The sequence below is a fragment of the Myotis myotis genome, unplaced genomic scaffold, assembly GCF_014108235.1.
Source record: "Myotis myotis isolate mMyoMyo1 unplaced genomic scaffold, mMyoMyo1.p scaffold_m19_p_2, whole genome shotgun sequence".
In the NCBI taxonomy this organism is placed as follows: domain Eukaryota; kingdom Metazoa; phylum Chordata; class Mammalia; order Chiroptera; family Vespertilionidae; genus Myotis; species Myotis myotis.
This window is the reverse complement of record NW_023416324.1, coordinates 205,917,527-205,989,615: the sequence shown is the minus strand read 5'-3', so window position 1 is coordinate 205,989,615 and position 72,089 is coordinate 205,917,527. Positions and strand designations below refer to the sequence as shown.

At 39.1% G+C, this 72,089-nt stretch overlaps 1 long non-coding RNA gene across 2 annotated transcripts; it reads right to left on the bottom strand.

Annotated features, from left to right (window-relative positions):
* Positions 1-29,141: 29,141 nt before the first annotated feature.
* On the bottom strand, positions 29,142-69,047 carry LOC118675283. Of its 2 annotated transcripts, none has more exons than XR_004973855.1 (4): positions 68,891-69,047; positions 49,380-49,461; positions 43,225-43,377; positions 29,142-29,275 (listed from the first exon to the last, which is right to left on the bottom strand). It is a non-coding gene; the product is annotated as an uncharacterized LOC118675283 (long non-coding RNA). The 2 variants fall into 2 exon arrangements; XR_004973854.1 differs by lacking the exon at positions 68,891-69,047 and adding an exon at positions 49,588-49,739.
* Between the last annotated feature and the right edge of the window lie 3,042 nt (positions 69,048-72,089).

Sequence of the window (72,089 nt, the reverse complement as noted above, 5' to 3'; positions counted from 1 at the left end):
TGTAAAGCACCAATATAGTTTATTTAAAAAGTATTAAATTAATTAATTCAAAATTGGAAGCACCTCATATAGATGGCCCAATTATCTATAGTGATGAGACAACCATAATTTCTTTTAATTTAGTCATCATTAAGGGAGGTTATATTTAACTCTGACTCTAAATTCCACAAAACAAAATCAGAAAATGCTCAAGTTGCCCAATAATTAATTACAACTGATGTAGTTGAAAACAAATAATTAGTTTCCATCTGATTTATGAAGTCTAAGTCATTTGCTTGGAAATCAATGACTCAAAAGATAAAAAAGGCAAGAGATGGGTATGCTATTTTATTTTTTAAGAAAAATACATAGGCAACCAGTCAATTACTAAAAAAAAAGAAAAGAAAACCATTTGTGTTTTTCTCATTTGTTACACGGTTACAACATAGAAGTCCACTGGTGTAATTAACATCAGTTCGTTCAAGGTTTAGCTAGGAGACAGTATTATGCAGTAAGTAAGGGCATGAACTCAGCGTTAGACTCTCATCTCCACAAGTTGCCTACCACAAGCAAGTCATTTTATCTCCTGAATCCTTGCCTTTCTCACCTATACACTGGGAATAACAATAACTCCTAATTGTGGCAGGGAAAATACTCTGAGTTTTCCAAACATTTTCACTTTCGGTGGGCACACATCTAGACTTTATTTCCCAGATGCCCTTCAATCCAATTGATATTGTTGCTAATTTTGGTGAGAAGAATGGGTGTGTGCCATTTCCAAGCTGGTCTCACAAGCCCCTTCATGTGTTCTCTTTACTGGTTGTCCAGCTGCAAAAGACCCAGTAGAGAAAGTGGAGGCTCGGGTAGGGATGCTGATGGTAGAGATACTAGCTTGAAAAAGACTAGATTCCCTGGCTTTGGAATCCCTGCTTGAAGAAAAGGGATTGTGAAATGAGCAAGTAATAAACTTCCCTTTGTTAAGTCACTGAGATTTGCTTGATAGAACAATTCACATACCCCAAATAATACACCATTTCATAAGGTTATCCTAGGGATTAAAAGAGATAGTAATCAGAGAGTGCTTAGAATGCACTGTGATTAATGTTCAATAATTGGTGAACATTGTTACTATTTAAAGGCCAAAGAAACCTATAATGTCCTGTTGTATATTATAGCCTTTGGTAATAGTTAATATATCTTGAGAAAGATAAACTGATAATACACACACACACACACATACACACACACACAACCAATCCTGTAATGCATAAAATTCTATTACTTAATGTAGTATAATATCACTCCTTATCTCCTGGCGCAGTACCTGGTAGAGCATCAGTATTCATTAAGGGTTGACTGAATGATAGTTTCAATGAATAGACTAACTCATGAATACAATATGATAAAGGAAAGTTTTCCTGTTTAATTGCACTGAACAGGATTATCATGGACCCTATAGAGATTAGGAATTTTCAGAGACTCGAGAGTGAAAAAGATGCTTAACATTAAGAGGGAGGAGGAACACAAAGGAGCACAGAAGTAGCTTCAACTGAATAGGTCCTGCGCTAGTTCTTACATGGTGACTGCGTGAGTGTCTGTGTGATTATTACCTACCTCGTTTACAGGGGCTTCTGTGTATTCTGTTTGCAGGCGAACATAACATAATCAAAGGTTTAATAAAAGAAAAATAATGTTCAAAACCAATGGTTGTGAGTATACAGAAGTTTTGAAAGGGATGTGTCATCTTAGTTTATTAAATGAGCCATCCCTGTGACTAAGTGTCAAGATAAAAGACCTCAATATGGTAATGCTTTTGGCATTCAAACACCACAGAGGTAACTTTCAGCTCGAATTGAGAGATTAATAAGAGAATAATTGTGAAGAGACAGCATTAGTGGCGGGAAGGAAATTTCAGGCAAGGAGTGAATCATGAACACCTTGGAAAGGGAGTCAGAAACCTCAAACTCCAGTCCCAGGCCTGTGGTTTGCCGTGGGCTTGGGGGCAGATAAACTCTCAGAGGCTCCATTCTCTGGTGCATAGAATTATGGGATTAATTGGCTAATTTTGTGATGACTCAGGTTTATTTGTTTAATAGCGTCATTATAAACATTAGTTTTCATTGCACTATGTGTGAAAAAATTATCAGAAGGGCTTCAGCTCAGAGAATGCTAGATAAATCACCCTTCAACCGTATTCTTTCTGGATACATAAATAGATGTTTTCCACAGGAGCCAAGTTCTATCAGATAAGAAATGGAAAGAAAAGTGGAAACTAGAGCATGTTATTCATGCTTAATTGGGCATATACAGTTTGTACATACTGGAGACAAACAAGTACCAAATAGGGCAGGTAGTCTAATGAACCTTCATAACAATAGAAGCAGTATGTGTGTGCGCGTGTGTGTGTGCGTGTGTGTGTGTGTGTGTGTGTGTGTCTGGCGGGGGGAGGAGGAAGAATTGATCCAGAAAGAAAAGATGATTCGAAGATGTATTTATGGCAGATCTTCCACCCCAGTTCCTAGGCAACAAGACATTGTTCAAACAGAAAGGTAGGTAATTATAGACCCTGGAAGGTTTGGTGTTTCATCTTTAAGGAAGGATATCTGCAAAAGTTAAACGATGCATGACTCCTAAAGGTGGCATTTCAGGCGTCTAAGTTTAAGTGGGATGTCGTTTCATGTGCAGTCCACCGATGGTTCGTTCCTTCTTCAGAGCCCACCCAAACCGGCCCTGCCTCTGCACACAGCCCTCAGCTCTGCATCAGCGGCCACCAGTCCGCCTCACTCACTTTCCGCCGCAGTCGGTGACTATTTTTAGGAGAGACTGCTGCGAAGAATCGTGCACACAGGCAAGGAAAATATGCTTTCCTGGTGATTTATTGAAAAGAGACTTTTTTCCATTCAGAAAAATCCCTTTATGTTCAAAGAGAGTTAGCTCCAGATTTTGTCTGGCGTTCTTTCGCTTTCTGTCCAGATCCAATGCAGAGAGGCCATGAGAAGTGCCCCAGCAAAAGCAGAGCACACAGCAGAGGCAAGGCGGAGAGGAGCCAAAACCCGGCGTGGGTCTGTGCGAAAAATGCCAACCAATACAGGCAAAATCATGAGCCATTCTCCAGCATGTTTAATCTCAAGTCTAGTTATCAATGTAGTTGGAAAATAAACTCTAAGGATCCCCCTTTTATGAGTTTAACATATATTCACAAACTAGAGGCCTGGTGCATGAAAATTCATGCACTGGGGGGGGGGGGGGGTCCCTCAGCCCGGCCTACCCCCTCTCACAGTCTGGGAGCCCTCAGGAGCAGGAGGCAACCCGGCAATCGGGGGAAGGAGACGCCCCATCACACCTCTGCTGCTGCCACTGCCAGCAGCGCAAACCTCGGCCGGCCCTGGTTACCTGAGCCTTGGGCGGCCCTGGGTGGCTGGCAGCCACCATCCAAGGCTTGCCTGCACCTTGGGCCTGCCCTGGGTGGCTGGAGGGCTGAGGGGACTGGGGGGACTCTGGAGGCAGGCGCGTGGAGTGGCCGGGCCCACCTGGGGGCGGGCCCGGCCTTGCCACATGTCTGCCACCCAGCAGGGCTGAGGGGATTGGGCATCGCCATCTGTGGCTGTGGGCACCACCATCTTTGAGGGTGGTGCAGTCAATTAGCATATTCCCTCCTTATTGGCTGTGGGCACTGCCATCTTTGCCACAGCATGAGGGTCAATTAGCATATTCCCTCTTTATTAGATAGGATACTTATGGGTCATTTTGTCTGTGTCAGATGCTATTGGGTACAACAAGGACATGATGGTGGACAGATATATCATGAGTCCAGATTCATGGAGCCTCCAACCTGTGGAGGAAAGTGGAGAAAATCACTGAACCAGTAAACTCATAAGTGACCAAATACATGCAAACAGTGCTAACATCCAAGGAATTAACAAAACAAAAAAAGTAGTTTCTCCAAAAGCCAGTAACAAGTTAATATATTTTGGTATACGTTATTAGAGAAGATCTGTGAGGAGGTGATTTAAACTAAATCCTGAAGAATGAAATACCCTCAGCTAGGAGTCAGGGTGGGAAACAGCATTTTAAACAGAGGGAACAGCATTTTAAGCAGTGGAACAGCATGTACCAAAGCTGAAGTACAGAGGGCTTGGTCATTTTCAGTAGAAGTACTGAGGAGGCAGGAGGAAAGGGTAGTGCAGGCTGAGGTTGAAAAGTTGTCTTTCATTCTAAGTGCAGAGAAAGCCGATATAGGGTTTACACTAGCCAATGCTATCTTCTGCCTTACTGTAAAAAGAATGGATTATGAAATTAAGAAGGAAAGCACAAATACAAATTGGAAGGCTCCATGACAGAGGAAAAATATATTGTGTCATTCAGCGTCTAATCAGAAAAGCAGAATTCACTCAAAGTATCTTAAAATGAGGGATGGAAAAGGCATAGGCAACCCAAAGACAAATCACATCCTGTCTCAGACGTAAGAAAAATGTCAACCAGTGTGGTCAAAATCATGAGCTATCCTCGAGCATTTTCAATTTAATGCAAGGAATTGGTTATCCCTCCAATGGCATTGATAAGAAGCTAAACAGAAGTTGGTGGTGGGATACTTCAGGGATTAACACCATCAGGCAGCCACTACCTCCCAAGGTTGGAGGGCTTGAGGGAGGATATAATGTTAGCAGAATCCAAGGCTGTGTCATCAGGTGGACGTGGGAACCATGGGCCAGTTCAGAAGGGGTTGCAGCCAGGGGTTGTAGCATCCTTTTGCAGGGGATGCTGCCCAAAGCAGGAGGCTTACAGGTCTCTCCCACTGTCACTCACCCCACGGTGCTTCCCATCAACAAAGTCCAGCTAGAAGGCAGCTTACACAGGAGCCTGGAGAACTGAGACTGCAGGAACCAGCCACCTTCAATGGACAGCAGAGCAATGGGAAGGCACACAGACCAGGAGCCAGCATGTATGCTTGGAAGATGGAATCCATAACAACTGTCATAGACTAAACGTAGGGAGAAGCAGAAGTGTAGAATCAAGACAGATACTCGTGTTCTGGCCTTAAACAACTAGGTGGATCATGATAACATTGGCTTTGATATGACAAAAAGAGAAGCAAGTTATAAGGGCTAGGAGTCCAATTTCTGTTATCTTTAACCTGACAAGAGCGAGACACCTCAGTAGAGAAGTCAGGTAGGATTGAAAAGAGAAACCTGGTTAGAAAGAAGATAAGTCACAGATAGCAATGCAGAGCAGCCTTGATACCTTGGTAAGGGAGGAGTGGAGTGGGATCTGGGAGGTATAAAAAGGGGTTGTCTCTGTAGAATTATTTAACTTTTAAAAGGCATGAATCACTTAAGAGCTAAGAGGATATAAAAAAACACATTAATATTCACTTAATGTGAAGCATTGAACACTGTTGCCAGTGAAGAACTTTTCTTAATGGTTTTCAGTAACTAATCAGGGTGGGAGAGTAATTTTGCATATGCTGAATTGTGCTTATATACACTGTAACCAGCATTTAGTTTTATATAAATGATTTGCATATTTTTTAGTATTAAGAGAAAATGTTTGAAAGATAAAAAGTAATATCAAACAGCTCTCTAGTAGAGTTTCGTTATTTTTTGCAAGTAGGCAATATAAAAGCATATTTGTATTAATTTTTTTCTTTTTGTTGTCAATTATAAGAATTGCCTTAGACATTCTTTTAAATTGAAATTCAACAAATGTAATGCTCAAGTCATGTTTTATAAGAATAAACTAAGCCATATTTAGACAGTAAACATTCATAAAAGGGGAAAAAAGAGTTATGAAGCTTATTTTTCAAAATGTTAAGATTTGACCACATTAGGTACGAACTACATGAGAATCCAATATGAGAGCTCATTATATTATTCTCTATGTGTTTTCTTTTTGCCTAACATATATACTACCAGCCTCAAAAAAGACTGTATTGGTCAAAGAAGTAAATCAAGTGGGTATAGACAGCCCTTGAAAAATGAACAAGGTCTGAGGAGTGGAGAGAAATTGCATCGAGAAGATAGGTATCAAGGGAAGTTTTATTTGTTTTTAATTTAGTGTTGGTTTTAATATTGGTGATACTACAGGGCATTTCTCTGCTAAAGAAAATGATCCTGCAGAGAGGAAGGATTTAAGGATGCAGGATCAAGACATGACAATGCCAAACCTCAGAGGGAAGGTAGGGGAGAGTGGGGGTAAGGGACTTGTATGCATGTATATAAGCCTAACCAATGGACACAGACACCGGGGGGTGAGGGCATGAGTGGGAGGGTGGGGGGGGGGCAATGTGGAAATAAAGACACATATGTAATACCTTAATCAATAAAGAAAAAAAACCCAGACATGACAATGAAAGGGGTTGGGACCCAGAGCACACGTAAAAGAAGTGGCCTTTCCAGAAGGAGAGAGACTACGCTCATTAACCAGAGCCCCAGTAAAAATTACTTAAATATCTGGAGGTGGCTTTGCAACTCAGGTCAGAACTGTTAAGTGTCAAAATTGATTGTTTTAATACAAAATGGGAACTATTTTCATAAACTAAAAGTAGAAAAATTATATAAAATATAATTAAGAAAATTATATAAAATATAATTAAGAAAATTATACAAAATAATTTTCACTAGAATATAAAATTTGGGAAGTACAGGTTTATGTAGTAATTTCTTTCACAGAACCAGCTTTAAGTAGGTAAATTGCATTGCATCGTTGGTTTAGCTGCCCTGAAGGCACGGATATGAGTACTTAGTATTTCATTACTATAAAATAAATGTCAGTATACACAGGATAATAGAAAATGGTCGTGCCAATGTCAGATGGTCAGCAGGATGGGAAAAGGCCCCGTCCTGCCATGGTCCCTGTAATTCCACTGGATGGTCTTTCTATGTAGGAACAATTCAATAATTACAATCCCATTGTTCCTTAAGTAGGAGAATTCTCCTTAGTAATCATAGTTTTATTATCCTGCATGTGAATCAATTCCCCCACTTCCTTTCCTCTCTCAGAAATGTTGCCTAACAATCCATCTTTTCACAGCTCACTGGCACCATTGCAAGACACAAGCACGTTGGAATAGAGCAGAAAAGGAAATTAACATCGAATCCTTTTATACTGAAATCGATTTTGCTATCTGGTAGATATGTTGAGGAGAGGTTTGTGTGGATGGAATTGGAAGACCTTAGTTAAATGATGTCATTCACGTTCCCTGAATATTCCGTAATCGAGTTGGCCACCTCCCCTCGTTTCCAGTCTTGAAACAGGAATTTCAAAGTAATAGATAATAAAGGTAAACTAGTAGATATAGAATGGGGCCAGAGATGATATAACATTTCTATAATATTCATGTGTAGTCAGGAAAATAATGGTCCCTCAAGATGTCCACATTATAGTGTTCAATCTGTGAATATGTTACCCTCCATAGAAAAGGGGACTTTGCAGATGTGATGAATCTAATGACCTTCTTATCTTTCTTTCTTTCTTTCTTTCTTTCTTTCTTTCTTTCTTTCTTTCTTTCTTTCTTTCTTTCTTTCTTTCTTCCTTTCTGTCTTTCTCCATTTACAAGTGAAAGTGTATTTAAAAAATCACAGTGGTATAAGAAGTAAGCCATGGAAGAAGTGAGCCAGCTGGGCTGCGTGGGCCCAGGAAACAAGTAACAAAGGCAAAAGAAGGGCCCTTGGAGCTCAAGATAAAGAAAGACAGAAAGTGTGGGGGAGAAAGAAAGAGGGAAAGGTGTGGAGTGTGCTCCAGGGAGAGAAAGAGTGCCAAATTTAAGAATCTTGAGATGGGAAAAGTATCCTTGATTATCTGTGTGAGCCTGATGTAACACAAGAGTCCTTCTGTCTAACAGTAGGCAGGAGAGTCAAATTCAGAGAATTTGCAATGATGAAAGCAGAGGTCAGAATGATATGCTGGGCCAGGAGCCAAGGAAGGGGGGCAGCTGCTAGGAGCTAGAAAAAGCCAGGAAACAGAGCCCCCCGAAAGCCTCCAGCAAGTTGCTCTGCTAATTTTGTGAGGTATTGGGAAGCTTATGAAGCACTGAACTTCTTAGGGGCTGAAGGGACAACATGCATGTTAGTTCCTCTTTCTTTTCTTTATGACCACTAAAGAGGCCTGGATACTATAATGACTTTGTGTTTGAAATACAAAGCATGCCTGGCTTATGTGGGTACTGGATGTATCGGGGGAACACTTTGTGAAGTCTAATCACCATGCTGTACACCTGAAACCAAAACAAAATAACAGTGCAAGTAAACTGTAATTGGAAAATACAAATAATAAAAATAAACAAAGTATCCCAGGCTTTATTTCTGCTGAAAAGTCCTCATTAAACTTGTACTGTAAAAGTTGTGATACTGCATTTTTAACTATGACAGCCTATTCAGCACACAATGCTTACCTTCTCCATGGAGTTCTCTCTTCTTTTCAACTTGAAGTAAATCCATGGAGAGAAACTAAAACCAGTCCCTTCAAAGAGAATTTTGCTTTGAAAGTGGCCAGACCATCTCTCAGGTCTGTTCTTTGTCATCCATGGTCCCTGTTACACTGTGTTGATTCTCCGCTCAGGTCAGAATGTCCTGACTGTCCTCCAAGAAACTCCGCAGATATAAAGATGTGGCTCTGAAAACTCCCAAGAGCCTTCCTGATTATTTGCAGCACGACACCCAGAACAATGAAGCCCTATTTAACATGGCTGGGTGGGGAGATGAGCACTGTGTGCAGCTAAATGTTGCAACTCTAAACTTTGAGCCAGCTTCCCGGAAAGAGATTGCAATGCATCCGAAGGGTGTATTCTCCACTGCATTTATCTATCAGGCTGCTCTTTGCAATCTGCCTCTACCTATACGCTGCTTATATTTAGCTCAAACTTTCTGTGAATATAAAGCAAGGTGCGCGATAAAATATTCATAATGCCAAACTCGCAGCCTTCAATACCTGTGCTTTCTAGAATACCAAATATAATGCAGCCCTCCAATTAGAACTGAGTTTGGTTCTTTTTTTGTCCATTCATATTGTACGTTACCTGTGTGTGTGCCTGCTATGCTATAAATAGCTGCCCTTTCCTTAGGTAACCTTCAGCTGCCTTGGTTGAATTTTAAAACTCCCATCGCAAATTCTTATAACCTTTTAGTGTTAAATAAGTCCTCGCTGACATTTACAAGTCATACCATTTACAAGAGTGCACCATGGTCTTCGTGTTTATCCTCCATTCGTGGCCATAAAATGTGATGGCTGACGCTCTATTGATTCTTGCTGCAGTAGTCAGTGACCCTCTTAATGAGTGATTTTCTTTTCTAGGCTTCATCCTGCATGCACCTCACACAGTTAGCTATATTCTGTGTTTAAAAAAATGTTTACTGGCATCCGTAACAAGCTTCAGACGAGCTATGTTCTTCAGTTTATGAAAAAGCATAACAACGTTGCAAATAATACGACTGGTCTAGAAGGCAAAATGGGTTGTTTTTCCAATGACACCCATGTATTGTAGGTAATACATTTCCTCCCTAGTGTTGAAGTCATTAAAAGTTTATCATGTACTTGGTGAATCTGTAAGTCGAAAGATGACCTATATTCTCTATTTACGTGCACGTTGTATGAGCTGTGGGAGTGGATAGTTTGTGTTTAGTTTTCAATAACTCTTTTCAATGGGAAAGAAAAAAGAAAAGAAGAGAAAATATTTTAATGCTAAGTTAGAATTTGGAAATTTGACATATATCTTTTAATTATAAGTTTTTTATGCATGTTTTTCTAGATCAATTTTTATTATGATGATGAAAAGGGGGAGAAATAAAGACCTTTTAGCTTTATTTTATTCCTGTTTAATTAAATTCAAAATTCCCAAGTAGCAACTCAAGCTGTAGCCATATGCACAATGTGATAATGGCTGCCCAGTCCCTCAAACACAAGTCAATCTTTTTGAAATGTTTACTCATTTTTTTTTTTGTATTGGATCATCAAAGAAATTCATGGATGGTCCTAAACTAGAAATCAGCTTAGACTAGGCCTTCTACACATCAGGAAACTACATTTGTTCCCAAAATCTTTACTATCCTGCATTTTAGACCTTAAATACTATCGTTCTTTTTTCTTCTCCTTCCCCTGTTCCCCCCAAATAATCATTCCCAGAAGAAAATGCAAGCACTGCTGTGAAGGCTGACACATTAAGATTTAGATTTTTACTCTTCAGCAAATGATTCATTACTTCCTCTCTAACTGGGAAGCTTGCTGAGAGAAGCTTCCTGCAGCATGGGGCCGGCAGAGAGCCGCGAGGACCATCAGCATGAGCGCTCCATCCACAGATGCCAACGACCAGAAGAATGCCAACGTGAGGGTGCTGCATAGCCAGCGGGCACGGCCATCCATAACCATAAGCCAACGACATATGAATAATTACTTGGGATAGTAAACGAAAGATGAAAAAGATGACCAAAGAGCATGTAGGGGCAGAGGTCAATGTAAATGCACGTCATCAGCAGATGTAGGACTAGTGCTGATGTCATAAAGGAGAGCATGGTGCCAGGCTAAGAAATGTGGAAAGAGGAAAATGGCATGAAGTCACAGATACAGGGCAACAACGATGCCAGAAGAAAAGATTTAAGAATGTGGTTAATTTCAATTGTTCATGTTCTACCTTCTCTACCACTCCCTCTAAATCATCCAAAACAAACCAAAGCCACGTTTATATTGCCATCACTAGCGTCTTGGAATCCTTATTTGCAGGCCCAGGGTGACACACAGGAATAGAGGTGTGTCCTTAAGACTCTTTCTGAGTGACTTACCAAATAATGATTCAAAATATGTTAGGTTCTGATTTTAGAATTCACCCAATTTCCCTATTTAAATGCAGAGTTGCTGCATTGCTCATGAAATGAACAATATGAGAAACAGATGCTTATGATCGGGTGTTTTTTTTTTAAAGGAAAATTGACAACCATTATATGTTCTTTGTCATCCTATGGCTCTCTGAGATGATATGAATATATTTATATAATGGGTTGTGTGTGACTCTAATTCTACAAGAGATTTGAATAAATAACTTTTCATAAACCAAACCACATAATGGAAAGTTAGATCTGCCCTATACCACATGAATGTCTATAATAACAATAAATTTCATCATTTCTTCAATTTGTTATAAGTAGGGTGGTGCCTATAGAAAATTATTTTATGCATCTGCTCAACAAACATGCACTGAATGCATAGTAAGCACCGGGAATTGTGCTGGGTGCCGACTACAACAGCAAGCCAGACCCACCATTCCTGACCTCAAGGAGATTATAGTCTAGTGCAGTGATGGTGAACCTATGACACATGTGTCAGAGGTGACACGTGAATTCATTTTTTTGGTTGATTTTTCTTTGTTAAATGGCATTTAAATATATAAAATAAATATCAGAAATATGTCTTTGTTTTACTATGGTTGCAAATATCAAAAAATTTCTATATGTGACACGGCACCAAAGTTAAGTTAGGGTTTTTCAAAATGCTGACATGCCAAGCTCAAAAGGTTTGCCATCACTGGTCTAGTGGGCAGGATATCAACTAGGCATGAAGCCTCGCTGGAAGACAGCAAGTAAACCAGAGGCTTAAAGGATTACCAAGAATTAGCTAAGCAGTTCAGCTACAGCTAGTGACAAGTAAACAAGAGTGAGAAGAGGAATTCTGTCTAATGATAGTTTTGGCTAATAAAGATCCTTTAAAATCATCTATTTTAATTTCTAACCAGAAATCTCATAGCATAAAAAAATAGAACATCTGAGTTTGTATAAAACGTTCCATTCTTTTTTGTTGTTGTTGAGTTACTAGGGGCCCAGTGCATGAATTCGTGCACCTTGAAAGGAACTGTGGGTCTCAAGGCTGCAGTTGGCACAGGGGCAGGTCTCAGCCCATCCTCCTTGCCCCCGCCCGGCCCCTCCCGCTATGGCCCCCCAATCTCTGTCTGCCTGCAGCACCATCCTGCTGCAGCTGCTCCCACGTGCTGATGATGCCGGCCCTGCTCGCACCCACTGACAGTGTGGAGCTATTGCTGCCGGTGCCAGCAGCAGGTGCGAGAGGGGCTGGCACCATCAGCAGTTGCAAGCGGCAGCTTCAGCGCTGGCTGTGGGTACGAGCAGTGTCAGCGCTGGCAGTGGGTGCAACAGTGGCTCCAGTGCCTGCAGTGGGTGCGAGTGGGGCCATCACCTGCAGCAGGTGTAAATGGCAGCTGCTGCCCTGACCACTCCTCAGGAGCAGGGGGAGGTGGTTAAGCCCTGAGGGGCAATTGGGACTAGCAACTGCCATTCACACCCGCTGCAGGCGATGGCCCCACTCACACCCGCTGCCAGCGTTGGAGACGCTGCTTGCACCCACTGCCAGTGCTGAGCGATCAGGACCAGCACCAGGTGCTGAGAATGGGTGCAAGCACTGGGCAGGACCGTGGTACGCAGGAGCCAAGAATTTTCAGTAACCACCAGAGGCTCATCCCATGACAGCGACTGGCACCCCACATTGCTCTGGCACACCCACTCACCTGTTCCACCATCCCACTGTGGCCGACACCCACCATGTTCTGAGCTTTGCTTCCTACTGCTGATGCCTGCCATGTTCCGCGTGCACCCCCTGGTGGTCAGCGCACATCATAGCAACCGGTTGTTCAGTTGTTCCACCATTCGGTCTATTTGCATATTAGCCTTTTATTATATAGGATAGTTGACATATGTTAGTACATTAGTTTAGGTATATAACATGATTCAATATATATATATATATATATATATATATATATATATATATATATATATTATTGTGAAATCATCACCACAATTATGATGAGAACTTTCAAGATCTACTCTCTAGGTAATTTTCAAATATACAATATAGTATTATTAACTACTAGAGGTCTGGTGCACAAAATTCGTGCACAGGTACAGTTCCTAGGCCTGTCGTGCGATTAGGGTCCTCCCCCCACTGCCACCCACCCCTGGTTCCCCATTTACCATCCGGTGATCAGAGCCTGCCAGCCAGGGGGAGGAACTGAGAGGTCAGCTGTTCCACCCACTCATCAGCCCTACCTCCTGCCACCACCCACCCCAGTACCCCATTTGTCATTGGGTGATCAGAGCCTGATGGCTAGGGGAAGGGACCAAGAGGTCAGCCATTCTCATCCACTTGCCGGCCCTGCTCACCCCCTGTGGGTTGCCCTCTTTGCGTGGGGCGACTAGTGGGATGGGGGCCTTGGCCTGGCATCCCCTGCATCCCCCGCCACCCACCCCTGGTTCCCTGTTTGCCACTGGGCGATCGGAGCCTGCCGGCCAGGGAAAAGGACCGAGAAGTGGTCAGTGTGCCTTATAGTGACTGGTCGAGCAGTTGTTCTGGTCATTCCGTCATTAGGGTCAATTTGCATATTACCCTTTTTATTATATAGGATAGAGGCCCAGTGCATGGGTGGGGGCTAGCCAGCCTGTCCTGATGGGAGCACCTGGTCAGGGTGAGGGTCCCTGCTGGGGGGCAAAGGGCAGGGGGTGGTCTGCAGGCCACCCATGCCCCCAATCAGGGTGGGGTCCCTGCTGGGGGGGCAGGGCTGGCCGGGGTAAGGGGCCATGGTCGTTTTGGTCTCTGGTCATTCTGGTCATTCCACTGTTTCAGTCACTGGGCTTTTATTATATAGGATAGTCAGTATGCTGTATATTATATCCTCAGGACTTATTTATTTTATAACGAGAGGTTTGTAGCTTTTGACAGCTTTCACCCATTTTGCCCATCCCCTCCTTGCCAACTCTAGCAACCACCAGTTTGTTCTCTGTATACATAAAAATTCTCTGAATTATGATTTGAAATTATTTAAACTTGATGTGCTTTCTCTATAAACATTCATTTGTTTAGTAAATAGTTGTTGAGATGACACTTTTAGTCATTGAAGATGTAATGTTGACAAGGAAAGAGATGACACTCAAACCTAGTGGGCATTTGTCAAGCAATTTGAGTACTGACAACTAAACACCTTTCTTTCTTTAAAGAATTCTCCATTTTTTGAGTCTTGGTAGAGTATACAGAGTTTCTCCCCCTAGGAGTACTAAGAATGTTCAATACTTTTACAGCCTCCCTTGCAGCTACTAATGACACAAAAAGGAAAAGAAAAGGGAGGTTGCCTTTTCTCTCTGGCATTGATGGTGGTAGCAATGGCTTAGGATTGAACTTCATGCAGAAGTAAAGACTGCCTAGTTGGCTGCAGTGCTAACCATAGTACCTAGTAGTATCTGGTGGCAGCTGGAATGGCTTCTCAGCAGAGTAGCAGAATTTAAGGGAATATTCCAAGGCTTTGAGTCTAACCTTGACCAGCTACCCCAAATCTTCTGAATAAACATATTTTTTGCTATTTTAATCCAGTAGCCTCCTGTTGTTTACAACGAAGAACCATGATTGATAAACCAACTTCACAGCCAGCCAGTCATCAGGAGAAGCAACAATTAAAACAAGGAACACGTGAAGACCTATGGGACTCCGGAGCCTTCAGCATGTTGATTGCACAGACATCTTTCACTATAAAAACTGAAGATATTTATTGTGACTTTGAGCTTTCTCTAGTAAAAATGTTTTCATCAGTCTGGTTAGATTACTATAACAAAATGCTATAGACTGGGTAGCTTAAACAACAAACATTGATTTTCACTGTTCTGGAAGTTGGAAAGTCCAAGTTCAAGGTGCTGGCAGTTTTGATTTCTGGTGAGAGCCCACTTTCTGGCTTATAGATAGCTGCCTTCTAATTCATAGTGGCATTTATACAGGGATGGGCAAAAGTAGGTTATAGTTGTGAGTACACAAAACACAGAGTTAATAAAGCTATTGTAAAAATTATAACCTGCATGTCTTTTTCCATAAGAACAACTCTACACCTACTTTTGCCCACTCCTGTATATATTTTAGTCCTAAATGAAGAAGGTGACATGTGTTTTTGTTTGTTTGTTTGTTTTTATCAAATTATCTAATTTGCTGCAGGCCCTTTTTCCATCAGGAAATCTTTAGGTTGTATCCTGATGAAGAATCAAACAACTCCTATGATCTGCATGTGACTCTCTTTCTCCTGAACCTACTATTTTTACTCAAATGAACCCTCTCCTCAGTATTGGCTATAAATGCACAGCCCTGATGCTGCCCTCCATCCACAGAAATTGATACCCATGACATTTCCTGAAGTTGTGTTTGCTGTTCACACGGATCTTCTTTTATGACAATGAACTTGTGTTGTTTTCTTCTACTTGGGCTATGGGTAAAGATGCTTGAAGTCCTTGGGTCCCATGTTTGTCCATCAGCCAGACGGGCCACAGCCAGAGCCCTTGCTCCAGGAAAGCTCTTTCTATCCAATCTCATCTCACTTCTGCCTTGATATGAGGGGTCAGTCATGGTCAGGCGAATCCAAATAACTACAGGCAAACAATGTCAAGGGCTCTGAATTATGATTTGGGATTCTTTCTTCAACTAGTCTTTATGATATTAACATGCAGACACTGTGTATAAGGACTCAATGATTTCTCCTATCTTCATGTCTGAGATATAAAGAATATTGCTAATTTAAAAAACAAATTTAAATGCAAGTTCAAGTTCAGCATTGTCAACACTTTGGTATAGTCCTGAAATAATTGAAAACCAGTGTTCTACTTAATTGGTGGTCTACCAAGAGTAACCTTGCTGTGGTAACCTTAATGTGGTAATTGAGTAGAGAAGGGGTGAAGGGAAAGAAATGTCACTGTACTTGGTTACTTCATGCTTTTCTTTCATCACAACTTAACAACATAGGAATAGAACCTCCATTTTAATAATGAGGAAATATCTGTTCCGAAAGGTAAAGAATTTTCTGAAGTTCTGAAAATGGCAGAGACAGTTCCCACCTCTGACAGCAAGATGATGCCACTGTATTGAGCTTTGGATTGTTAGTTGCCTAACTGCATCATTTCACAAAATGCCTATGTCTGTTCACAGCTTCTCCTCAGAGATCATCAGTGTTTCCAGGCAGCCGCTCTGAATGAAAGACTTCCCAGAATGTGAACATTTTTCATAAAATGCATTAAGTAGGAGCTTCGAGGCATTATCCTCATATATATTTATGAGTAAAGATCATATAAGCCCAAGTCATGGGTCATTTTCCATTAAAATGTGCCACAAAATACATTGCAGTATGACCACCTGGTTTTCTATCTTAGATACATGGCTGCAAAGCTGAGCACAAAGCAAAATGTGCAAATTTTACATCAAGGCATCTATTACCTATGGGTTCAAAAAACCTTGACTAAAAGGAAAAAGTCATTTTTGTTTCTCAGCTAACTTCTTTAAGTAATAGGCTAGTTTACAAGTAAATCAAATTTTAAGTATCTTTATCAAACTTTTGTACTTATGGTTTTATGCCAAAAATACAGTAACTTCAATTTTATAGTACAATAATCACTAAATCACAAGGTACTACCTCTTCCAGTGAAATTTATGTGGGCTGAAGATTCTACTGCTGACTCCCTTTCAAAGATTTTGTGTATGTGTGTGGTTTAATCCCCTCCTGCATTTCTAGCCCCATTATCGCTCACCTAGAATACTGCAATCACCTGGTGGGTCTCTTTTACAGCGGTATAGCATAAGCATCTAGCTTATTCTCCTCACTGCCCCACAGTTACTCCCAGTTTAAAATCCCCCATTGGTTCCTATCAATTTTCAGACGTTCAAAAGTATTGGTTTGCCATTGAAGCTCCTTGCTGATATGTCCCTGTTTCACTGCACTAAGCTTCTCTCCATTCCCAAGATTGGCCTCCCAGGCACATCTCCAGCCTCAGGTCATGTGTTCTCACTTCAGAGATGCACTTCCTTACCTGTCTGCTTATCCAAGTCCAATTCTTGAATTAACACCTATATTTGGGTTTACTCCTGCAATAGCACATCTGTTGTGGCAATTCATTGTAACTTCTCTTTACGTATCTTTTCACCCCATTAGAGCTCCGGTTTCTTGAAGTCAGAGATCTTGTGTGATTTAGTCCTTGTGTTTTCAACACTTAGCATTGGTCTGAGATGTGGTCAGTATGAAATAAAGGACTGTTCAGTGGATGAATGAATGAATGAATGAATGAATAGAAGTGATGCATTGGTATTAATCCAGACTCCTTGGTGAAAGATGATATATCTTTATAAAATAGTCAATTAATTTAGAGAGGTTGAGTTATTTATTTATTTATTTATTTATTTATTTATTTATTTATTTATGGTACATCAACATCTAGCACATAACATTAGGGGGAAAAGCATTCCTTTCCTGTATCTCATTTCTAATTCACCATCTTTTATGGTCTTATTTTTAAAGGCACAACATACATCTTTATTGGTAAACAATAAAAAATACCTTCCAATTTTATAATTCAAAAATTCCAGAATTGAAAGGGAACTAGAGTTCATGAAGATAGTCAGAGGTAACATTTAAATTTTACTATGTGCCTGGCACTATGCTATGTATTTTATATGGGTTATCTCATTTAAACCTCACAACATCACATTATGCTAGACTAGTCATATTTCCACTTTACAGATGAAAAAACATGAAAGAGAAGAATAGTGGGCCCAGGAACTACATAACCACAGGAAGTTCAATGCAAATGCTCAATTCTCAACGAGTGTGTTACCTTGTTTTTGATTGAACAATACACTGAATGAATAATATCAACATTTCTCTTTCTTTTCCTGGTTGTAGGGTTTGCCTCTATAAATCCCTGTACTTTCTGGTCATACATCTTAACTGTAAAACTTATGCAATACGTAGTCTTCTACAGCTAAAATCTCATTGACAAGCTTCTATCTCACCGTCTATTAGGTCAAGTTCAGTCATTCCTACATCAAATCTTTTATGTTCATTTATATTCACCAGCCACGACTAACCCCTTTTAGTGTGTCATGTCGACTTTGAAGTCCTGATTGGTTTACAAAAACATTTAGGACAGGGACTCTAATGTAGCCTTTTTTTTTTTTTAGTAATTTCTACAACATCTACTATTTCTTGTTTTAAAACTGATAATTGTTACTTAAGATGCAGGCACTGTGTATAAGGACTCAATGATTTCTCCCGTCTTCATGTCTGAGAGTTTCTGAAGCACTTCTGCTATCAAACTTTTTTGATGTGGCTAATTGAGTTCATCCCAATTTATGATTCAAAAAGCTTTGATTTTTAGATTGATGGCTGTCATATAAATATAGATTAAAACGAGCATAAATATGCAGGTGCTGATCTATAAAAACATCTGTGCTGTGAAGCAAACCACTTATAAAACATCAACAGAGAAAAAATTCTGGAAGGGGGGAGGAGTGGTTACAATCCTAGTGTTTGATACAGAAACTACCACTCTTCTAACTCCTTAATGTCTTAAAAGCTTCCACTGTAGTGGTAATCTCATTCTCTTTTGCTAAGAATGAGTAAGTGAAGTTATGCATCTCTTTGAGGCTCTCCATTTCAAAAGAGAGAAAGATAAAGTATAGTTCCATAAGGTTAAAATATTAGCATAAAGCAATTTCAAGAGCTTGGTTATATTATTATGGGTCTCCACTTTTAACAGTCACAGAAAAGTGCTTCATAAACCAGATCCTAAATGCTTCAAATACTTTCAAATACAAATAAAAGATATGATCTGAATGCAAAATCAAATAACCATCTACCATAGCAATTTCAGGTTGATACTTATATAATCTTGTTAATAACTCCTGAAAATAAACATGGTGCAAGTTGGTAAGAAAGCGCTTTTTTTAAATTAAAATCTCTTTTTCTATTGTGAAAGTTTTATATGAGGCATGTATATCTCATTACTTTCCTGTAGAAGCACAATACTGAGTTCAGGTAGAGTCAAATTGCTTGCCTCATCAGTGAAAGGTAGGTGATTAGGAATAAAATAAAAATAAATTTTCACTTAGGACTGAATGGACTAGGTAATCATTAAATGACTGCATTAGAGTAAGGGAAGGTTTTCCTTCCATCTGTCCTTCGGTGGCTCATCAAGTTGACTGAACATAAAGGCTGAGTCACAGAGGTTTATGGGCCAAATGGAATATACACTCAAAATGAAATTTTGAAAATTTATCTTGTTCTCATCTCAAGCTCTCTTTCTCCCTCTCCTTGTCCTTATTGTGAGAATTGAAAAGAAATTCAGGTAAAAAAATACAATGTGAAGTTATGAAAACTAAAATTATTTCATTTTCTGCTGTTTACTATGAAATTACAGAAATGCACAGTGGTAGCCCTTGAATGTTTGACTTTAACAGAACTGATGTAAAAAGTGTTATCAGCAGCCAATAGCGAGCTATTCTTACAGAATTTATTCCACATGGAGGAGTAATTGTTTGGAATTTGATGTTAAAATTCCATTTGTTTTCTGGCACCATTTCAATAGCAAAAATTGTTTATGTAACAATTAAAATTTTCATATGCGCTACATATGTAGCAACTGGTAAGGCAAACACGTGGCTCAGAATTCCATCACAATCGATGTCTTTCTGATACACACAGAAAATATAAATTAACAAGTTTTGGTGCCCGGTAATGCTTATATATTTCATCAATATTTATTTCTTTACACGTCTACTTACCAGTTGCAAGCTTGGCCAAAAGAAATTTAAAATATTTAAGCCACCACTTTATCTACTTAATAAAATCCCAGAATTGGTGACCAGGAAACAACAGCTTAAAAGAACCCAGATATTCCTGATGTCTGTGATCCAAGATCATATTTTAGGAAAAAGGTGCTTTAAAGAATCATCACCTCATGGAAGCCGGGATTAATAATTTTGTTGAGTAAGTATAATGATATTCATCTCTCAAATATCCATGGTAATTGGAGGGACAGTGACATAGATTATCTAGAAGAGTAGGTAATATAAATATTGATCATTGGGTTTCACATACATTATTCACTTTCCTAATTTTGCCTAATATAATTTTAACTGAAGTGATGTTCCTAGCCCCATTGTTGGTATGCTGTGAGAAAAGATGGCCCAATGATATACTGAATTATTGAGAAAGGATCAAATGATGTATCTCCATTAAAGAGTTTTTGAAATGTGGTAATTACTGTTAATATCATAATATATGGGAGCAGGACTTTTGGTCTCCTTATGCTGATGTTGGATGATGCCATTTGAGTGGGATTTTCCAAAATGACAGGGGAGGGAAAAACAAATGATCTCACAATTGACTAAAACCTCATCCAGTTAGAATACTCGATTCACTCTCCAAACCCAAGAATGTAACAAAAAAGCACAATAATACAGTTTAGATGTGGATGAGCAAATGCTCAATGCACATAACAATGACTCAGAAGAACCATTGTTAGTCTCATGCCCACCTTCTCTAATAATCATCAAAATCATAAATTTTCAAATAGGCCTCCAAGACCAGCAGTTTTTGTTTGCAGTGGAAACTATTCACTGTTTAATTTTCAAGCAACTGTTTTCTTCACTTTGAACTTCTTCCATGCCCCAAATAGACACTGCTAATGTACCTTCAAAAAAAAAATCAGAATTTTAAAGAAGTAGTGCATGAAACTGTAAGAGCAGTTCATTAAATGTGCATCATTGATGTTGGTTTTTAATCTTAGCTCTCTTCTCCCCTCATTGGGCACACACCACTTTCATTAACATTCAGGGAGTTGAGTACATGCATTAAGGAAAAGGAACTTCTTCAGAGTAATGAAGCCAGAAGTAGATGACAACATCATCGCTTCTTCCTCTTGCTTTTCACTTAAATTCAATACCACTCTGCTACCCCCAAATAAGCCTTCTCAGCCTTATTTTCTAAACACAGATATAGAAAGTCATTCTTTGCTAGGTTATTACCATTCCTACTATAATTTTACAGAAAGCGGAGAGTACTGGAATGTGTATTTTTGTAACGGGAGGAACAATTTAAATGATTTTCTTCAACATCTGCTAACTTCCATAACTGGAAGTTTATTGAGTTCTGCCTATGAGTTTGCTAGTGGTTGTTAAAGAGCTAACAGAAGAAGGTTCCTGCTGCGTTTGTGCTTACAATTTAAAGAAACAAAGCAAATGACAAATAAGCATAATAACTTGCATATGTATAGCGCCTATGGTGAGCACATTGCTTTTTTCAGTCAATGCTCCAAACTACCTTAAAAGACATGCAATATGACATCATTACACCAGTGTTGTGTATGGACCAGCTGAAATTTCTAGAAATTTTTAAGTTGCTTAGGGTAACATGAATCCACAATGATTTGAGGCAGAAATTGAGAAATACAATTTGGCTATTGAGAAGAAAATAACGGTGAGTATGAAATCTAAAGTAAAATGATGGACAGGTTAGCTAAGGAGGGAGGATGTGAATCAATAAAGAATCAAAGATTTTTACCTTTTAAAGTATGAGCACCAGGATAAACAATACATTTTATCCAACGAGTTAGGAAAATGGTGGAAATAAAGCAAGATATGTAGTGTTTCCTAAACTCCAGTGATTCAGAAGGCCAGGGTTTGAAGTCACAGGAGATGAACGCACACAGAAGGTAGCTGATTCACATGAATTAAAGCCAGGCAAAGTTAAGGATAATATGTTCTGGCTTAAAGGTTAATGAATTATGCCTCATTTTAGTAGTCGGTATCAACCATGACACTATAAGTTGCCTTATGTCTATTAACATTAGATGGATTCTGATTACCTGATGTTAGGATAAAGATTTTTCTGAAATATCCTCAGGTGCTTAAAACGGAAGCTATGTCTAAGTTATTATGGGAATAATAGCTCACTTTTCACAACCAGATAGGATTCTGGTTGTACCTTTCCTCGTGTTTTGCTCTTTCATTCAAGCTAATAATATTGGGGAAGAAATGTTGAAATGAGTTTCATATTCTCTTAATTGGGTTGGTCTTCAGGTCAGGAGAAACCAGTCAGGCTCCTGTGCTGATTGAACTTCTAAGCCTGGTTATGCTCAAGGGCTGACTTCTAAGATTACTGAAGCAGAACCCAAGCTCATTTTTATATCTTTTTAATGTAATTGGATGTGAATTTTACATTGTGCAAGGAAAAATAATTTTAAAACAGCTTATTTTTTGTGATAATTTGGCTAAATCTTTCTGTTTCATGTTTCAAGGTATTAGGACAATCTTTAAACGATGTTTCTAATTATTTTAGATTCTTCTTATGCACAAAGTGTGCTAATTATGGGAGCTATATAGATTGTCATTTTATTTGTGTCAAACCAACTTCCTAGGTTTTGAAGACTTTTCTTTAGCAGATTTAACAGAGAAAGTTTAGAAACACTTAACAAAATAGTTAATAGAAATGAACCAAACCAGGACAAAATTGATTGTTTTCTTAAGTTTTATATTATTTTAATATAATATATGCTGATAATTTTATTTTATTTTATTTAAATTTTTTTATTGATTTTTAGAGAGAGAAGAAGGGAGAGGGAGAGACAGAAACATCAATGTGAGAGAAACATCGATTAGCTGCCTCCTGCAAGCAAGCCCCCTAAGGGAGATGGAGCCAGCAACCCAAGCATGTGCCCCGACCGAGAATGGAACCAGCAACCTTTCAGTGCATGGGACAATGCCCAACCAACTGAGGCACACGGGCTAGGGTTATGCTGATAATTTTAAAGAAAAATTTTCATAGGACTGAACTTTTACTTATATGTAAATTAGGTATCTACATAAGTAGCATTAACTTGCTTTTTTGTTTGTTTTCAGTTATAGGTTCAGGAAAGAGGATGACTCTTTAAAAAATAATATTTATTGCTTAGGTTTCTTCTTATTTATGGCATTATCTGGGAATACCAAAAGGATACCTTTACTGATATTTTGATTTTATTTGCTCTGGGAAGAGAAAAGAGTATTCTGACCTTTATAGTGTTATGGTTTATGTTCACAACTATTAAATTTATTTTCTTACTGAATCATGTATTTCCCTGCTCCATTTGCAATGCAAAGTAAAGTTTTCCCAGTGCCTCATTAATTTAAATTATCAATAAAATATGCTTATGAGAACTAAGTAAAGAAATATAATTTTCACCCTGACATGAGAGTCACTGGGCTTTTCTCCCCTAAGGGAAGGTATGCCCAGCTTTATCACCAATGTTTTAAAATACAAAGGTCTTAAAATTTCGGCTTGAATGGATTCCTGTACAGTTTCATGCTATCATTGTGGTGGTTTTAAATTGCTTAAACCGCTTTCATTTATGCCACTTTTAATATGTTAGAAATAATAGAGTCATCAGTACCCTCTTTTAAGATGAGGGAGAAAAACAGAATTCCTTGGAGATTTAAGCAGACACAGGCTTGCAGATCTGGATAGTTGCACACTCACCTAGGTAATCGTCTTGTGAAACACTGCTCAGGGCTTGAGTGGTTGGAATAGTCCTTGGGTGTTTGAAATAGCCATCCTGGGACTTCGGGGAACAACATTCCATCATCCTCTGATGGCCCAGTTGTGACAGTGTGCGTGTTCTTGTGGCGTTTGCTGGGAAAAAGAGGTATTGAAACAGCAAAACAATGAAATCAACCATAGTTTCATATAACCGAGCTTCTTGGGCATCTGGGTCCTACAAACTGAAATCCAAAAGAGATGCGCTGTAGTTGTGAGGTCAGTAATCACCGAGGGCATTTTCTAATGGAGTCTGCGGAAGGCTTAGAAGCCCTGCCTTGAGAACACTAGGTTGAAGAAAGGTGTGCAGTGAAGGTTTGTAGGCCCTAGTCAGGATGCTGTAGGCTTCTAATAGCTACCACAGGACATGGAGACTTTACTGGGCTAGTTCTTGAATATACTTTATGAAAAAACATCTTTCTACTCTCACAACTAGAACTGGGCAAGCAGCCCCTGCTTCAGGACTCAGTGATAATGCCACAATCCATACAGATGGGCTTGGAGGAAGATTTTCATCCTACTAAGTTGGAAAATCCACATCAGATTTTGAAGTGGCATCCACATAAGTGAGGTGTCCATCTTCCTGGTTTCTTGAGTGGTTTTCCACACAACCTCGAGGGCACTGAGGATTCTTTTCTTGGTATTTCATGTTGGGAATGAGGTCATCCAATCAAAAGTAGTGGCGCTGCTCAGAAATGTTATGAGATGATTACCTACAACCAACAAATGTGTTTAACTACTATGTGTATGGAATTTTCTTTCCAAAAAAAAGTAAAAGGGAGTGAAAAAGTCTTGACACTGATTTCACAATGTTTTGGGTCTTGGCTTATTGTTGGCAATAATGTAAACACTATTTATCCTTAGCAATATCTAAATATCCACATATTTTAAAATGTAGCAAAAAGATCAGAAGCAGAACATAGTGTGGCAGAAAATAAGGTGGGGAGTTAAAAGGAAAGAAGCAAAATCTTGATATGTAGAGGGTTTTTCAAATGTGCTTTTCTCTGTCAATGACGCAAACACCCTAACACATTTCAATGTATTTTAATAGGAAACAGCTTTATAATTTTCATTTGTAACATCCTATAATTCTTTAATTCTCATAAGCTCTATAACTGAAGAACAGGAAGTGCCCAAGAATCTTAATTTTTTTTGTAGAATCCCTCAAATCTTTTGTGTGTGTGTTTGTGTACACTTCATTTACCAGTGTACAACCTAAATAAAATATAATATTTCAAAATGGTAGGAATCTTAGAAGAGGCCACCTGGTAAGAAGAAAAAGCAAAATTGTAGCTTCTTTGATGAAAGAAGCAGTAGGATCTTCCTGGTCATTGCTTCTGTTGATATTTAGGATGCTAAGCAGTTATTACAATTTCAATAGAATTATTAGTCAATTCAATATAAGGCTGGAATCAAATATAAGACAGTGTAGTTTTCAGGTATGTTTTCATCTTAATTGGGAAAAATACTTACACTTTTTAAAGCTATAGTATTTACTCAAGGAAATTAAAATTTGAATATTTTAATTTAGCTAATTTATTTTACTTTTTATTGATTTGGGAGAGAGAGATAGTAACATCAATGATAAGAGAAAATCATTGATCAGCTTCCTCCTGCACACTCTACACAGGGGATATGGTCAGAACTTGGGCATGTGCCCTGACTGGGAATTGAACTATGACCTTCTGGTTCATAGGTCAATGCTCAACCACTGACCCATGCCAGCTGGGCTAGCTAACTAACTTATTTTATATAATAAAAGCCCAGCAACCAAAATGGTGGAATGACCAGAATGACCATGGCCCCTCCCCCCCGCTGGCCCCACCCCCAGGGGGTGAGTATGGGCTATCAGGCAGGCAGGCACGTGGTTAAGGGTGATCAGGCAGGCAGGCAAGCAGTTAGGAGCCAGCAGTCTCAGATTGCGAGAGGGATGTCCAACTGCAGTTTAGGCCTGATCCACACAGGATCGAGCCTAAACCGGCAGTTGGACATCCCTCGAAAGGTCCTGAATTGGGAGTGGGTACAGACCAGGCTGAGGGACTCCCCCCACCCCCGCCCCCCCGTGAATGAATTTCATGCACCAGGCCTGTAGTTTTAAATAAATTCTCACTTATTAGAACATCCACTTGTTCATGGAGACTTGCCATCCCCATATACAAAGAAAAGAGGGGAGGCGAAGGGAGGAAAAGGAAGAGGAGAGAGGGATGAATGAAACAAGAGAAGAGGAAGGAAAGAAGGAAGGAAGGGAGGGAGGAAGAAAGGAAGGGCAAATTAGAGAAGAGTAGAGGGAAGTAAGAAGAGAGAATGAAAGGACATAAAACTTAATATTTATTGCTTTCTTTTGGCAGGCAAGTGTTTTACATATTTTATTATAATTAATCATTGCAGCAACCCGGTAAGACAGCCTTATTATCTCCTCCATTTATTACCTGGTAAAACTGAAGAACAGAAAGTTTAAATAAAATTTTAGCTAGTAAGTGGAGCTAGTATAGAACAGTTTTACCTGGCTAAAGAATGTGTAGTGCTAATGTTCATCACTGACACAGTACATGTGGTTTAATATTTACTAATTTGGATATTAGAGGCTTAATAAACTGAACTCCTCATGCCTCATTTTTGCTTGAAGGATAATAAAGTCTTTGGTGACCTAAAATGTATTGCATTTCAGAAAGAAGAGTGTAGCTGATGAAAATGAATTAAAAATTGATAAATTGATTACACAAACTATCAATTCTTCTGAAGTGTAGTATTTATTCCTTTATTTGTTAAGAACATCAATCTCTTAAAAATTGGCACCAAGAGAAAAAATTTTACTTATATTCCATTAATATTTTCAATATTATTTCTCTTTGTTGCACCCCTATCATTTTTCTATTTTTTCTGGCTACTGCTTACCTGGGAATAGCCTAACCCCTTGGGTATTTTTCAGAGAGATGAAGTGGCTCCTATCAACCCAGAGCCATTCACAAAAAAGACAGTTAGTAGCTGTTCGTAGCCAACACTCACAACTGGGATATGGGTGCATTGGCAAACAAAACCTGTCCATTTTCCTTCCTATTCTAAAGTGGCCTTGGAAGTTTTGGCCTACGAATTTATAGTTAGGAACAAATTTACCAGATAAGGGATATTTTAGTCTTGCAGTTTTAAGTTTACAAAAAGAAGGAAAATCCACCAAATTAAAAAAAGAAAACATGTTAAATATGGAAACTTGTACATTAAACACTTGTGTATGAAGATGGATTTCTTACATTGTAGAAAACAAGCCAAAATGTTTATTAAAAGTAATCTTTAGTAATAATTGGCTGCTTCTAAGTTTTTTTCCTATCATTTCTGTCATATTTCGTCAGTAATCTGTCACCAACCTTTTCGTACCTGTAGTAACGTATAATCAGACTGAAGACTCAGCTCCACCCTTAGTCCCATGACAGTGATGAGACCATTTAGACCAGTGGTCGGCAAACCCATTAGTCAACAGAGCCAAATATCAACAGTACAACGATTGAAATTTATTTTGAGAGCCAAATTTTTTAAACTTAAACTATATAGGTAGGTACATTGTTGTTAACTTAATTAGGATACTCCTAAGGCTTAGGAAGAGCCACACTCAAGGGGCCAAAGAGCCGCATGTGGCTCGCAAGCCGCAGTTTTCCGACCATGGATTTAGACTAATGAATGTTCAGGGAGTTCTACCAGGAGGCAGTGTTGTTCATCTGATAACTCCATTTTCCACCTAAGAAAACTTCTCTGTTGCAATAAGAAAACAGCAATAACTTTTGCATGGTAGTGATACTCAATGGCATGCTTCCGCATGAGAGCTTTCTAGGAGGTTTTGCTGCTGATATGTTTCAGTCTCATAATATTATGAAAGCTGGAATGAATTTTGCACATCACCCCATCACTCTCCCTATTGACAAATAAGAACATTGAAGCTTACAGAAATGTAATGACTTCTCTAAATCATCAAGGCCAGTTAAGGGTGGAGTAAGAACCAAGCATCAATTCTCCTGTGAAGTAGCTTATTAGACTTTCCACTGCACCACACATCTTTGCGGTTCTGCTGGTGAATGTAGACTAAATTCTAGATTCCTGTTATCTATCCACTCACCGATCATTTATCTATTTTATTTATAGACCAGCTTGCTTCAGAAAGGATGTAAATTGACTTGCAAAAATAGACCCAGCACAGTGAGATTTTCAACATTTAATTATGAAGGGAAAAAAGCATGAATTTTAGAAAAATAAGCTGAAGCCATGATTGAGGATAATGAACAAGATGTATGTTGGGGGACTTTTCCATTGACTAAAGATGAGAACGTGAATAAGAACCCAAGATTTCTACTCTGTAAAAGAAGAAACGTGATTACATCAAGTAGATCAGATAGCTGAATCATGGGTTAGAGTGGATTACTGTAGCCATAAAATAAGAATAACTCACAGATATAGAGAACAGAAACAAACTCACAGATATAGAGAACAAACTGATGGTTGTTGTCAGAGGGGAGGAGTGAAGAGAATAGATAAAAAAGGAAGTGAGGGGAATAAGAGATACAAAGTTCCAGTTAAAATAAAGTAAATCACAGGGATGTAAATTACAGCATAGGGAATATAGTCAATAAGCTTCTAATAACTTCGTATGGTGATAGATGGATTCTAGATTTACCATGGTGATCACACTATAAGGTATAGAAATGTTGAATTACTATGTTGTATACCTGAAACAAATATAATCTTGTATGGCAACTATACTTCAATAAAAAAATAGAATAGACCAGTTGCTCAAGAGAGCAGTCAATACTTTCTGACAAAATTGATAAATCATTTTCTTGAAGAAAATGGCACCTCTCCAAAGAAATAAATTGCAAGTAAAATCAGCTTTGTGCTGTAGCTCCTTTCTGACCATATGTTCTGTCAGAATGTAAAAAGAAACTAGAACATTTTGTTCATTACGGGTTTGCAAAATTATAAATAGAACTTTTGTAATATTATAACTTAAAACACAAATATAATTAAACTCCTGCCTGATTATAATTATACTAGTATATTTAAGGATATCATTTTATGTGAAGTCACAGTCAGTAGTAAAATTGCTGCCCCATGATACCATTTTCCTACTGATGTTGGAAACTCTGTCATTTTAAGGTGAGAAGTCTGGGGTTTATGGGATGTTCTGAAGTTGTAAAGGACATCAAAACTCTCAAAAGATAGTGATTAAGCCTGTGGTCACAGATAGTAATCACCTAAATATTATACACTTTAGAAATAAGGCTAATTTATTCATTTAAACTCTCCTTAGTTTCTTTAATTATTCTTTGTATATAGTTTATTATGCCTCCATGAATGATTACAGTGTTTATGGAAAGGAAAAGTCAGCGCCAACTAGATCCGTTCCATTTCTAGGTCAAGCTCACTAACGTTCTATAGACGGATAGAAGGTTGCCTATTTACTTATTGTGAAATAATCACTGGTTGATGAAAACAAAAAGCCTTTAACTTTGATCTCTCAGAAGCTCAACCTTATCATTTAATCAAGAGATTGATCCCAATCAGCCATGTTATTACCTTTTTGTGTCTTAGTGGTGGCTTCCCAAAGGATCCAGATTCATATTTTGTTTTGGTTTTTATAATTGTGTTTATTTTGTCTCCTATTTCATTTCAACAGTCCATTTGGTCAGTCAGGTAAACACATTTCCTGTCAAACTTTTATCCCAGAGCTGATGAAATGGACTACCCCATTCAACAGGCACTTATCCTAGAATCATAAATCATAGACCAGGAAATCAAAGTCCATTTTTATATCAACTTGGTTGAAATTATTTTATTTTTCATGAGAGATAACATAAAGATAAAAGATTTTCTTGTAACTTCAGCTGTCCATTGTCTTCCCAAGATTTTAATTTCTTTCATATTTCCAGTTCAGTCTGGTAATAGAACTTCTTCCTACATAAATCAATAGACATGGGAGTTTCAATGAGTTTGTCAGTTCTCAGAAGTTTACTCACTGCACATCAGAGACTTACAGGAAGAAAATGGGTCACCTGTTACACATGCTTTGCCACTTCACCATTCCTCAGAAAATCATCAATAACCATAGTCCTCTCTTTCATGAGAGACCAAAAGCATATTTTCTCTGCCTATCAAAATGGCCCTTTTTGTTTCTTGTGGCACTGGGAACTACTGCCTAAGCAGCTCTGAACATACCCTCCTTGAAAATGGTTATACCTGTTGCTATACTTAGAGCGGTGCAGAATTTATAGTAATTCCTCTTTTAAGCATCATGTTGTTTTTACATACTGATTTCTTGATGATGTCCTGGATATAGATTTACTTTTTTAAAAATTGCCTCTTTTCAGACTCCATCAAAAAGCTACTAGACTTAATACATGAATTTGTCAATGTAGCAGGATACAAAATTAACCCCAAGAAATCTGAGGCATTTCTATACACCAATAGTGAACTTTCAGAAAGAGAGATTATAAAAACAATCCCGTTTACCATCGCACCAAAGAAATTAAGCTACCTAGGAATAAACTTAACTAAAGAGGTAAAAGACCTCTACTCAGAAAACTACAGGACATTGAAAAAAGATATAGAGGAAGACATAAACAGATGGAAGAACATACCGTGTTCATGGATTGGTAGAATCAACATCATTAAAATGTCCATACTACCCAAAGCAATCTATAAATTCAACGCACTTCCCATTAAAATACCAACGGCATACTTCAGAGATCTAGAACGAACTCTCCAAAAATTCATCTGGAATAAAAAAAAGACCCCGAATAGCTGCAGCAATCCTGAAAAAGACCAAAGTAGGTGGGATCTCAATACCAGATATCAAGATGTATTACAAAGCCACTGTTCTCAAAACTGCCTGGTACTGGCACAAGAATAGGCATATAGATCAATGGAATAGAATAGAGAGCCCAGAAATCGGCCCGAACCAATATGCTCAATTAATATTTGACAAAGGAGGCAAGAACATACAATGGAGCCAAGATAGTCTCTTCAATAAATGGTGTTGGGAAAATTGGACAGATATATGCAAGAAAATGAAACTAGACCACCAACTTACACCATACACAAAAATAAACTCAAAATGGATAAAGGACTTAAATGTACGACAGGAAACCATAAAAATTATAGAAGAATCCAAAGGCAACAAAATCTCAGACATATGCCGAAGCAATTTCTTCACTGATACAGCTCCTAGGGCACTTGAAACGAAAGAGAAAATGAACAAATGGGACTACATCAAAATAAAAAGCTTCTGCACAGCAAAAGAAACCATCAACAAAACGACGAGAAAACCCACTGTGTGGGAAAACATATTTGCCAATGTCATATCTGATAAGGGCCTAATCTCCAAAATTTATAGGGAACTCATACAACTTAACAAAAGGAAGATAAACAATCCAATCAAAAAATGGGCAAAGGACCTAAATAGACACCTTTCAAAAGAGGACATTCAGAAAGCCAAGAGACATATGAAAACATGCTCAAAGTCACTAGTCATCCGAGAGATGCAAATCAAAACAACAATGAGGTACCATCTCACACCTGTCAGACTGGCTATCATCAACAAATCAACAAATGACAAGTGCTGGAGAGGATGTGGAGAAAAAGGAACACTTGTGCACTGCTGGTGGGAATGCAGACTGGTGCAGCCACTATGGAAGACAGTATGGAGTTTCCTCAAAAAACTGAAAATGGAACTCCCATTTGACCCTGTGTTCCCACTTCTAGGAATATATCCCAAGAAACCAGAAACACCAATCAGAAAGGATATATGCACCCCTATGTTCATAGCAGCACAATTCACCATAGCTAAGATCTGGAAACAGCCTAAGTGCCCATCAGTAGATGAATGGATTAGAAAACGGTGGTACATCTACACGATGGAATACTATGCTGCTCTAAAAAGGAAGGAACTCTTACCATTTGCAACAGCATGGATGGAACTGGAGAGCATTATGCTAAGCGAAATAAGCCAGTCAATGAAGGAAAAATACCACATGATCTCACTCATTCATGGATAATAGAGACCATTATAAACTTTTGAACAATAATAGATACAGAGGCAGAGCTGCCTCAAACAGATTGTCAAACTGCAGCGGGAAGGCCGAGGAGGGTTGGGGGGCAGGAGGTAGGGGGGTAAGAGATCAACCAAAGGACTTGTATGCATGCATATAAGCATAACCAATGGACATAAGACACTGAGGGATAGGGGAGGCTAGGGGACTGTCTAGGGCGGGGGGGGGGGGGGGGGGAAATGGACACATATGTAATACCCTTTGTAATACTTTAAGCAATAAAAAAAATTAAAATAAAAAAAATTAAAATAAAATAAAAAATAGCACTGCAAAGAAAAAAAAAAGAAAAAAGAGGGAGTGGAACTAAGATGGCGGCATAGGTAAACACCGGGAAATTATCGCCTCATACAACAATTGAAAATTACCGCAAAGGACTGAGCAAACATCATCCAGAAAAACAGGAAGGCTGGCTGAGTGTAAATTCCACAACTAGAAGGAAAGAAAAGCACGCTGAGAGCCAGAGGCGCTGCGGAGGTGAAGTGCAGAGGTACAGCGGCGCGCGCGCGAAGAAAGGGGGTGGCGCCTGAGGACGCGGCTGACTTTTTGAATCACAAACTCCCGACGGCTCTGAACTCCGGTTCCGGGAAGTCTCTGGGGACCCAGGTCTCATACGGGGAGAAACTGGTCTGTCCGGCAGCGAGCGAACTTGAGGGCGGCTTTCCCTCAGAGGTGCTTGCAGCCGTTACCGGAACACTGAGACGCGCGACTCCGGGCGGAGAATCGGCCATGGCCGCTTTCTCCGCCCTCTGACTCCCTGAGACCCCGCCCCACCCAGGCTGCCGCAGAGGCTTTTGCATGTGAATGTACCTAACTGCAGCCGAACCAGGCAGACCTGGAACTTCCAAGAGAAGGCCCAAGGCCCCGCAGAGGCTTGCATTGCTTCACAGCTGAGCCTCTTCGTGGCTCCTGCTGTGTGGCCTCAGGCAGAGGCTGAATTAGCACCTCCCTAGATCCAGGAGCCACTGTACCCAGTGGTCAGAGGGGGTCCATCCAGACTGCAACTCCTCAGATCCATAAGGGACGCACTCAGGGAGCAGACTCAGTGAGCACCAAAGCCCCACTGAAGCGAGTCTTGCCCCAGAAGGGTGTCTTCAGCACAGAAGTTCTCCCACTTTAGACACAGCTGATTCTCACAGCCAATTGGCCTGGAGGTCAATTCCTCCCAGTGATTCTACAACAACCAAGGCACCAAGAGTGCACCAAGAGTGTCCACCCCAGGTAACTGGGGAGGCTGAGCTACTGGGCCCTACAGGACACCTGGCGCACAGGGCCACTCTATCAACACAGGGAAGCTGCCAAAATGCGGAGACAAAGAAACAGGTCACAAATGGCAGAAATGGAGGAAAGCAAACGATTGGATATAGAGTTTAAGGCCACGGTTATAAGGTTTTTCAAGAATTTTATGGAAACCGCCGATAAATTTAATGAATCCCTCAATAAGTATAGGGAGACCATGGAGGACATGAAAAAGGACCAACTAGAAATTAAGCATACACTGACTGAAATAAAGAATAATTTACAGAGATCCAGCAGCAGAAAAGAGGACCCCAAGAATCAAGTCAAAGATTTGAAATACAAAGAAACAAAAAATACCCAACCGAAAAAGAAAAAAGAAAAGAGATTCCAAAAATATGAAGATAGTGTAAGGAACCTCTGGGACAACTTCAAGCGTACCAACATCAGAATTATAGGGGTACCAGAAGGAGAGAGAGGGCAAGATATTGAAAACCTTTTTGAAGAAATAATGACAGAAAACTTCCCCTACCTGGTGAAAGAAATGGACTTACAAGTCCAGGAAGCGCAGAGAACCCCAAACAAAAGGAATCCAAGGAGGACCACACCAAGACACATCATAATTAAAATGCCAAGAGCAAAAGATAAAGAGAGAATCTTAAAAGCAGCAAGAGAAAGACAGTCAGTTACCTACAAGGGAGTACCCATACGACTGTCAGCTGATTTCTCAACAGAAACCATGCAGGCCAGAAGAGAGTGGCAAGAAATATTCAAAGTGATGAATAGCAAGAACCTGCAACCAAGATTACTTTATCCAGCAAAGCTATCATTCAGAATAGAAGGTCAGATAAAGAGCTTCACGGATAAGAAAAAGCTAAAGGAGTTCATCATCACCAAACCAGCATTATATGAAATGCTGAAGGTATTCTTTAAGAAGAGGAAGAAGAAAAAGGAACTCTTACCATTTGCCACAGCATGGATGGAACTTGAGAGCGGATAAATACCACAGGATCTCACTCATTTGTGGAATATAATGAACAACATAAGCTGATGAACAAGGACTGATCCAGAGACGGAGAGGCATTGATTGGACTGTCGGGACTTGGAGGGAAGGTAGGGGAGGGTGGGGGTAAGGGGGAAAGATCAACCAAAGGACTTATATGCAAGCATATAGGCCTAACCAATGGGCATGGACAACGGGGGGGTGAGGGCATGAGCGGGGGTAGGGGGGGGGGTAGAGGGTAACGTGGGGACAAGGATACATATGTAATATCTTAATCAATAAAAAATATATTAAAAAAAAAAAAAAAAAAAGAAAAAAGAATTGGGTTAAGTGCTAAGGAACAAAGAAACTAAGAAATGTTTCCTGCTCTCGAGGAACTTAAAAAAAAAAAGAAAAAAAAATTGCCTCTTTTCAACATCCTCCTTGGATTATTTTTTTTTCTTTCTAGCTAGCAATTTATCATTTTATTAATGAGTTAAAAAGAAGAGAGGAAGTCCTTAAACCTGTTCACCTTGCCCTCATACAGATGGTCCATTCTGTTCTCATTGTACCAGTAATTGGGAAATATTTTGGTCAAGATGTCAAACAACAGAGCATATATCTGCATCTTACTAGAATAGATATTTATGTTTCCATACCAACAACTGGGACTCAGATAAACTATAATCCCTGTGACTACTCTGTATACACACACACATACACACACACACACACACACACACACACACACACACACACACACACCTCATCCCCTATCTTTAAAACCCGGAAAATCATTAAAAATTCACATGGCAAACCATCTATTTTTTATTTTATTTATTTTAGAGATAGAGAGAGAGATTTGTTGTTCCACTTATTTATGCATGCATTGTTTGCTTCTTGTTTGTATGTGCCCTGACCCAGGATCAAACCAGAAACCTTGGCGTATCAGGATGATGCTCTATCTAACCAACCGAGCTACCTGTCCAGGGCCACAAACCACCGATTTTTAACATTTCTACTGTAGTTGCATAAACCAGGGAGCATTCCATGATGTTAAATCATCCCAATCTCTTTCTGATGAATCTCTGCTTTTGAGGAAAAATGTGAACAATGTCAGCCTAGCTCTTTTCTGCAGTCACTGAGTATTCAATGATCCATGAACCAAGTATCTAAAGTCACAGTCACATTTCTGCATCTTCTTCGCCATGGAATCCTTGGGCGGATAATTACAAATCTACTAACATCAAAACATGGGTTTCATAGGCACATATCCAAACCATAGTTTAGTTTTTATATCAGGTAGGGTCCTGGAAAGAAAAGATGCCACACTGCAACTGAGTAATTTGAAAAGATTTTATTCTCTATTGAATTTGTTGGAATGACATTGGTTAATAAACACAGGTTTCAAATGTGCAACTCAAGAAAACATCACCTGCATACTGCATTGCTAGCTTACCACCCAAATTCAAGCCTTTTTCTGTCCCCATTGATCTCCCCTTTGCCCACTTCCACTTCCCACACCCTCTTTTCTCCTTATAACCATACTGTTGCCTGTGTCTATGTTCCCATATATATATGGTAATTCCATATATATATATGGTAATTTTCATACATATATATGGTAATTTTCATACATATATATGGCCCAGTGCACAAATTTGTGCACGGGTGGGGTCCCTAGGTAGGCCTGGTCAACGATCAGGGCCAATCGGCACCAGGCCAATTGGGGCTGGGCTGATTGGGACCTGTTGGCCCGGGGGAGGGACAGGAGGTGGGACCACAGGAGGTTGGCCAGTTGGGGGGAGGGACCATGGGAGATTGGCCGTCCAGCGGGGGAGGGGGGGACTGGCCAGGGGAGGGACCGTGGGAGGGTGACCGGCCGGCTGTGGGGAAGGACTGGGGGAGGTATGCTGGCCGCGGGAGTTTGTTTGTGGAAGTGCACTGACCACCAGGGGACAGTTCCTGTGTTGAGTGTCTGCCCTCTGATGGTCAGTGCATGTCATAGCCACCAGTCATTCCGGTCGTTTGGTCGTAACAGTGTCTTAGGCTCTCTCAGAAGGGGAAGAGAGTGGGAAGAGGTGACAAACTTGCAAAGGGCATCTGTATGGAGACAAATTCCTGAGAGAAACTCTAGCCTCCAGTAGAGGGAGGCAGCCAATACCCAGGGAGGGAGCCTGGAAAATAACATAAGCAAACCTCACTCTCTATCTGTGCTTCCCATTGGTTGGATCCAGCCTGAATCCAGAGGACAAGGGACCCTATGGTCTAGGTCAGCGTCCTGGGGCATAGTGTAGGAAAAGATTCAAACGTGGAACTTGAGGGACTAAATGGAAAATATTCAGCAGAGTCACTGCGCTTGAAAATGCTAACCAGGTGAGGTCACACGGCAGACATAACAAGGCATTTTTCAGTCCAAAGCAGAAAATCCGACACTACAGATAGTCTCATTGGGATTCAACCTGCACAATCTGTCATCCTACCTTTACATCAATTTCTAAGCTAATTTGTCTTTGTACCTCTCATGTGTCCTTGGATAGTCATTTGCCTAGTAAATTCCCAGTAAATTCATGTGGAGTCACTGAATAACTTTCCTCTGACCTTTGTCTTGTATGAGTTTCCATCAGCAATGCTTCAAAACACCCAGACCAGCCACGTATCTACTTGCGATGGTAGGCCAGATTTGGGCCAATACTCCAGAATGCTGTAATTCAAGGCAGCGTGATCAAGAGAAGCAAGGACAGTAGAAAAGCACCTGTCAAGTGAATCTATTTAGAAAAGCGTCTCGGAATACTCTGTAGTTTCACTGTGACATGGTCTCATAGAGTTAAAAATGGCACAAATGGAAATGTTCAGCAGAAATTCATAAACTCCTTTTTCTCAATTTCACTATGAGAAGGAAAAAATGGGGGGGGGGGATGCCAGCCAGTTTCAGGGGAAAATAGATGCAAGAACATCTTTTTCTGCCCACAAAGATGAATGGCCTGTAGCGATTGCCATTTGAAAATGGCAGTCTCAAATTGCAAGCATCAGTGAGATATTTTTAAAAGCAGGTAGGTCCTGTTCAGATGGAAATGCACATGCTTCACTATTCTGCAGAATATATGCACGTATATTGCTTCCAAGAAAAGGGTGTATTTATTTTTCCCCTCTAAAATTTTATTATCTCAGGGGAAAAAACTTGTACTGGGTAGTCAATGAATGCTCTACATGAGTATGCCGTTGTATTACTTTTTAGGCACAAAAGTAAACCCTTTAAGTCCTAGTATCTAATTAAGTTAAAGATTCACCCAGCATGCAATTTTGCCTCTTTAACATCTTTTATGGCGCAGTCACTCTGACTCGCAAAGCATCCTCTGTTTTGGTCCCTGACCCGGAAAGTACAAATGAGAGCTGGTAAAGGGTAACAATGAGCCTTCTGAATAACTCACTGTGAAATGCCTCAAACTCAAAAGGCATCTTAATAAAAATTCACCCACCAATTCCATTCCTCGGAAACACCAGAGAAGCACAAGGAGGAAATTTGAATTTCACAGCTCCTCCTGCAATAATCTAAAGATATTTTGAGCTCCATTTAAAACATTTGGATGTGGTATTTTGCTGTCTTGGAGCCAGAAAAATGCAAAATCCTAATAGTTAAAACCACTTAATGATAAATGACATTTCTTTACTTCACACTTTGCTCCTAGTGAGTGTCATTTATCTCAGCACCATTTTAAAAGCTCTTTGTTAATTTTATTTTTTTCCTCAATATATTTTTTATTGATTTCACAGAGGAAGATAGAGGGAGAGAGAGATTGGAACATCAGTGATGAGAGAGATCATTGATCAGCTGCCTTCTACTCGCCCCCAACTGGGGATCAAGCCTGCAAACTGGGCTGTGCCCCCTTAAGTGGAATCAAAGCTGGGACCCTTCAGTCTGCAGGCTGACACTCTATCCACTGAAAAGCTTTCTTCATTTAAAGAAACATACCAAACAAAAGTAATTTTAAATATTTTTATGATACAACTAGAGGCCTGGTGCACAAAATTTATGCATGGGGCGCAGGGGTCCCCTCAGCCCAGCCTGCACCCTCTCCAATCTGGGACCCTATGGGGGATGTCCGACTGCCGGTTTAAGCCCAGGATCAGGCTTAAACCGGCAGTCGGACATCCCTCTCACAATCCAGGCTACTGGCTCCTAACTGCTCACCTGCCTGCCTGCCTGATCGCCCCTAACTGGCACCCCTGCCGGCCTGATCGCCCCACGCAGCCTGCTGCTCAGTCGTTTGGTCGTCCCTCACCAACACCCCTGCCAGTCTGGTCACCCCAAGCAGCCTGGTGTTCAGTCATTTGGTCGTCCCTCACTAACCCCCCTGCTGGCCTGGTTGCCTCACGCAGCCTGGTGTTCAGTTGTTTGGTCGTCCCTCACTAATGCCTCTGCCAGCCTGGTTGCCCCACTCAGCCTGTTTGGTCATCTGTTCGGTTGTTTCAGATGTGACGGCCCCTGGCTCTTTATATATATAGATTATGATATCTATTTTTTTAAAATTTTATTGTTGCCCTGACCGGTTTGGCTCAGTGGATAGAGCGTCGGCCTGCGGACTCAAGGGTCCCAGGTTCGATTCCAGTCAAGGGCATGTACCTGGGTTGTGGGCACATCCCCAGTGGGGAGTGTGTAGGAGGCAGCTGATCGATGTTCCTCTCTCATCGATGTTTCTAACTCTCTATTCCTCTCCCTTCCTCTCTGTAAAAAAATCAATAAAATATATTTTTAAAAAAATCTTATTGTTGAAAGTATTGCAGATGCCTTCTATTACCCGCCCCCCCACTTGCCTCCCTCCACCTGATTCCAGTTCCACCCCAGGCCTTCACCACCCTATTGTGTCCATAGGTAATGCACATATGCATATGTTCTTTAGTTAATCTCTTCCTGCCCCCTTCGTCCCTCAGATTTATTCATCAGTTTATTTTGTTCATTAGATTCCTTGTTCGTTTATTTTGATTTTTAGGTTCAATTTTTAATAGATATGTATTTATTGCCATTTTAGTGTTCATATTTTTTATCTATTTTTTTTCTCCTTCCTTTTCTTAAAGAATGCCCTTCAACATTTCATGTAATACTGTTTTGGTGGTAATGATATCTTTTAGCTTTTTCTTGTCTGTGAAGCTCTTTATCTGACCTTCAATTCTAAATGATAGATTTGCTGGGTAGAGTAATCTTGGTTGTAGGTCTTTGCTATTCATCACTTCGAATATTTCTTGCCACTCCCTTCTGGTCTGCAAAATTTCTGTTGAAAAATCAGCTGACAGTCGTATATGATATATATTTTAAAAAATAAAGTTCTTGTCATTTGCATCAACTTCAGACTTTTTGGCAATACCTCCTGTAACATATATTTTTGTCTAGCTTTGTTGCATAAATAATGTTAGCATGATCTGTGAATGAATCTTTTGTTTCTGACCACTTTTAAAAATTATAGTTTTATTTTTGATTTTTTAAGAAGGGGTTGCATATATAGTAATTTTCTGTGGCTGCCCTAACAACGTATTATAAACTGGATGGCTTAAACAATAAATTTTTATTTAAATATTTTTTTTCAATTACAGTTGGCATACAATATTATATTAGTTTCCGGTGTACAACCCAGTGATTAGACATTTATATAACTTACAAAGTGATCACACGGATAAATCTAGTATCAGTCTGACACCATACATACTTACTAAAATATTATTGACTATATTCCCTATGCTATACTTTACATCCCGAGAACTAGTCTGTAACTACCAATTTGTACTTCTTAATCCCTTCACCTTTTCCACCCCTCCTCCTAACCCCCTCCCATCTGGCAACCATCAGATGCTCTCTCTATCTATGAGTCTGTTTCTACTCTGCTTGTTCCTTTGTTTTCTTTAGATCCCACATATAAGTGAAATTCTATGGCATTTGCTTTTCTCTGTCTGACCTATAATGGAATATGACTCAACCATAAAGAAGATTAAGATCTTGCCATCTGCAACAGCATGGGTGGACCTAGAGGGTGTTGTGCTGAGTAAACAATAGAAATTTATTGTTTCACAATAAGCTCTCGAGGCTAGAAGTCTAAGGTCAAGAGTCTGCAGAATCGGTTCCTCCTGAGGGCTGTGAAGAAGATTTCTCTCTCTGGTGTTCAGGTGGTCTGCTAGCATCCAGCACTTCTTGACTTATAGAAGAATCACATCAATTCCTGCCTCCATTTTCACATAGCATTCTTCCTGTGTGTATGTGTCTAAATTTCTCCTTTGCATAAGAGCATCAGTCATATTGTATTGTAGGCCTATTCTGAATTCAATATGAACTCACCTTAACTAATTACATCTACAATAATCCCCGTTTCAACTAAAGTCATGTCAAAGATACCAGAGGTTAGTATTTCAACTTATGAATTTGGGAAGGGCAGACACAATTCATCCTATAACACCAGGTCTGATCAATAATTTCAGGGTTTTTTCTCCTTTTTGTGTCCCAGTTGCTATACTTTCAATTACTTTCAAGTTTATTAATGAGCTTCTACAATGTCTTCTGCTTTTAAACCTGTTCAATGAGTGATTTCTTATTCTTTGCTTTAGGTGTACTTTATTTTTTACTTCTACTTCTTTTCTCATTAGTTTCATTTCCCTTTAAATACTGTATTGTGAGTTAGGATCAAGATCATTTTTTTCATGTGAATATCCAAAGAGCTTAATCTATTTATTAGAAACACTCACCTTTTATTAGTGAATTGCTATTTTTAAGATATTTTGCACATTACTATTTAGATTTATTATTACACTAGAGGCCCGGTGCACAAATTCGTGCATGGGTGGGGTCCAGCCATCCCGCCCCCATGGGGGCCCAATTGGGCCAGGCAGTGGGGAGGTGGAGGGGATGTGGAAGGTTGGCTGGACAGCCCCGCCCCTGATCCGGCCAGGCCGGCTGGGAGGTGGGGGGAAGGGGATCACCCCCTGATCGGCCGGTTGGCCAACCGCAGTGCACGTCATAGCGATCAATTGTTCCAATCATTCTGGCATTCTGGTCACTTGCCTTTTATATACATAGATATTTTTCTTGTAAGCTTTTTCTCCTATTCCACTTCCTGCTTGTATATAAACAAACTTATAATCATCAATATAGTGACACTATTTAAATCATTATTTAACTTAAGAGTTTTTAAATGAAGTAACTTTTTTTCTTGAACATAATCATCTTGTTCTACAAATAATAAAATTTTTATTTCCCTCTTAACTATCCTTGTACTTTTATTTATTTTTTATCTTATTGGCTGGGGACCAAATTAAAATACTGAATTTTTAAAAAGCGCCATCATCTTGTTTATAATCTTAAGAGAATATTTTCAATATTTTACCATGATATATGATTTTTCCTATAGGTTTCTTTTAAAATATTGTTTGTCAGATTAAGAAAATTCCTTTCTATTTCTAATTTGCAAGGAGTTTTTGTTTGTTTTGTTGTTTATTTTAATCATTTCATAAATGAGTGTTGAATTTAACTAAATGCTTTTTCTGTATCTAACAACATGATCACATGACCTTTATTTTTTATTCAATAACAGCAGATTATGCTGATTTTAAAATATAATTTATTGATTTCAGCGCAAAGAAAGAAAGAGATAGAAACATCAATGATGAGAGAGAATCATTGATCTGCTGCTTCCTGCATGGCCCCTACTTGGAATGAAGCCCACAACCCAGGCATGTGCCCTGACCAGGAATCAAATCCTGACCTCCTGGTTCCTAGGTCAACGTTCAACCACTGAACCATGCCAGCCAGGCCTGATATTTTTTTAATCTGTATTTACCTACTTGGAATAAACCCCACTCAGTCTCACAGATAAAACTTTCTCATGTTTATTAAAATATCGTCTCAGAGAAATTGATTATAAACACATGTTGGAGTTTTTCTTGAAATTTGTCACAAAGAAAGGAGCTTATGTCATGATAATTCAGATAATTCCTCAGGGAGGGACATTCTAGGGAGGAAAGTAGCTGTCCAGTAGTCACTAAATTGGATGAAATATAATGCAATGGCTGGTTAAATATTATAGGCTCTTTGTGAGATTGGTTAAATGACATTAGGTTCTTTCTGAGGTTGAGCACTATTAGAATTTTAGGAGGGGCTCATAAATTTATTAATTTCTATTAGAGAATTGGAGAATTTTATCAAGAATGGCAATTACTTCCAGGAGGAACACCTGATCACATTAGACCATAACATTCTTCCAGGTTTTAAAATATAAACTTTTTTTAAAGTCAAAAAAGGATCTGTTTATTAATTAAGGGGGTTGTGCAAGACTAGGAGACATGCTTAAGATTTCATCCAGTTGTAGAACAAAATAACTTGTTCACAGCAGAAGTTTAAAGGGATAGTAGTAAAAAGAATAGATGTTATATGCTGGAGCCCTATTGAGTCCTGCTGATCTCTACACCATGGTACATACCCTTAGATTCACCACTCATTTTTCTAGTTATTTTATGTAAGAGGATAACCATGTAGGGATCACACATAGCTGTTATGATTTTCATTTTAGCATGACTTAACTCCAAAATAATTAAGAAAATGAGAGAAGGTGGGTGGTGGGTAGAAAAAAAAAAAAAACTTCAATGATTATCACCAAAGGAATGATTATATAATCAGGATCTATTAGTAAAACTAATTAATTCTCAGCAAACATTCAAATGATGATTATTGAATGTTTTCATTAACATTAATACTAATCCATTGCTAAATTAACAACAAAAGAGAAGATTACAGTATAGTCTATTCTCATTAAAAACAATGTGTGCATAAATGATGTATATAAAAATCACGTATGTAATAATGTGGAAAATCTATCTTACCTTATTTCAGGAATGGTAGACTTTTTATATTCTTCTTTTTTATTTTTTAATATATTTCTTAAATATCATTAGCTTTTATAATAAGAAAAAATGTTATAAGAATCTACTTTGTTGTAGTTAAATACAACCTTCCCATATCCTATATAATAAAAGCCCAGCAACCAAACAGCAGAATGACCAGAACAACTGGTCAGCCAGCCGCTATGACATGCACTGACCACCAGCGGGCAGATGCTCAATGCAGGAGCTGCCCCCTGATGGTCAGAGTGCCGCTGGGCTGACTGGGATGAGTGGTGCTCCCACAGTGGGAGCAGCCACTCAGAGGGCAGGTCCACAGCTACTCGGTCGACCAGGATGAGCAGTGCTCCCACAGCGGCCCATCCCCGCAGGCCAAGCCCCCACCAGGGCACCAATCCTGTGCATCAGGCCTCTAGCTATCTTATAAAGGCCTCTAAAGCTGTATTAAAAAAGCAGCTTTTCTCCATGTGAAGCCATTCTTTAACATGCTTTACTGACTATATATTAAAAGGCCAAGAGAGGTACTCCATTGAACTTCTGTCCTGTTTCCTATGACGCCTTACTGAGATTAGAGCTTAGTGTGTTTTTATTCTGAGCATGCCTGCCCCAAGTAGAACACATTATTTCACCATATCCCATGGCATCTTTTGTGCAAATCAACTGCCAAGTAACCCACCAAATGCAATTTATCCAGTTCTCCTTACAGTTCCTGGAGGTCCTGAAATCTTGAAGTCACTGGTCATTTTCCCACAGTGATACTTTGTGACTCCATCAAGCATTAGAATCTGCCTGTACAAAAGGGACAGGCATAAGAATGTAGTGGCCTGAGCGTCATGTAGTCGTTGATGGCAACAGTCCTGAAAGCAGAGTAACAATTAGGTAAGGGCTTGAGTGAGTAAATTAACAACAAAAGAGCAGATTACAGTATAGTCTATTCTCATTAAAAACAATGTGTGCATAAATGATGTATATAAAAATCACGTATGTAATAATGTGGAAAGTCTATGTTACCTTATTTCAGGAATAGTAGACTTTTTATATTCTTCTTTTTTATTTTTAATATATTTCTTAAATATTATTAGCTTTTATAATAAGAAAAAATGGGAACTTATAATTCCCATTATAAGTTCGAAGAAAGCCAAAACACAGCAGCCAGCTCCCATCTGCAGGCCACAGCATCGACAGAAGCCAGGAACGAGTACAGGGTACCAGATGTCATGAGCTTCTTTCATTTCATTCGGCAGAACTCTGATTGGAAAAATTATTGCTGAGTATTCCAAGCTCAGTGTGTGTCCTATTGATTTTTATTATCATTGCATAAAATGTCTCAGAGATAATAGACAGCTGAGAAAAAGAGTAGATTTCTTCCCCCTATGCAAGGTGGAAATCAATTCCCAATTGTCTTTTGTTCATAAATGACATATTCAATTTAGTGGTAATATGCCTCCTGACTGTTAGCCAATATTGTCAGCAATAAAATAAATTAACATGAAATTTTCTTTCTAGATATTCCATAATACTCCAACACCATATACAAATGCTTGTCCTCAAATGACAAAATATTTATTGAATGTGTTAATGAAACCCCAAATATCCAGTTCTCTAAGGGAATGAATTATACTAAATAAGCAATGATCCAAATGATAGGGATATTACCCTTCATATACTTAATATTTCTTTGACAGCTTTTAATGGTGATTGTGTATTTCTCTGACTTTGTAGGCCATTATATGAACTATGATATAAACATTACTGATATATAGACTAACTTTTGTGATGTTCTATAGATGTAGAAATTTAAGCCATCTGCCCTAACCGGTTTGGCTCAGTGGATAGAGCATCGGCCTGCGGACTGAAAGGACCCAGGTTCTATTCTGATCAAGGGCATGTACCTTGGTTAAGGGCACATCCCCAGTAGGGGGTATGCAGGAGGCAGCTGATCGATGTTTCTCTCATCGATGTTTCTAACTCTCTATCCCTCTCCTTTCCTCTCTGTAAAGAATCAATAAAATATTTTTTTAAAAAAAATTTAGGCCATTAGATAGAATACATATTGACCCCAGACACCTGCTTTATTGGGGAAAATGTTATCATTTCATTGTTCCTAGTTATTATTTGTACCTCTCTTTTAAATGTGCAGAACTAGATCTGAATAATCTCCATAGCACAGATAGTTTTCTGAATATAAACAGGAAATTTCAGAAAATTATCTCTATGACTGCTGCCATTAATAATCTTTGTAGTATTATAGTTTTCACAATAGTTTTCAACATATTTATCATTAAAACAATGTACCATGACCTCTTCTTTATTAGTTTGATCTCATCTTCTTTGTCATTGTACCTCATCTGTAGATAGCTTAAAGAGAGAAAGGTATTTGGGCAGAGGAGATGAGCTAAGTTTTAGGAGCCTTGGCAGATGTTGAGGATATCAGCATATGTGCAGGAAAAAAACACGCAGAAAAATTGATGCAGTACTTACAAAGGTAATTCAGTTAGAAGGAAAATTAATTGTTTTGGACAGAATTCTGGGGAAAGCCTGTGATAAGAAGATGCCCAACCGTGAAAATAGATGAAGGAAAAACTACAAGTAAAGACCTCCTACAAATCCTGAGGGAGAGTAATTTTATGAAATCAACAACCATATAGTTAATGAAGTTTCACTCTAAAACAGTTCACATTTCCCCCACTTTTTCATAAAAATGTTCTAAAGTTGCCTGGCCAGTGGCTGAGCATCAACCTATGAACAAGGTCATGATTTGATTCCCAGACAGGGCACATGCCCGGGTTCCAGGCTTGATCCCCAGTGTGGGTTGTGCAGGAGGCAGCCAATCAATGATTCTCTCTCATCATTGATGTTTCTATCTCTCTTTTCCTCTCCCTTCCTCTATGAAATCAATAAAAATAAATTTTTTTAAAAATGTTCTAAAGTCATTTTAATTGAATTTATTGAGATGACATTGGTTAACAAAACCATACAGGTTTCAAGTGTACAAATCAAAACATCTGCATACAGCATCGTGTGGTCAACCACCAAAGTCAAGTCTCTTTACATCCCCATTCATCCCCCCTCTGTCCACTTCTGCCTCCCTCATCCCCCTTTCCCTCTGGCTAAAGTCATTTTAATTTACTTGAAGATATATAGTACTTAGCTGTCTCTTCATATGTATCCCCCACAGCACGTACTCTGCCATATTACAAGTATAAAGGACATTATCTGTTCTCCCAACAGTTTTGTACTTGTTTGTTTTGATATATTTTACTACTTTTGAATTGGTTATTGAGGTAAGACTTAAATTACTTGTTCTCCTAATACCTATCCAATCCCCGAAATCTTAGAGAAAATTATATGTGGTCTCACTTGGCATGTAAATTTTTTCCAGGAATCAAAAAGGAAACTGAGCATATGATGTATACATTCAACTGAACACCAGGATCAAACGTTTTAAAGAGACATTTCAAAGAAGAGATGGAAAGAATTCACCAAGTATTTGGCAGAGACCTGATTAGTGTTTGTTCAATGACCACTGAGGGTCCCCTCCCTCACCATTTTCCAGGCACTATGCAGTGTGCTGGGAAAGAAGGACAACGAGAACACAAGCCTAGAATCCTGTAGCTCACAGTTTGGAAAAGGCGTAGATAAGAGAGCAAGTCGTTACCGTAGTGGGCCAACATTCTAAGAAGCATACAAGATGCTATGAGAACTCAGAGGGAGAAAATGCCCCAAGTGATACTTTTGTATTAATCAAATTTCCAGCTTTAAAAGAACATGATTTAAAAATGAACACTTCATAAATTAAAATGAGACACTCTACTAAAACTCCTAATCGAGGGAAAAGATTCTGGTCTTTCTCCACTTGGTCATTAGTGTCCACATTAAGAAACATTTTGATTTGGTTTGGGTAGGTTCAGGTGTGAGTTTTTCTCTCACCTTCCTAAAAAATGCAATTTGGGTTGCAGTAACATTTAGAAAGAGAAGATGGTGTTTGTTTATGGAAGCAAATAACAGGACATCTGTTATTGTTATAAATTTTAGGAGATAAAATACTATTGAGAAAATGTAAGCTCTAGTTCTTGTAAATCAACAAAGATCATGTTTAAATATTATATATGCAGTTTCACCACATAAAAAACACAGAAAGATAATTTTCCAACTTCTCATGCTTTTTCTTCTTTACCCATGTGCAGAGCAAGTAAGAAAAGCCATTTTTTATGCATATTCTCCTTACAATGTGCAAATGAATCCTTTTCTTGGAAAATGACAATGCTTTATTTCCATGTTTTCTACTTTGTTATGGGGAAAATGGCTATCCTACAGATTTACATGCCATGCTCTGCTGCCCTATGCATATTCAACAAAGAATAAGAAGGTTTAAGAGAAGGAGAGGCAACCTTAACTCATGGGAACTCAAAATCAGAAGAGTGTTGCTAACATCAATTTCATTTGGATTCATAAAGGCAGTCTCCATAGCAACATCATTTTCACAAGACACAGAAATGCTGCATTTTATTTTGTTTTTTAGTGGAAAAGCAGAGGGTAAGATTATCATTTTTCCCCATATCCCATTTATCTTCTAGCCTCACACAGGCCCGATTACATTCAGAAGGAGCTTTATGGACATAAAAGACCGCTCCCTATTTAAGTGGAATAATGCTCTTATCTGAGTTTCTTATAGAAACATACAGTGTTAGAGGATTTGGGATCGATCTTCATTAAGCGACTCGTGAAATTAGAAACATATTATTTGACCCTAACTCTGAGAACTTGGGGTCTAGTTACCTAAACATGAATGTAAATCCAACAAAAGAACTCTTTTAAGAGTCCAATAAAATCCAATTTGTATGACCAAACAGCTTAGAAAAACATCTGTCCTCTCTCTGTGTTTTTGCACTTGCTTTGAGGATTAAATTTGGAAGGAGAATGGTTATAGTTTAAATAATTTTTCATGAATAAAATGTATTTATATTAATCCTTCAGGTATTTGTTGCTTTTAAAATATATTTTCTTTTCTTCATAAAAGATGATGGTGAAAGAGGAAATGTAGGGAATAATTGACAATAATTCTTTACTCACTAGGTTATTTAAAGGATTATCCTTAGAAAAAGTACTGGTTTTCAATTCTCTTCTCAGTACTCAAACACTGAATAATCTAACATCTCTGGTTGTAATGCTAAACTACATTTAATATTACAATTGTATTACAATCCTATAAATGCATTTAAAACTTTGGGGAGGGGAAAGTCTAAAATAAATGTTCACCCAAGAACCTGGAATAACTTCATTAGGAATAAATACCTATTTATTCAATAAACTAGAATAAATCTCTTTGGAGCTTTCATGGTCCATTGTCTACATCTGCATAATTAGGTGAGAGATTTTCTGATGTTTTTAAATCAATCACATCATGCATCTGGCAAACCAGAGTGATGTTAATGAAAATATTTTGTACTATCATTAAACAAGTAATTCTTTCATAATACATCCATTCCATATTGGAGGTTTATAAAATGCTTTGTATCTATTAAAATTACAAGATGCAGAAGAAAAAGCATGACATTCGAGTATATACATAGCATAGACATTAACAGTCCCCTCCAATACTAATTGTTTTATACCTTTTTGCTTTTGCTTGATAATGATGGAATTAATGCTGTGAAAATAAAATTATGGAATAGCTAGAGAAATGTACTTTTATACATTTTACTCAAATGTATAATATAAATTATATAACTTCTAGACAAAAAAGCTTTATGGGTAAGGTTTACATTTTCCAAAAAGACAAATTTACTTGTCCACGAAGAACATTTGGTTGATGGAAAAAACCTAGAGTCAAGATATAGCCAATTCTAATAAAACAGAGACAAATTGACAAATGACTAGAAACTCTAAACAGAAATAGAGCCATTAGAGTACATTAGTTCTTAAAGAACAATCAGTTTTAAAGATTATAAAAATATATTATGCAAATATATCAATATCTAATTTTGATGTTATCCTTATTTGAATATGGAATAATTATAAATGGTAATACTTATTATACTAAATATCAAAAGCCATCAAATATTATTTATCTTAATATATACATTAAATAAATGTAGCCTGCTAATTGCTACATCATTGTAGCATAATTTACCAATATTCTAGAATATTCTGTTAGCTTAATAATCTGTTTTCTTTTCCTTTAATCAATGTTTGCTATTTAAAATCCTCTAAGCACATATTTATTTTTTATGTTTTTATGTTTTTGAATCAAATAAAAACCTTTTTGTATCAAGCAGAAACTTTTTATTTCATTTACTTTTCTCTGCTGATATTTCTTACCTTATCCTTTTGTGCCAATGTCTATCATATTTCTAGCCACAAAACACTGTCAGAGACATTGAATCATAGAACAGACTTAAACTTCAGAGGGAAGGCAGGGGAGGAAGGGCGGGGAGTTTGAGGGGGTAAGAGAACAACCAAAAAACTTGTATGCTTATAAGCATAACCAATGGACACAGACAAAGGGGGTGGCGGTGAAGGCCTGGGCTGGGGAGTGGGAGCAGGCTGCGAGAGGACAATAGGGGAAAAGGGGACATATGTAATACTTTCAACAATAAAAAATTAATGAAAATAATACACACACAAAAATGCACTGTCAATACCAGCCTAACTTGTGGGTCCTCTGGGCCACTTTCTCAGTCTTCCTCTTATCTACCTGCCCTCTGACCCCCACAAAGCTTGCAGCAGCTTTTTTCATCCTGCCTGACACTGCACTGCATTCCTCTCGCCCTTTAAACAGCAAGGCAAATCTCATGTCTTCTGAAAAACTATTCCCAAATAACCTCAGTCATTCTTAAACCTACAGCAGAGTACTCACCTCTGGAACTTCTATAATGATTATATTCCTATATTTCTTCAGGCCTCATGCATACCTCCAACTTCCATTCATAGTGTTGAGTCTAGAGGACAAGGAGAGTAAATACGATTTCTGACAAATTAAGTGTATTTGAGTCACTATCGAGCTCCCAATTTATGAAGTATTTTCAAATTTCCCCCAAATGGCTGAATGTGGCACATCTACTCACAGCCAGTTTAGAATTTGGGAGGAACCATCTGTAAACTAGGACTTCTTCTCTTTCCTTTTTTTTTCTTAGTCAACAGGTGAATGGAACTCCCCAGGAAACTCTCGCCATGTGGGTGCTGGGACAGGCGGCAGTTGTGCCAAAGGATGTGCACTGGGAGTTGCCGGGGTCCAACCCCAGCAGGTCCAGGGGTCCCCAAAGGTGTGGACGGAGTCGGCGAAGAAGGAATGACACGGAGACAGTGTTCAGTTGATCAGCAGCCTAGCCAGGATCTCCAGCCAGGATCTCCAGCCAAGTTCTGGTCTGGATCTCCAGAGAGGTTCTGCTTAGGATCTCTAGCCAGGTTCTGTGTCCATGTTCTCTTGCTAGGTCCTCCAGGTTCTCCAGCCAGGTTCTGTAGCCATGTTCCCTCGCTAGGTTCTCCAGCCAGGTTCTGTCCAGGTTCTCCAGCCAGGTTCAGTCACCAAGTTCTAGTCAGGTTCTCTTGCCAATTTCTGTAGTCAGGTTCAGTCCAGGATCTTTTGCCATGTTCTCTCGCTAGGTTCTGTCTCTAGGTTCTGATGCCAGTTTCTGTCCAGGATCTTTTGCCATGTTCTCTCCAGCGAAGTTCTTCTGTCTCTAGTGAACGTTCTGTGTAGGTTCTGTGCCTCCTGGTTCTGTCTTCTAAGTTCTGTGTTCTAAGTTCTGTGTTCTAAGTTCTGTGTCTTGCTGTCTTGTTGCATTTGTATTTATACCAGTTGATTCAATCCTATCAATCTCTATTAAAAAGGTTAGGGCGTTTCTTATCTCCATTCCAGGGAGTAAAGATTATGTAGCTTAAGCATGATTGTTCATAGTTAAAGTGATTAATTACCCGCCTGGCACTTAGTTGAGGGGTTTTATTCCCTCCCTAACTTCAGGGGAAAATCCCTACCTGGGGAAACAACCTTTTTCAGAGAGGAGACCTTGGTTAAAACACATAGTGCCAAGAAGGTGAGCAAACATTTTAAGAACAGTATGCCACATATGCCAGGTCCCTTGAAACAGCAAGGATGGACTGGCTCCCGGCAGGGAGTGAGAAAAGCCTGCTCCCATTCCTCAGTGTGTGCCCTGGATCAGTTAGAGCCCCATCCAAAATATGTCACCTCCAGCTGATGGTAGTGCTGGGCGGGCCCTAATTTATGGACCGGTGGGTCAGATAACGCCCAGTTCCTCAAGAGCAACATGGTCCTCTCGTGTTACCATCAGGGACCCGGCCTCTACCTTCCAGTTCCCAGTACCAAGCCAAGAGAGGTTTCTTAAAAACAAAACAAAACAAAAAAGAGTTATTTGACTAAATAGGCAGGACGTTCCTCAGATATCCTAAAGAAAATGGCTTTCAAAAATTGTGACCTCAGAACTCGGTAAGAAATGCATTTTAATTTGTAAACCAGTACAACACACGAAGACCTTTAACAAAATGAATGCATTTAGTAAATGTTGCCTTACTATAAGCTATGTTCACTGATAGTTGCCTTTCTATTCTATTCTCTTCCATATTTTTTGAATGTTGCTCAAGACCTTGTGAATGGATTTCACAACTCACTAATGGGTCACCACACACAATTTTAAACATGCTGTCCTCAAGGCCTCACAATACTGTTCCTACTGGGATTCACTACAGGAACCATAGAACAATCCAATCAGCTATAAAAAGTTCAAGCCACATTGATTCTCCTGGTTCGAAAGGTCCAAATGGCAGAGCGGCTTGCCCTGCAGGGCCTGCTGAAGAAGCTTAAGCCCAGCAGCCCCACAGGGTCACCAGGAAGTGGGTCAGAGCAGCATCCCCAATGGGATACACATGGCCATCAAAATTAAAGGGGTCTGTGTAGCATTTTCCTTCTCTGTAATACAAGATGCAGCAGCTTGACCTTCCGTGTTGAGGAGATTTAACTACATGCTTTAGTAAGGAGAACGATATGTTTCAAATATCATCCAAAGGACACTTCTTATCAGTAGCCACCAGGCCTCCAGGGAAGAGGAAAGGTGAACCCCACTATGAGAAGCTGGAGGACAGAATGCACAGAGAAGTCTCCGCCTGACACACAGGGAAGTAGGTGAGACTTTCAGGGTCCCAGGTGGGGTCTGAGGGAAAAGAATGAACAGAAGGTGAGACGTTCATGTTCAGACTTATGTAATGGGTGAATCTGTGACAAACAGCCAGAGAAGTTGAGGAACCAACCCCAAAGCTGCAGGATTTTGTCTCCAACAGATCCTGGGGGAATTTTTATGGCACCTGACAAGAGGGTCACCTATGACCCTATGTGTTCCAGGGCGGAAATGGCAGATTGGCATCATGGGTTGGAAGAAGATACATTATCAAACCGATTTCTCTTAGATTTGAGGTTGGTGTGGTGGAAATTCCTAATTTTACATGGGTCTAAAGAAGGCAACAGATGATTGCTCACACTTGGACCAACTCTCCAGACTTTCAAATAAAATAAAATAAAATAAAATAAAATAAAATAAAATAAAATAAAATAAAATAAAATAAAATAAAATAAAATAACCCAGGAAGTCAAAAGAATCCGACAGAGGGGCAAACTTTGGGTCAACTTGCAAATGATTGGGAGGTAAAGGTGGCACTCAAGACTCCACTGAGTCCCCAGCTCCAGGATGCTCTGGAGGAAATATCCAGCTAGTGCCTGAAGACCGTCCAGTATGCCTCACAAGGACCCAGTAGCCAGAAGTCAGAGCTCCAGAAACCAGAACTGGGAGGACACACAGACCCCGGCATTAGCAGAGCATCCTGCTGTACCACAGTAGACACCACAGCAGGCACCCAGCTAGACAAGAGTCCCATGAGACTCCTGAGGACACATAACAATTCACATGTACATCTGGGTCCCTCCCCTTGTCCTCATGGGAGCATGAGAACTGTCTTCTCACTTGGGGCATAGGATAGGGAACAGAGAAAACAGGTCTGAAAGGGAGTTAGAATTTTTCTTGCCCTCGGTGGCAATGGAAAGTTGTTAGGCATTTTTGATCAATGATAGGAAGCCATGCAACTGTTATATTTTATAACATTTGAATTTATAAGAGTACCTAATTGATCTTACTACAGCTTTGGGCTGGATTTAGGTTAATGAAACCAACTGAAAGTCTGAAGTTGGGCACCACGAAGTGCCTGTGTAGGTTGAGCGACAGTGAATAAGAAAAGATTCATTTTCTTTGGTGGCAACATGAATATTGTTAATAGAAAACTTCTATCTACTCATTCAACAGGCAATGAAATGAGAGCTGGGTAATGTCACTATAAATCAAGTAATCCAACACTGAATTTTACAAATTATAAAAGGGGCCAAAGAAATAAAGCTTCTTGATCAATATTCCCCACAAAGAGCAAGCACTAGAATCCAACCTAGGACACTGTTTATTCCAAAATTTAACTAGCTTCCTTAAAGTCTCTTTTATGTATACACAACCTAGATTTGCAATTGGTGCATACATGTGGAAGAAAACATCTGCATATTAAGTTCCTATTCACTACACATCAACTGAAAAGGTGATGCAGGAGATAAGTGAAATACTTCAATAGCCTGCTTCTGCAGTATTCATGTATTATGTATGAGCAAGGAGGATATATAATTACCATTATAACCTCCAAGAGGGTACTAGAGAGTAAAAAGCATTTGTCATTAGGAGCTTCTGATATATAAGTAAAACACGCATCAGGGAGACAGATAATTATCTTGACAATGCAAATATGTAGCCACAGGTCTGAAGGCAGAAAGTTGCACTAAAGCAATAGATTTTATATAAAATGGCAATTATTTCATAAATAACAATACATTGTGCTTGCAACATATATCAAACCATATTCAGGTAAACCAAAATTCCGAGATTAACACCACAACGTTAAATACAGACATGTGGCCCTAGCTGCTTTGGCTTAGTGGATAGAGTGTCGGCCTGTGGACTGAAGGGTCGCAGGTTCAATTCAGGTCAAGGTCACATGCCTAGGAGGCAGCCAGTCAATGATTCTCTCTTATCATTGATGTTTCTATCTCCCTCTCCCTTCCTCTCTTAAATCAATAAAAATATATATTTTTTAAAAAATACACACACACACACACACACACACACACACACACAGAGAGAGACATGTGTATGAACTCTCATTTGTGCAAACTTCCTTTCAGACTAAAAATATAGTCCTAGATTCCAATCCATATATTTTGATCTTCGAAAGGGCAACATTACTACCTACTTCTGCTTCATTCATTTCCCTCTTTCACTATTTCACTTTCTGCAACACTTTCAGTTCTAAATAGCTTGTCTCAACCCCCTCTAGTGGACACTGGTTAGACACATGGATTTCCTTTCCAGACAAATGTGCTCCTTCCCAACAGTGAGCTTCTACTCCCCACTCTCCTCCATGTAGTTACCCTCCACAGAAGATCAAACTCACATCCCTTTACTAGGGACTCCAGGCATCCAATGGTTGACAGATTTAAGGATATGGAGGCCTGGGCTGCTTGGTCCTATTCGAATCAACTCTATAAGGCCAACCAGCTCCACCTACCTGTTAAGTTGGCAGACACCTACTTGTGGTTACAATACAATTCAGCCTCTCTCCCTGTCTAGTTCTACCTCCTTCACTCTCCCACAATGTTGATCCCAAGAGCATTCCCAACAGCAGCTTTCTGAACACTAAAGCCAGCCTCAGAGTCTGCCTTCTGGTAAACCTGTCCATAACAGCCATTCCTTGCCCTTAAATCCCAAACCCCTTAAGGGGCTGTTTTGTTCCCTCACAGCTACTATGACTCATACAAACAATTGCCTAAATAAGCATGGAATTATATTTATTATATACTAGAAGCCGAGTGCATAAAATTTGTGCAATTGGGGGTGGTGGTGGGGGTCCCTCAGCCCGGTCTGCACCCTCTCACAGTCCAGGAGCCCTCAGGAGATGTTCGACTGACAGCTTAGGCACAGGCAGCCAGCCTAAGCTGTCAGTCGGACATCCTTAGGCACTGCCATGGAGGCGGGAGAGGCTCCCACCACCGTTGCTGCACTAGTCAGCTGTGAGCCTGGCTCAGGGCTTCTGGTTGAGTGGTGCTCCCCTGTAGGAGTGCACTGACCATCAGGGGGCAGCTTCTGCATTAAGCATCTTCCCCCTGGTGCTCAGTGCACATCATAGCGACTGGTCATTCCACCGTTCAGTTGATTTGCATATTGGCCTTTTATTATAGAGTATATTTAGCCTTTTTTATTGTGGAAAAAAAAAACACACACACATACAAGAAGTTTACCCCACTACCAAACTTTTAAATAAGCAGTGCATATTGTTAACTATAGGGTGTTCCAAAAAATGTATACACACACTTTGAATAAGTATCAAGACAGTGTTTATTAAAATACATTTCATTTTCAAAATTGAGCTATCATCTGTTAGAGTGTGTGTACATTTTTGGGGTACCTCTGTATACAGCATTATTGTATAGCAGATCTCTGGAGCTTTTTTGACCTTGCATGACCCATTGCATATCAACTTGCCATTTCTCCCTCCTTCCAGCCCTTGGAAACCACCATTCTACTTTCTACTTGTATGAGTTTAAGTAGATTAGTCTCTCATATAAATGGAATCACACAATTTGTCTTTCTGTGATTGACTTATTTCAGTTAGCATAATGTCCTCCAGACTCATCCTTGTTGCTATATATGACTTATTTCAGTTAGCATAATGTCCTCCAGACTCATCCTTGTTGCTATATATGACAAGAAACTCCTTCTTTGTCAAGGCTGAAAAATATTATGTTATATGTGTAGACCACATTTACTTCATCAATCATCCATCTATAGGCACTTAGGTTGTTTCCACCTCTTGGCTACTTTGAATAGTTCTGTAGTCAACATGGAAGTGCAAATATCTCTTCAAGATCCTGTTTTTAATTTCTTTGGGACAAATACCCAGAAGTGCATTTTGTTATTAATTATCTTGTTCACAGATTAACCTTATATACAGGCCTTACTATCTTATTAATCAATTGAAAAATATATAATCATTTGGATTATGTTTACCATGTCATGATCTTTGCACATTATGCTGTTACATATCTTAGGAAATTAGGGTAGAGGATGTTATTTTACAGGGGTTTTATCTTGCCCAACATTAAGAGCATGAACTAGATAAACTTTTCACAACCTGTGGTTTGTGAATGACCAGCAGTGAGTCAAAGCATTCTAAAAAGTCCATGACAACACCCATTTCTGTCTTGTTAATCAATTCACAAAACAACATTTAATTTGTCTTTACAGTGGAACATGAAGTGAGCTGGTAGAGATTAGGTGAGTGGTCTGATATGCCCTTGAGCAATACTCATGGATCTGTGACTCATTTGTACCTTACTGAACACCATGGTAGTTTTGAGGGGTGTTGCATTTTAATTTTTTTTTACTACTTTTAATTTCAATCATACCCGGCGTGATGTTTACTCATTTTAGACCATTCATTAAAAGCAAGAAGCATAAGAAACATTTATTTTGAATTAAACATAATGAGAGGCATATAAAAAGGATGAAATCCAAAATTATGCTTTATGGTAATCTTTACTAGATCAAAATTCTTCACTATCACTTTAAAATGATTATTCGAGTTTAACAATCAATGTTAAAAAGATATAACCCAGGGATGAAATACCTCTAATTTGACTTTAGCCTTTGGAAATAATGATTACCTGAACTTACAGTGTATTTACAAAGTATGATTGAAATAATTTTAAATGGCCTATCCTATTTATCTAAAAACAAAACACAAAATTATGGGAAAAATTACAAGTCACAAGATATCCAAAAGCAGATAATGAAAGCTGCTTTTATATATTTTCCATAATATAGTCCATGCCATAGTATTCAAAGTTCCACATACATTCACTTCCAAAATAAAATACCTCATTTTTTATTATTTACTTTTTAAGTCACACTTTTTCTGTATAATTAATTTAAAATAAATTCACCAGTGGATGTGATTTAGGATTTGAATAAAATGCTAAAACTTGTTTTATGTGTCTTAAGAATAGTCATAAGAATGTACTATAATTTAACATATTCCACTAGTGTGTCTCAAGAGACACTGCTTCCCGGTCTAACTCAGTAGAGAGAATACATTTAGATAAAGCATCAGTGTTACATCTAAAAATGATTGGAAGGCAATTTAAATTTTTACTGCTGCTTTTGGAAAGCATTAAAGAGGGACTGTATTTTTAACTCTGAGCAAAATGTTTAAAAATCTCTTTATCTGAGACTCTCTTTCAATATCTTACACAACATGGCAAAGCCTGTTGCTCCCAATTCCCTTCTCTCTCCACTCAGCTCCCCCTAATTCTTTCTTCCTAAATTTTTGCAGTTGCTTCCATTGTCTTGCTCAACATATGTTTTTAAAAGAATAATAAAATAAAAAGACAACCTGGTAGCCACACAAGTAATTAAGTCCTCGTCTCATAATATGAAGGTGGGGAAAAAGCTGTGAAGTTCATATTCAATATGGTTTTATTTTTACAATTTTATTTTCTATTAATAATCTTTTAAAATTTCTGATGTATAATTATATTCTATTTTACATGTACAGTTCAATCTATTGTGACAAATATGCCCTCCTGTGTAACCAACACCAAAAATATGTAGACCATTTCCATTAGTCCATAAAGTGTCTTTAAACCCTTGTCAGGCAGTTCCCTACAATTAACAGAGATGACCCAGCATGATGATTTCTATCACCATTGTGTGATTTATTCATAGTTCCATGGAGCAGTATTTTGTTCCTTTTTATTGCTAAGTGGCATTCTGTTGCATGAGTATACCATTGTTTACCCTTGTTGAAGTGCATTGGGTTTTGTCCATTTGGGGCTCTTCTGCTACTTTGTGTTTAAGTGTATATATATATAAACACACAAACACTAGAGGCCCGGTGCCCAAAAATCTGTGCACTCAGGGGGGGTCCCTCAGCCCGACCTGTGCCCTCTTGCAGTCTGGGACCCCTTGGGGGATGATCATCTGCTGGCTTAGGCCCGCTCCCCGGGGGATTGGGCCTAAGCTGGCAGTCAGACATCCCTCTGGCAGCCTGGGAGCCCTCAGGGGATATCCACTTGCCAGCAGAAAGCAGGTCTAAGCTGCAGTTGGACATCCTTAGCGCTGCTGAGGAGGCAGAGAGGCTCCCATCACCACCGCTGGATTGGCAGCCATCAGCCTGGCTTGTGGCTGAGCAGAGCTCCCCCTGTGAGAACACACTGACCACCGGGGGCAGTTCCTGCATTGAGCATCTGCCCCTTGGTGGTCAGTGTGTGTGATAGTGACCAGTCATTCCCAGGTGTTCTGCTGTTAGGGTCAATTTGCATATTACCCTTTTATTATATAGGAGTGCCTGGCAAGCCTGGGTGAGGGGCTGATGGCTGTTTGCAGGCTGGCCATAGCCCCTTCAGGGTGGGGGGTCCTGCTGGGGTGCCTGGCCAGTCTGGGTGAGGGGCTGAGGGCCATTTTCAGGCTGGCTAAGCCCCCCAAGCCTCCTGCTTGCTCCAGCTCCATGGCTGCTGGCCGACATCTTGGTTGGGTTAATTTGCATATAGTCGCTCTGATTGGCTAGTGGGCGTGGCCTGGGGTGTAGCGAAGGTACAGACAATTAGCATCTTTGTCTTTTATTAGTGTATATATGCTTTTATTTAAAACCACTTCATTAATTTCACATCCATCATACCAGCCAAAATTTAAACCTAACAGCACATTTAGGAAAGATTATTCAGAAACCACAATTCAGAAACATTCTGCTGGATGGAATGAAAATTATTATAATTACTTTGAAGAGCAATTTGTCAATATTTAAGAAAGTAGTAGAGGCACAGTCTCTACTCACCAGTAATTCCACAACCAGTCGTATATTTTTATTATTTATTATTTATTTATTTGTTCATTTATTATTTATTTATTTAATTGATTTCAGATTTCAGAGAGGAAGGGAGAGGGAGATAGAAACATCAATGATGAGAGAGAATCATTGATTGGCTGCCTCCTGCATGCCCCTTACTGGGGATCAAGACCGCAATCCAGGCCTGTACCCTTGACTAGAATTGAAATGGGACCCATCAGTCTGCAGGCCAACCCTTTATCCATTCAGCCAAACCAGTCCCACTTATATATTTTAATGATATTCTCAGATATGTATATAAGGAGACATCTACAAAAATGTTTATAGCAGCAGTTTTTATAAAAACAAAAAGTCAAAACATCATAAATGTTTTGGCATTAGAAGAATGAATGAATTGTGACATATATTCTTAGACTGAACGTTACATAGCACTAAAACTAACTAACTATGAGCTACTTGTATGTACTTGGATAATTCTCATAAATATAATATTGAGCAAAAAAATCAACATTTAAAGCAGTAATAGAATAGCACATATTACGTAGAAAATGCATCAAGAAATATATAGAAATTATATACATCATATGAAGGATAATAATTTCATCTGCAGAAAAGAAAGAGACATAAATGACAGGCAGTGAAGCCTTAATTAATTTTCTTTAATCTGGGCTATGGATACATGAGTGGTCATTATAATATCTCTTGTGTCTTATAGTATGTCTAAAATATGTAATAATAACAAATTTTCTCTGATGGTACTAGACCTCTCAGAAGTGATACAACTAATTCCTAATGAGATTTCTCATAAAATATATTAGAATAACGAGAGTTTAAGCTAGAATATTTGGGAAACAGTGAAGCAGCTGATTCCAGATGCTTGATTCCATAAATCAGCATTGCAAGCAGTTACGCATGATGAGTGAGGGACTGGTACTATTGAAGAGTATTTGATCTTTTCTCAGGACTAGAGAAGTTGCTTTGACATTTTCAGATTGATCTTTTTTACTATCTGTGCTAAAACATAATGTTTACATAGATTCAAATGTGTATGGACATATAGATAATTTGGGGACAGTGGAATGCTGGTAAAGGTTTAGCCACCTGCATAGGGAGAGAAGGCAATGAAAGCCTGCATTTGTAGCTATGGTCAATTCCAATGTTGTCAACACTCCCACCATGGCTGATTCATGCTCTTGACTAGACTTTGATGAATGAAAAGTTGGGAAGAGATGAACATAATTGGCTGGTACGATGAGATCTGGCACTTCACTGTGAGAGACAGGTGTCACAGAACATGTCCCCTAGAAACCAGAGAGGTCTGACACAGTGGAAGTCCCCCATTGTCCAAGATGATAACTGAGATTTTCCCAGTGGTCAAACTGCTGGGAGCCGGTCCATCCTTGCTGTTTCAAGGGACCTGGCATATATGGCATACTGTTCTTAATATGTTTGCTCACCTTCTTGGCACTATGTGTTTTAACCAAGGTCTCCTCTCTGAGAAAGATTGTTTCCCCAGGTAGGGATTGTCCCCTGAAGTTAGGGAGGGAATAAAACCTCTTAACTAGTGCCAGGCGGGTAATTAATCACTTTAACTACGAACAATCATGCTTATGCTACATAATCTTTACTCCCTGGAATGGAGATAAGAAACGCCCTAACCTTTGGAATAGAGATTGATAGGATTGGAATCAACTGGTATAAATACAGATGTAACAAGACAGAACTTAGAAGACAGAACCTACACAGGAACCAGAAGACAGAACCTACACAGAACCTAGAGACAGAAGAACTTCCCTGGAGAGAACATGGCGAAAGATCCTGGACTGAACCTGACTACAGAAATTGGCAAGAGAACCTGACTAGAACCTGGTGACTGAACCTGGCTGGAGAACCTGGACAGAACCTGGCTGGAGAACCTAGCGAGGGAACATGGCTACAGAACCTGGCTGGAGAACCTGGAGAACCTAGCAAGAGAACATGGACACAGAACCTGGCTGGAGATCCTGACCAGAACTTGGCTAGAGATCCTGGCTAGGCTGCTGATCAACTGAACGCTGCCTCCGTGTCATTCCTTCTTCGCCGACTCCGTCCACGCCTTTGGGGACCCCTGGACCTGCTGGGGCTGGACCCCGGCATCAAACGAATACAGTTACTGAAAATACACACTGAAGAAAAGATAGAAGGGCAGGATCTTAATAGAAAAGATAGGCTAAGTCTTATCCTTCTAGAAGGCAGACCTATTTCCAATAAAATGTTCCACTGTCTTGAATTCTCTAAATCAGTGTTAGTGCATTATCATCACAATGAAATGGCGATGTCCTTCATAAAAAGAAGCCAACAAATACAGTTAAAAAGCTGAGCTAATAGCAAACGATATGGAAATGTATGGACTTGGTTGAATACGGAGAAGGTCACACATAGCTACACTTTTTCAGTTCCCAAAACTATTGTGGGAAGAGCTAGGGATGCGTAGCTGAGCATGATTCCATCTATGGAGAGAAAGAGTGCAACCAGGTGAGAGAAGTTCCTGGCACATTCCCTTAGGGGTTTTAGGCTCTCTTGTCCCTCCTTCTCGCCACTGAAGTGTTGGAAAGACAGAGACGGTGGTTTTGCCTCCTCAGCAGGAACATGAATCCAGCACGTTTATAAATGTTTTCTGAGAGGCAGAGGTAAAATCTCCAGGTTCTTTTCTAAGCCCATCCAGACCTCAGACCTGTTTGAGGTTTACTCCTGAAGGTAGATCAAGGAAAACTTGTGATAAGATTAACATTTCAAATAACATGGGAAATTCTGCAATTAAGTCAGAATTTTTGTTCTGTGCCTCGTTACCTTCAGCTCAGCACCCCAGACGCCAATAGTCATTAAGTGTTTAATATGAAAAATATTTCTTTAACGCGAGATCAAAACTAGAAAGATGATCTAACCTAGAAAGTTTCTTTTTTAAGGTAATAGAGGATGACAGCTTAAACAAGGTGTTTTCCTAGGGGGACTTAAGAATATTACTATGTCAGCTTCCCTGTTAAAGATTTAACACCCGATAAAATTTCTAAAATTTTCACTTGGGAAAGTTCTGTACATGGAGCTGGCTTGTAGTAAATATTGCTACATATACAGCTTTAAAAATATTTCCAAAGGGCCATAAAAATAAATTTTGCTGCTCTCACTGTTTAATAATAGATTTTTAATTACTGCTTATTTTTTCCTTGGGATTTGGGAGGTTTGTTTTATTTTCTGTCTTCTTTATGGAGAAATAATACACTCAAGAATTTATTTTTTCAGGAAATTTATGAACATTCAAGAACTTGTTTCTTAGGTTGTGCTGGGGTCTCTCCAGCTATCAAGGTTTTAAGGCATATGGATAAACAGTAATCCTAAAGAGAGATGTTTTGCCCTAGTCAGTTTTGCTCACTGGATAGAGCATTGGCCTGCAGACTGAAGGGCCCCAGGTTTGATTCTGGTCAAGGGCACATACCTTGGGAGCGGCATGTCGGAGGCAACCAATTGATATGTCCCTCTCACATCGGTGTTTCTCTCTGTCTCTCTCTCTCCCTTCAACTCCTCTAAAAATTAATGAAAAAAGTATCCTCAGATGAGGATGAAAAAAGAAAAAAAAAAAGAGATGTCTTAGTAATTTTCTTCAGCTATTTCATACAATTGACTAACAGGATATTTTCTTAACCTCTTTTTATGCCTTCAACTGAAGTGCTTTTCAAAATGTACTCTGTTATAAATTTGAACTGATTCTTGGAAAAAGAAATGAACTAGCAAACAAAGGAAAGACATGAAGGAACCTTAAATTCATGTTATCAAGTAAAAGAAGCTCATCTGAAAAGGCTACATATTGTAAGATTCCAACTATATGACATTCTGTAAAAGCCAAAACTATGGATCAGTATAAAGATCAGTGGTTGGGAGTGAAGGGACTAATAGGCAAGCACAGAGGATTTTTAGGGAAGTGCAACTACTTTGTATATTAATTACAATAATGGATACATGTCATTATACATGTGTTCAAATTCACAGAACGCACAACACCAAGTAAACTATGGATTTGGGGTGATTATGATGTGTCCATCATATTGTAAAAAAAAAAATGGATTTTGTTCTACCAATCTTTTGAAGTATAAGCATTACTTAGAAATGTCATCTAAGCTAATTAATAAAAAAGCAGCCTAGAGTAAAAACTACAAACTTTTTTGGAAAAGAGATGCGCTCCTCTTCTGATTCATTTGGTTGTCTACAATAGGAAACTTTTGGTTAATATCATACCTGCTGCTTGCATCTCAGAGAGCAGTTTCTCTGAGTTGATACAGGTTAATTAGATCAGATTGAAGACAATCTTCTGTTCCTGAACAACTGACTCAATCTGAATTTTCAATTAAGATTTATTTATTCCTTGATAGTCTTGAAGTCTTTTTAGACTCCCATTTAAAAGAAATTCTGCTACCTCTTTGTATCCTTCTATATTGTTTATATTACTGAAAACAGAACGTATTTCTTTTGGATATATATATACTTCCTCCATAGGTTATTTCTTTTTTTTAAATATATTTTTATTGATTTTAGAGAGGAAGGGAGAGGGATAGAAAGATAGAAACATCAATGATGAGAGAGAATCACCAACCGGCCGCCTCCTGCTTGCCCCTTACTGGGGATCGAGCCCGCAACCCAGGCATGTGCCCCCGACTAGAATCGAACCTGGGACCCTTCAGTCCGCAAGCTGACGCTCCATCCACTGAGCCAAACCAGCTAGGGCCATAGGTTATTTTTTTAAGCTGATATCAAGTAATGCCTTGGTGGAGATGAACTGACAGCTGGTTGAGAACTTTATAGGTACCTTTCAAGGCATAAGTGAGACAGAAATGAAGGGGGCAGACTGCAGAGAGCAAAGCAAAGAGCCAAGACTTATTTTCCCCTCGTTCAAAATATTGTCTCAGGGGCAGGTGTTTAGAGCGGCAGATTGCACAGATGCATTTTCCCATGCTGTCCTCAGGACTGTACCCAAGATGACAGTAAAGAGATAAACAACAACAACAAAAGGAGAAAGCCATCATCTCACAAGGACAAAGAAAGTAGTAAAAGAGACAAGAGCAGCCGAAACCGGTTTGGCTCAATAGATAGAGCGTCAGCCTGCGGACTGAAGGGTCCCAGGTTCAATTCCGGTCAGGGGCATGTACCTTGGTTGCGGGCACATCCCCAGTGGGAGGTGTGCAGGAGGCAGCTGATCGATGTTTCTCTCTCATCGATGTTTCTAACTCTCTGTCTCTCTCGCTTCCTCTCTGTAAAAAATCAATAAAATATAAAAAAAAAAAAAAAGAGACAAGAGCAGACATGTTAAAAAAAATTAGAAATAGGGAAACAGAAACGTGATAAAGGATTTAGCTGAAAGCTACCTGCCTTCCCCAAAGTGCATGTGCTGGCCTACAGAACTACAAAAGAGCTGAGGAACGGAATGAGTGGGCAGATGGGGCTCAAAAGAGGAAGTGGTTGAAATTCACTATAAGAAACAGTTCAATAATAGATCCTTCCCCTACCCAATGCTCCAGAATTGAGCACACACTTGAAACAAGGATTGAATCTTTGATTGAGAATAGCAAGGGCCATATTTTATCATATTCTGTCCCCAGGCCTGGAAAAAAAGGGAGGAGCAGGTGGAGGGAGGAGCAATTTTACTTCCTTTTACACCACCCCATGATGTCATAATGAATTACTGAGGCCAGTACTTGGGTCTACACAGACATCTCTCTTGGGGAGCTATGACACATAACTCAAATGAGCATATAATTAAAAATCATTTTTCTTTAGCTTTTAATTGCATTATGAAAATTGCAGCTTTTTAATTTTTTATACATTTTCTTAATTATGTTTTGTTTTGTGTATTAATAAAATTAGTCTTAATTCCCTACCTACTTGCTGACTGACAATGGGGAGATACAGTTTGAAAGTGGAGTGGGTTACCCTTTGAGACAGCATGGAGGGAACTTGATAGTATTATGCTAAGCAAAATAAGCCAGTCAGAGAAAGACAAGTATCACATGATCTCACTCATATGTAGAATCTAATGAAGAGAAAAATAAACTAATGAACAAAATAGATCCAGAGACATAGAAGCATAGAACAAACTGATGATTCTCAAAAGGAAGGCAGGGGTGTGTGGGTGGGTGGGGAGAGAATTTATATGCATGTACGCATAACCCATGGACATAGACAATAGTGTGCTGAAGGCCTGGAGGGGGAGGGACTGGTGTGGAGTAGAGGGGATCAATGGGGGGAAAAAAAGAAGACACCTGTAATACTTTCAACAATAAAGATAATTTTTTTTAAATGTAGAAGCCACAAAAATGGACACCTGGTAAATACTTTCCCTCCTAAAATATTAATAAGTTAAATTTATATTGGATCTCGAAGGATAGCTAATAAAATTCTAGCTATCTTAAGAATCAATAGCAATAAGAAATGATTCTACAAATCAAGATAATCATTATCATTCAGGTATATTTATTCCAGGTAAATAAAATGTATATGACTTGAATTCTTAGCAAAATACTCACAGAAAAACTTAAATGCAAGGAATGTTGTCATCTAAACCAGCTTTATCTCCTAGAATAGTGATGAAGCTTGAGAAGCCAGCAATGTATACACAATGTTTTATCCCCAATCCTGTTACTTGAAAGATTAAAAATAAGGTCATGGAAGACAAACATTTATTATATTACCTATAGTGATGTCCTAATTAGTGAAAAACAAAAACATAATAATCTCAAACCAGAAATAACCTCTCCCTCTCTCATATTCTCTCTTTTTCTTTTTCATTTTTTTCTTTATGTCAGTTGGTAATATAGTCACATTATAGTGGTAATAAATATAACTATCATGAAAATAGGTTAAGCTTCCTATAATAGAGCATGCACTGTATATTCCTCTTTCAAGATATTTCTCTCTCAAAGGTTGTTTTTAAAGTTATATATAATTAAAGAAATAATAAAGCTATTTCTGGAGAAAGGTGTTATAAAATTTTTCACATAAAATAAAGTTAATATATTTTTCTTGACAGACTTGTTGCTGGTATACAGGAAAGCAACTGACTTTTGTGTATTACCCTTGTATCCTACAATCTTGCAATAATTGCTTATTCATTCTAGAAGTTTTTTCCCATTCATTTGGATTTTATACACAATCAAGTCATCTGTGAACAGATAACTTTATTTCTTCCTTTCTGATTTGTATGTGATTTTTCACCTGTCTTATGGCATTAGTGAGGACTTCCAATATGAAGTTGAACAGTGGTGGTGAGAGAGGACACACAATACCATTTACATTACCACCCCAAATAAATAAAATACTTAGGGATAAATCTAACAAAATATGTACAAACTACAAAACTCTGATAATCAAAATCAAAGAACTAAACCAATGGTGAGATAGTCCATGTTCATGGATAGGAAGATTCAATACTACTAAAGTGTCAGTTCTTTCCAATGTAATCTATAGATTCAATACACTCCTAATAAAAATCCTATCAAATTATTGTGTGAATATCTACAAACTGAATCTAAACTTTATATGGAGAGGCAAAAGACCTAGAATAGCCAACGCAGTAATGAAGGAGACAAACCTCGCTGGAGGACTGATGCGACCTGACTTCAAGACTTACTATTAAGCTGACCACTTAGAATAGTAGTGCATCTTCCTTGGGCAGGGAAGAAGGAGAGTTCCTTTAAGAACTTTCTCTCCATCCCATTCCCTCCACCCTCAACCCAACTGAATCCCTTACCTTCTCACCCTGAGCTAGCACCCAGCAGAGAACTATGTATGCTTTTGAGATGAAAAAAAAAAAAAGATCTTCACTAAAGTAATTCTTCCATTTTGCAACTGTGAATACTGTGAGTCAAAAAGATTGAGCAACCTTCCCAAGGGTACTGGGCTATTATTTCCTGCCAGTGTTGCCTTAACTTACCAACACTTAGGTCGTCATCTTTATTGTACTTTGTATTACAATTAGAAAATTCCCAAACTGTCCTCTGTTTATATGGGTTCATATTAAACCTGGGGCCTTGATTATAATAAATGAAACAATGTTTTAATATCCTGTATTCTAATATCATGATTTATATTTTACACTAGAAAATCATAGTCAATATTTCCATACCTGGGACTGAAGCATAATGTATTTTTTTATAATCAATAATCATTTTTAGTTAAGCCACACTCTCAAGAAAAATAAAAAAATCAGCTAATTATTATTTTTTATATTTTGTTTTGTGTGTTTTTTGTTTGTTTGTTTGTTTGTTTTTTTAGGGAGAGAAGAAGGGAGAGGAAGAGAGAGAGAGAAACATCAATGGGCTGCCTTTTGCATGGCTCCTAATGGGGATCAAGCCCATGACCCTGTCATGTGCCCTGACCAGGAATCGAACCAGTGACCTTGTGGTGCTTGGGACAAAGTCATTCCTCAGCATCCAGGTCCTTCAGTCTCAGACAATACCACTGCTGAGAAATCAAAGGCCCACAATAATGTTCACGCACAAGAACAAGTGTCCTTCCTTTTCTGGCATATTTCCAGTGTAAGTTAAAAATTATATCTATATCTCTTTCCTGGAGTCCTCTTCATCTCAGATCCTCATTCCAGAAAACAGCTGTTCAAGCAAGAATACATGTAATGTCAAAGAGCAAATTATAGTATACAAGTAGACTACATTATAAATACAGGAGTGGACAAAAAAATAGATCTTCAGTTCCTTGTATGGAAAATAATGCAATCATTAATACATACTAATATAAGAATAAACTGTTTTTGCATACTTTCAATGGTAAGCCTACTTTTGCCAATCCCTGTATATTCATAAAGCAGAAACACATCTCTCAGAGAAGCAACAAAACCTGTAGAGACATAGCTGTGCCAAAAACATACGCACATCAGTTAAAATTACCAAAGAGACTACATTGTTTTTCAGTTTATAACATCTGCAGTCCTGTTTACATACTCACGAAAGAGCCAGAGAATAAAGGAAGGGGTGCTAAGATGCTGAATAAGAGATACATGGAGAAAAATGTTCTCTTAAGAGGGCTATAATTAGGAGATAGAAGGAGATGGGAGTCAGAACACAGTGGATGAAATAGCCTTATATGGACAGAAAAGCTGATGGAAGCTCAGGAATAAAGGTCTGGGCAAAGATTCTAAATGAAAACTGAAACCCCTGCTATGATCTGGGAAATAGATAGGGGAAAACAGATTTCTTTCAATTCCACAACTAACTTCTGGATGGTTAGTAAAGAAGCCTCTTCGCCTTCCTGAGTGTGAATGAACTCTATAAAAGAGAAATATTATTGCACCCCTGCTTCTCACATTAAGACACAGAAATAATAAAGTGCATGGTCATAGAGAAATGGAAGATGGAAAACCAGCTTTAAAGTGCGTACAATCTTGCTGTAGTCAAGAGGGAATACATATATGAGAAGCCTTGTGTGCATGCTGATAAACTGCAGAGCAGAGGCACTGATTCCAGTAGACCAGAGGTTCTCAACCTGTGGGTCGTGACCCCTTTGGCGGTAAACGACCCTTTCACAGGGGTTACCTAAGACCATCCTGCATATCAGATATTTATGTTACAATTCACAACAGTAGCAACATGACAGTTATGAAGTAACAACGAAAATGATTTTACGGTTGGGTCACAATATGAGGAACTGTATTTAAAGGGCCAGAAGGTTGAGAACCACTGCAGTAGACAGAAGGCAAGATTTCCTCCGCGTTAGCTTGAATGCCCCATGTTGAAGGGACGGTCTTCATTATACCTATGACTTAGAACGTGGATTGCACCAGATGTTATAAAAGGGTCTATGAGTCCTAACACAGAATATCAACATGTTCACAATGATGTGAAGGCTCCCTCTTATTGGCATAAGAAGCTATAGTGAGACTATAACTAAAAATAATGAGTTTTTAAATACTCTGATCTTAATATTCTGATGCCATTGTTTATTAGTTGTGAATCGGACAATTCCGTAAACTCCTTTAACATATGGTAACAAAAGTGGTACTTCTCAAGGTTGCCAGCCTTTCTCTCTCTCATTTTAGTGAGGCAGCACTGGCATGAGTCATTGTAACAGACAGAGGCATGAAGATAACACCAGGGGAAACCATGACACATATCTTCAGCGCCTGGGTAGGGTGTAATAAGCTTGTCAATGTGGGAGGAAGCACTGAGGTACCACCGGAATCAGAAACCAGCCAGAAACTGAAAGCCCTAGATCTTCCCAGTTGGAATGCCTCATGGCTCAGTTCTTAGCTCTCTTTCCTGTATATATTCTCACACTGAATGTTTTCGCCAGGTCCTTGCCCTTAAATACCATCTTATCAGTTTCTGGGCCAGTGCCATAGCCTAGTACACAAACTAGATTGCTTAAAACAACGGAAAGGTTTTGTCTTACAGTTTTGGAGACCAGAAGTCTGAAATCAAGTTGTCAGCAGGGCTATGATCCCTTTGAGTCTGTAGGGTAGAATCCTTCCTTGCCTCTTCCTAGATTCCGTTGGTTTGCTGACAATCCTTGGCTTTTTTTGGTTTGCAGCTGCATCACTCCAGTCTCTGCCTGAATCATCGCATAGCATTCTCTCCTCGTGTGTCCAAATCTCTGTGTCTCTTATCTTCTTATAAGGACACCAGTCTGATCAGATTGAGAGCCTACTCCACTCCAGTATAATTTCATCCTAACTTGACTATTAACATCTGCAATGATCATACAGTGGGGCCTTGACTTACGAGTTTAATTTGTTCCATGACGGAGCTCGTAACTCAAATTACTCGTATGTCAAATCAAAAAGTGAATGAGTGAGACACGTGATGCTGGGCTGATGTTGTGGCGTTCACTGTGACGTTCGCTGTGTCAACTAGTGGTGGGGTGTCTGAAGCTGGCTCATAACCCAAATTTTAGCTCGCAACTCAAAGCAAAAAATCAGCCGAAAGACGGCTCGTATCTCGAAAAACTCGTTAGTCGGGACACTCGTAAGTCAAGGCCCCACTGTATTTCTAAAAGAGGTTACATTCTGATGTACTGGGAGTCAGGACTTCAACATATCTTTTGGGGACTAGGGGACACAATTCAACCCACAGCACCATTAATAGACTGATGAGTCCCAAATTTATATCTGTAGCATTGATCCTGAGCCATCTCCCAGTTGCCTACTTGGTAGCTCCACTTGGATATTGAAAGAGGCATCTCAATAAGAGCAAAGCTCAACTGTCCCAACCCTCCACTTCCAAACCTTTCCATTCTCAGCCTTCTTCATTTCAGTGAATGGCTAATATCTGCCTCACTATTCAATTAAAAAAAAAAATCTAAAAGTCATCTCTTGTCCCTCTCTTACCCTCATCTTCTACATATAGTCCATCAACAGCTTTTTCTTGTTCTTCTACCTTCATGATGGGAGCTGAGTCATCCATTTCTTTAATTTATTCTGCCACCATACAGATCCAAATCACCATGAAATACAAAAAAAAGCTTCCAAAATTATCCCTTTGCTTTCTTTCTAGTCCATTTTCCATACCGCAATCAGAGAAAAAAAACTTAAAGATACATCAAATCCTGGCATTCCTTTTCTTGAAACTCTCAAAGTCATTCTGCTATATTTAGAATAAAGTTTGAACTTTTTATTGTGGTCTACCAAGACTAACAAGGCTTAAATCCAACACCATCATTTCATACCACTAACCCCCTGCCTATATTAGCCTAGTCACTTGACTTCACTGATACCAGAAATTCTCTTGTTTGAATGTTCTAGAGTCCAAATATGAGGTGCTCATGAGGCTAGGGGGAAGGGGAAGTGATGAAAGAGGGAGAGAGAAAGGAAAGCATAGCAACTGGTATTTCATGGCTGCAGGGAGACCTGGAGTCCACCTATTTTTACATACTCACTTTAAACCAATCCTTTTCATTTCGCTCCTGCTTTCTACCACTACCATCCATGTGTATCTATACCTCCAACTTCTAAACATTGCAATTGGAGTACCTTTTGCAGATGCTCAAGCGAAGGTGTCTTTGCCCCCTGCCAGGTCAGACACTTTTCCTCAACTGACTTCCTAGCTTCCAAAATTCATGACAATATTTGTCTACAGATATGTTTTGTCTTATTCTCTTTGACCTTATGAATCAACGCACTTTTACCCCTTAATTCTTCTTTCGTGGACGTTGGGAGGAAGAGTAGGTACGTGCATGTAATCATCTGCTGATTCATGAGAAGCATCACTAGCATTAACTTGATTTCTCTATTCCAACTCTTCTATTATAATAACTGGCATAAAACCCTTATATTTGGATCAAAACAAACACTGCATCATTTGTATAAGAACAATGGATGGGGGTGATAGTTCACAGCAGCGTTTCTCAACTTCAGTACTATTGACATTTGCACTAAATAACTCTGTTGGGCGGGGTTGTCCTACGCATTGTAGTATGTTTAGAAGCATCCCAGTTCTGTCTCCAGATATTATCAGATGTCTCCTGAAGGGGGATGGGAGGACTTTCCCTGGTTGAGAAGCACTAGTTTAGAGAGAAATCGGAGTATTGCTGCCAAAGGAAAGAAGAGAAAGTGACAGATAAAAGAAAAATCCTCTACTCCTTAATTTAACCAATAAAATGTGACTTGGAAAGGCTTGCACTGAGACATGCCAATAATTTTGACCCTGAATTACTGTCTGATCTCAGGACAAGCAGGAAATGGCAGGAGCCAAGGTGGATCTGAGGCACTTAGCAGTAGGGTCCTTAAGTCTTTGTACGTGTGTTTCACTATTTTCAGAGTTGAGCATCACTGCAGTTCTCAGTATTTCCTTTCTACCTACCAACCTGATGCAATGTATGTCATATATACATTTATACTTATCACATATTCTTTTAACATACATTTATTCCCCTGGACACACACTATGTCAGGGACCACTGGGGACACTGTACATACTTGCAGCAGTGTATATGATATTAGGACTTCAACTTTCATGGTGCTTAAATTCAAGGGAACAATTGACAGTACATAGTAAACCCATCAACAAATAAGTTATCTCAGGTGGTGATGAGTGCTATCTATACTAATAAAAGCATAATATGCTAATTAGACAGGACAGCCAAATGACCTTCCAGATGTCCTTCCAGACAACCTTCTGGATGAAGCCGGGGCTGCGAGGGTCAAGGCAAGCCACCGAGGCTGCAAGGGCTGAGCCCCTTGCATGAATTTCGTGCACTGGGCCTCTAGTATAGAAAATAAAAGACTGTGATGAGTTAGAAATGAATGATGGTGAGGACAGAAACAGAGAATACAAAATTAGACTGGGAAGTCAGGGAAGAGCCACTGAATAAATGACATCTGACTCAAACCCAAAACATAATTAGAGGATATAATGAAAGTTTTCCCATTTAAAGACCTAGAAAGAGTACACTAGGAGAAGGAAACAACCAGAGCCATATGTGTAGGTGTGAACATGTGAATATATGTGTGCAAATATGGGTATATGCACATGTGTGTATACATATGTGTTATGATCTGAATTATTGTGTCCCCCCAAATTCATATTTAAAATCCTAATCCCCCAAAATGGTGGTATTAAAAGATGAGGCCTGCCCAAGCCTGTTTGGCTCAATA